Here is a 65,430-nt window from a genome sequence, read left to right on the forward strand (position 1 = left end):
CTCTCTCTCTCTCTCTCTCTTACTGGTTGGGTTGTCATCTCTCCCACACGCAAGAGCAACAGTTCAACTTTTATACCCTCTGGGAAAAAAAAGGTAACTATATTACACAAAGTGGCGGAAATAGCGATGTTACTCCTTGTGGCCTTGAGGAGTTGATTTATTTCAAATCCCATGTTTGTGTGTGTGTGTGTGTGTTTACAGTGTACAACGCATGTGCAACCTCCATCACCTCAACTGAAACATGTCCCACACAAAGTCTTCCAATTGTATTATTATTTTTTCCGTCACGCTCCTTGATGCCACACGTCCAGATCTGCACGTGTATCCTGACTCCCGTCAGTGGCGGATTACTCCCAAAAAAGAACCCCACCAAAGTCTTTTTAAGAAACGCCCCTCCTAAAAATTAAAAAATAAAACGTATTGAAATTCCCTTTTCTGTAAACGCAACGTCGTTTTTCTGAAACCACTTTTTTTTTTTTTTTTTGCGAATAAGGAATGCGGCTCGCCTCCCCTCGTCAGTACCGAAGTTTTCGTTTCAGGCACCTCCTCAATGACGCTGGAACCCCTGTCCCATTGGTCACATAGCTCTGGGTGTGGGAAGTACGCAGCGATCATCAGCGTCTGCCCACCTCTCGCCTTTCTGTCTGTCTGTCTGTCCGTCCGTCCATCCATCCCTCCGTCCACCTGTCCATCTTGCCTTTCGGTCGTCCCCCTTTTCAAAAGGGGGTTTAGGGTTTTGAGGGGGTGGAAGGCGGTTGATGAAAATTCATGGCATTAAGCGTTAACGTCAGGGAGGGAAGGGCGGCATTTCGGTCAAGCCGGGTCTCAGCCGGCCCGGGCACTTTCCCTCGAAGATGGTGTGGGGTTTGTGGGGAGCGGGGGGGGAAAGAGCGAGGGGGAGAAGGAGGGGGGGGGGGGGGTTGGGTGGAGGTGGAAGGTGGAGGTATGGCGGAGTATCGGCGGTGTTCGGGTCGGGTTGGTGGCTCTACTCGATGACCATGCAGTGTGGCAGGTGCTGGGAGTAGTACTTGAAGAGCTCGGCGGTGGCTCCGGGGCAGTTGGTCAGCTCCAGCTCTTCCAGCTCCTGCAGTTGGATCAGGCCTGACAGGCCGGTGGTGGTCAGCAGGGGGCAGCCTGGAGCACACACACACACACACACACACACACACAGGACAATACAAAAGCAAAACACAATGATGATCATCACCCCATTATAAAAGGACAAAGTACTCAACTCCAGTACGTGAGTCAAATTCGAGATACTGTTAGTCAGATATTACTACGTGAAAGTCGCTCAGTCAGATTTGTACTTAAAGTACTGGATGGTGTACATGATTTAAAAAATACTTAAAAGGGGTATTTCACTTTAAAACGCTTCTGGGGTCGTTTTAATCTACTCTTTTCTGTAAACCCAAGACAGTAAAAAAATGAAATAATAATAATAAGAAGAAGAAAAATTTAAAATATGAATAAAATGAAATAAAATAAAATAAAATAGAATAAAACTAATATATAGTATATAAAACATGTCACCAGAACCAGGGATGTGTGTTTTCAATGAGTCTACATGGTTAAAATGGAGTTTGAAGTTCAATGTGGTTACTTATACTGTAGTAGGGGGCGTGTCTGATCAAATGATTGATGAATGATAAATCTAAATATATTAAAATATTGAATCTAGCAACTTAAAAACATATTTACTTATTAATTTAAGAAATAATTGTTATTCTTTTTAAAATAAATAAAGACGAACATGAATTGGAAAGAGGAGAGGAGTGAGATATTGGTGAGGGAATCAGAATTAGTCCATCCATGGTAACTGAATGGCTTCACATTGTGTGATACCTGATGTAGACACCAGAGGGCGAACTTGAACAGTGGGAGAAAGGCAATGCAACCATCCTTTCTCCTCAGCTGTACTATGTCATGACCTGAGGCCTCATTACTGAAACAAATCCTAAGTCTTTGTCCTATCTTATGCTAAACGGCAGAGATAGGAAGAATCATAATTGCCAGCTGTGCTCTATTTTATCTTAACTTTGGAATTCCTACCTGTTTTATTTATATTTGCATATGCCTTCACGATTAGAATGCACACAAGAGGCATTTTGATTGATTAAAGGACGACTTCACCCATTTTCTTCATATAATTGGTCCTCACTAATAGTCATTATAAAATGGTACAATTCTTTTCTACTCGGTCTGTGTCTTATAGGAGGGCTGTGGACACTTCAGAAACTCGCCTACCAGTGACATCATCGTTAGGCAGATATGTTTTTGTTTTTTTTCAAACAAGATTTCAAATTTTGTATTTAAATCTGAACTGTCCACAGCTCTCCTCTGAGACACAGACCAAGTAGACGAAAATGGTACCATATTATAATGAGCATTAGTGAGGACCAATTACATTTACCAATGGCTTTCTATCAGTGTCTGTGTTTTGTTTTTTATCAATGGCGGTGCTTTTTTTTTTATCGTTGTTCACTGTGGCAAAGGTTACCTTAAGAGTAAACGAGAAAAAAGAGAGTGACCTTTAATGTGTTAGCAGTGCTATAGTACAAATACCTGGCTGACTTGACTCCTGTTTCTCCCTTCACAAATGTGTGTGTGTGCGTGTGTGTGTGCGTGTGTGTGTGTGTGTGTGTGTGTGTGTGTGTGTGTGTGTGTGTGTGTGTGTGTGTGTGTGTGTTCCCTGGCACAAAACATTTTCAGATGGGGTGGTCCGCGGCCAAATACATATCAATTTGGGGGTCCTTGGCACGAAAAAGTTTGAGATCTACTGACGTACATTCAATGTAGTTGCTACAACAGCGACAAGAACGTCCGCTAACAAACCGACGCCCACGGCTTGTGAAACCAATCATGTCACCATCCCAATATGAAGCACCACCCTATTGTCTTTGCATTGGTTCTGCAATACGTAGCTATAATTTCTTTTAAATATCTGAATTGTTTCCACCCCGTTTTAGTCGCTACATAGAATTTAGATGTCACCTGACGTATCAGTAGACGAAGATCTCCATTCGTCTAGCTCTTATTTCTTTTAAAACACAACTCAAGACCTTTCTGTTTGCTGCTGCCTTTGATTGAGTTATTTTTCCCTTTTTTTTCTCTTTTCTCTTCTCTGCACTGTAACTGCATCTATTCATTTTTACTTTTGTTTTATGCATCCTAATGTCATTTTATAATTGTATTATTGTGTTTCCTTTGCTTGATGTTTTGTGTAAAGAACATTGAATTGAATAAAATGGCCTTGCCTTGCCTAGCTACGCGAGACTAACACACAAGTAACACAAGTATTTTTTTGTGATGAGAGAGCAAGTCAACAAGGCTATTTGATTTGTGCTATGGTAGTGTCAGGGCTGGCAGGGACTTTAACGGTTTAACATCAAACCGTTAAAGTCTACCATACCAGCCCTGACAAAAAGGGATGGTCATTTTGTATTTTAAACAAAATGTAGACACAAAATGTCATTCTCTTTCTTTCCATTAACTTTTAAGGTAACCTTTGCCATAGTAAACAACAATACTTGTGTGTCTGTGAGGACGCCACAGAGGATGACATGTATTGTCTACACATTCTGTATTATTCCCATCAAAACATCATCATTTTCAGGCCTTAATAATCTCTCAAGCATAGAATTTCTATTAAGATTCATTCAGGATTCTTTATTGTTACGTTCCATTATAAAGAGGGTAGAATTATTGGCTTTCGGCTCCTATTGTGTCTCACCCTAATGAAAATAACATAGCTGCCATTTTAATTGTTAGCAAGAAGAATAATAGCAATATTTTTAAATGTAAGGCGGGTACTGTGCCATCCTAAATACTGTGATAGCTAATCCGATCTGAACATTGAAAACCTAGAAAGTTTCTGTAATGTTACAAACATTAACATTAAAGGATGACTTCAGCCATTTTCAACCTATCTTCATATAATTGGTCCTCACTATATTATAATATGTTATATTTTTTGTCAACTTGGTCTGTGTCTCAGAGGAAGGCTGTGGACAGTTCAGAAACCCTCCTACACTTTGACATTACTAACACACATCTACAGTAAGAGACGCTGGGTATCCATAATAAGAAACTGCTACACCAATGGATATTTCAACAGACTCTTTAAAGGTCATTGAGACACGTCCCAATCAAACGTAAGAGCAAATCTGTAGCGATTTATGTAGTAGTAATATATACTGTATACTGTATATTGTGCCTGACATCATAGACTGGCCTCCAAGTACTTTGTGCCTGAAACCTGAACAGGCACATCTATTAAAAAATAGCAGATATACCAGCTCACAGCACGTCACTTCGTGCCGCTCTGCGAGCTTGTACATCTGCTATTTTTGAACATTTTTGGAAAATCTTTAACACAAAACCTTCTCTTCTGGGGGTCCCTGGCACAAACATTTTCAGATGTGAGTCCGCAGCCAAATATCAATTATTATTTTTGTTGTTGTGTGTCTATGTCTGTTTTTGTTAGGGTATGAGTGTGGAATAGGACCCAAAAGCAGGGTGCACAGGCAGGCAAGGTTAAATTCAAAGGGTTTAATAACCAAAAGGGCTGACAAAACATAGGCAAGAACTCGACCTAATACAGAAGGCTCACAGCTTAATCGCTAAACTCACGCTGACACTAAAACCACATACTGACAAAGAACTGACAACACAGGGGAGTTTAAATAGACACGGCACTAACAGGACCCAGGTGAATCAACTGACAATCAACACAGGGATAGGCTGGGGCAAACAGGACACAGGTGACTAGGGTTAACAAATAATCAGGGTGGAGAGACAAGACAAGATATTTTATAAAAAAGTACGGTCGTCTACGTAACTTTCTCTATCCAGCAATTCCAGCTGGCAGATTCGTAGGGAGGCAAACTGCATCCGGGAGGTCAATGGAATGTATGGCAGTCGATGAGGGCCAGGTGGACCAGCTAATGAACAAACACTATTTCTGAACGATTGAGACCTTTGTAAAATACTCGGTCCAGGAAAATGAAAGGAGAAATATCACACATTTGTTTTCTGCTGTGTTGCTTTTCGATGTACACTGTGTAATTTTATAGAGGTATCTAAAGATCACAAAATGCGTTTATGAACGTGCCAAAGTGTTGATCATTGACAGCCTGACAACCAAATAAAAATCAATTTGGGGGTCTGTGGCACGATAAAGTATGAGAACCACTGCACAAGGGTTCAAGTGGAGAGATGGACGCAAGCTGCAGGTAGACATGGCAATTTGCCTTGAATGCTCATTGAGTTCATTCAGTTCGGGTTACCGGTTCAATGCAATGGTATACACGTCTGAAATCCTGGGTGTTCTGTTACGGGTCCATTTTTACACACTCAGAGTTAAATGAGCGTGTGTGCAGGAGGATATGGAGGAGGAGGAGGAGGAGAGGGATGGAAACAGGAGACGAGAGCACATACATACCTGCGAGAGACAGCAGACGCAGACTCCTCATACCGAATAAATGCTGTAGCCCGAAGTCCTGCACCTACGCACATAGTCGTGCACACACACACGCAGACACACACACACACACACACAGATACATGAGCTTTCTAATGAAGCCACTTAGAATTGGAATAGCATATCGTCTCTGTCGGATGGAAACCTCATTATGTCCAAAACTGATACTTTTCAGGATTCAAGTTCAACAACAGCAAAATTAGCAGATCTACAAGCTCAAAACGTGTCGCTTCGCGCCGCATTTCGAGCTTGTGAATATGCTACTTTTGATGCTTTTGCGTGACGCTGTAGTATGATCAAGTAGGACGTTAAATTACGGGGAAAAAATAAATACATTTAATTAGGAGACAAGAGGTTTCTGCCCCACAACAGTGAGAAGTTGCATGTTCTATGTACTAGTTGCGTGTGTTTTGTGTGCGTGTGCGTGTGCGTGTGTTTATTACCTGACAGCACCAGCGCAGGTAGAGACTCCTTAGTGACGACATGGTGGACAGGTAACCCAGGCCTGTGTCTGTGATCCGAACACACCTGGAGTAGAGACAAAATACTGTCATTCACACCTTCCAATACTTTGATACGACTGCATCTGATTAACAAAGAAATAATTATATTGTATAGACCAGTTGTTCTCAACCTTTTCAGGCCGCGCCCCCCCCCCCCCCCCCAAATAATCATATTTGAACTGCGGACCCCCCACCCTGATAAGCACTTAGAATCGTAGGAGTTGAGGCATTATATCTAGTTTGACTACTTTGATAAATATTAAAATAGCCGATCTACAAGCTCACAACGCCTCGCAACACGAGGCGTTGTGAGCTTGTAGATCAGCTATTTAAAAAGAATTTGCCTCTTTCTTATATTATTTGACAATTTGGCTCTGTTGATTACTTTTGATGCAGTAAGGTTCTTTTTTAATTTAATTTCTTAATTTGTTTTTGTATTAGAAAGGTCTTAAAAGTCCTTAAATCGTCACTTTACTGTCATCTGGGGACCACCCCAAAATCATGTGGGGACCCCCCCCCCCCGACCCACAGGTTGAGAACCCCTGGTATAGACATTCAAACGTTTTCTGGTGAAACATAGATCCTTACAATACACACCCACACATGCACACGCGCGTACACGCATGCGCGCACACACACACACACACACACACACACACACACACACACACACACACACGATATAAATGAGGATTGTAAATGAGGATTGTATATTCTGGGGTCCCAGTCGTGTCTGTCTCTGTGCTTCTACCTTGTAAACTCATTGCTAAATAAAAGGATAACATTTGCCAGTGCAAGCTAACTGATGAGCGCCTACGCAGTTTTTACCTGAGCTCAGCGCAATCCCCATCATCGTTATTAGAGCGCTGTTACTCTGCGAGACACTCTGTGTCGTGATTTATTTTCAGCCACCTCCCACGTGCGGCGCAGCAATATTTTATAATGACAGGAATCTATGGGGAGCAACGATACGGGAGCACTGCAACTTTCCTCCCTGGAACTTTTAGATCGCAGGCAACATACTGTACACACTTGGCCTCATCGACGGTAATATTGGGGATCTCATATCCATGTTGCTGTTGAGGCAAGAAGGTTCCGAGGTAATTTGCTGAAAAAGGCAATTTCATGCAAAATGTATGAACTCATAAATGTCATTTGCAAAAGTCAAGTCTTCTACTGATAGGATTTTTTGCTGGGTCAGATAATGTTTTTCTACACTACTGACTGTAGTACACTCTGTACAATATGTGACCTGCTCAGTCAGATGGCAAGAAAATCCAATAACAAAACAGATGAGGAGGGAGACCACTGTACAATGCAAAACAAGTGTTCTAATGCCTTCAAATACTTATTGTTTACCATGCTTATCTAGGCACCTGAACACAAAAATGGCTTAATTAAGACCTGAGGTCGATTCTACACATCCTACAGTTTTCAGTTGCTATATCAGTGCTCAAACTTTTTCAAGTCAAGGATCCCCAAGATGATATGTATTTTGCCGCGGACCCCAATCTCAAAATATTTTGCTCAGGGACCCTCAGCCCCCCCAGGGACCCCCAGAAGCAAGTTAAAAAGGTTCGCTTTAAAACATGTATGCAATCAAAGATTTGCACAAAGTTTCATGATTTAAAAAAAAATAGATAGCAGATCTACAAGCTCATAGCACGGCACAAAGTGACGCGCTATGAGCTTGTATATCTGCATAACAGAGAAATGACTATTTTGCTGCCTGAGGAAAAAACTTGGTCTCCCTCCTCATCTGTTTTGCACTGGGTTTTTATCTGTTCTCATAGCTTATTGCCTTAGCGGTCTAATGACATGACATAATGTGGCATTATGTTGGTACTTGGCGAGCTATGTCAGTATGACACATTATATTATCGACTATCACCAAGCTGTACAGTATAATGTGCTGCCTTGGATGACATGATCTCCATATTGAGACTGCTGTCACTGCATGATGTCACCATGTTTGGTGAAATTGCTGCTCCATCACAGTTTGATGAGCTGATGATCCTGCGATTCTCCCTTTAACTCTCTGTGTGCCCTGACTCCTCAACTGATCTGCATCAGACACAGCAATATTTTATGATAATTGCCTTTCATACAGTGTATCAATTTAGGCATTTAGCAGACGCTCTTATTCCAGAGCAATTTACAGTAAGCGAGGTGAACACAAGGTAATACATCACATGCATAGAGGCAGTGTAGTGCCTCAGAAATCTAGGAGGATCATAGGTAAACCAAGAACTATCATCAGTCTAAAAATACATAATATGTACATTGAAACTATACAAACTATAGGATGCCAGGTCAACGAATGAACCTGGCATCTGTCTGAATAACATGCTATCTGAATTTCATTTTAACTTTGCATAAGACTGCATGGTCGTCAAGGCTACGGCAAGCGCTGCAGGCTAAGGTGGAGTCTGAAGAGGAGAGTCTTTAGATTACGGAGCGAGTCAGCAGCTCTATCTAACTGCAAGGGGGAGTTTGTTCCACATATGTTTCTGTTTATGTTGTGTTTGGATAAGGCCCCCAAAGGCAACCTTAACAATAACTAATCTAACATTAACCCTAACAACCTTGTGCACCTGCAGTGAAATCAAATAGAGGAACAAAAATGTTGTCCCCAATAACATATTGAGTCATCACTGGTCCAAAAGACCAAAAAATGGGCTGCACAGTTGGTCATGTTCATGGGTGGGCAGCCGGTAGGGTGCAGGTCATCTCTGTAGGGTGGAAACCTCATTATGTCCAAAACTGTTACTTTTCAGTATTCAAATTAAAAATAGCGCAAAACATTGCATGCGTTTCGAGTTTTGGATCTGCTACTTTTGATGCTTTTGTGTGACGCAGTAGTATCAGTATGATGAAGTAGGGCGTTAATTTACGAAAAAACACAAAAAGTTTAAATATGGAGATAAGAGGTTTCTGCCTGACAGCAACGTCGGTCCTACAGGTTGGTCAGGGTCAGAGCGCATGTTCTCCAGGGAGAGGGATAGCGTGTTCCAACGGACACGTTACCGTACACGTTCTCCCAGGCCCTGTTAGGCCTGTCATAATTGTTAGGCCTGTCATAATTATTACCTAATGCAATTATTTTTGCATAATCATCACACTCGTTTCCATGCATCTGTATAAATTATTCTGTTGAAAATCAGAATAATCGTGACAGTCCTAAACACTGTTCGGTGAAAAGAAGCGTCTTGGTCAGGTGACTAGTATCCTCACTCCTCAAGCCCCTCTCCTCTCCTCTCTCAATTCTCAACAATGTCCGGGTCACGGCTGGAGGACGGAGGAGGCGAGGAGACAGAAACATTGTTAGCCTCATAGCATAATTGTCTAAGTCATATTTTCAAGGTTTTCAGAAAAGAAGAAATGAAAAATCACTCTCTGCCAAAGTCATCTAGTTGACTTAAGAAATTATGAGAAAAAAACGAATTCAGCCTAAAGGTCCTTACACACCGGCGAATATGCGAATATACGCAAAATTCGGACTCGTTCCGAATAATTAAAAGACGCTTTTTCGCTTCGCGAAACTGATGTGGACGCTTGCATTGACTTTATAAGGTTTTAAAAAAAAACGTATTTATTCGCATGAAGAATTCGCCCCGGTGTGTAAGGACCTTTAGTCATGTTTATCTGCCTTTATATATATCTGCCTAACTCTACTCTCCCAACACTGATGATTCATCCTGCCTTATTGCCTATGTCCTCAGCCTATCAGAATGCTTTTAAGTCACAAAGTTTACTTAAAATGACTTAGGCAGGTATTGATTTTGGAAGCATTAGAAGCATTCTGATAGGCTGAGGACATAGGCAATAAGGCACAATGAAGCAGCAGTGTTAGGAGAGTAGAGGTATAGGCAGAAATGTCAATTTGGCCAAAAAATTACTGACCGATAGGCAATTATGCTATGAGGCTAACGAAATGAGAACCGGAATTTGGCTCAGGAGTATGAGAGGAGACACATGGTTGTCTACGCCGTCCCCAGACCAACAGAAGGGGTTGGCAGTGACAGGGACTAGATTGGCATAATGACTAAATTGGGGGAAAAAGAAGAAAAAATACATAGCCAAATGTGACTCATGACCAGTGTTGCCAGATTTTGTGAGAGAAATAAGCAACCAGTTATATTAAAACAAGCCCAAAAGAAGCCACTATAGGCCGCACAAGCACTTTCAACCTAAATCGGCTATTTGAAAATAGCTGATCTGCAAGCTTGTAGATCTGCTATTTTCAAAAAGAAATCTTGAAATAAAATCTCCTGGCAATGAATATTTTCAGATGGGGGTTAGGAAGGGACAAATACAAATTAATTTGGGTGGTCCATGATGACATAAAAATGTTTGGAGAACCACTGGTGTAAACAACATTGGGAAGCAAACCCCAAATAAGCAACTACACTTTAGAAACAGGCCCAGAAAACCACAACCCGCGACTACCAACATTTACAAGGGACTTGTAAAGCCCAAAGTCGCTTATGATAAGCAGACATGGCAACACTGCTTATGACCGGCGTGTGCACACACACACACACACACACACACACTACACTGACTGACCTGTCCAGCACCAGCTCCTCCAGCTTGTGCAGGTCACACGCGATGTACTCCAGTGCCATGTCGGTGATGCGCGGGCACCAGGACAGGTCCAGGCTGCGCAGCTTGCGCAGGTTCTCGGCCACCAGCTCCACGCCGTCGTCCGTGATCTTGGAGCAGCCGGAGAGGCTGAGGGCGGTGAGGTTGGGCAGACTGTGCACCATGTTCACCACGCCGTGGTTGGTGATCTCCCAGCAGGAGTGCAGGCGCAGCGTGTGGGTGGTGTAGCCCTGGTGGTGGGGGGGACAAAGATGTGTTATGTTATACCAGTGGTTCTCAAGCCAAGGACCCCCAAATTGATGTGTATTTGGCCACGGTCCCCCCCCCCCCCATCTGAAAATGTTGTGTGCCAGGGGACCCCCAAAAGAGAAGATTTTATGTTAAAATAAAATTTAAATTATTCAATATTTTCCAAACATTTTCGATATTTTTCAAATATTTTCAAAAATAACAGATGTACAAGCTCGCATTGGTGATGGTATATTAACTACTTTTTCTGGGGACCCCCTGGAACAACCCCCCCCCCCCCCTGGTTGGTTCAAGCTCACTATATAACTTTTTCTTAATTAATAAAATGTAATTTTGTCCAATTTGTATGGTAGAGTATGCTTATACAATATAACTAATACAACTGGTGTGGTTGCATTTTTGTCTCCCTGCTCTTCTAAATTTGAGACATTTAGATCGTGTCAAAGGTCATGTCTCACCTAGACACAGGATCTGACATGAATTTTCTACCTGATGGTCAAGATTCAATTTATCCCCTGAGCAAGCAAAAAAAAATCAGCACTTGCACAGGGAAAAAGGGTTCAATTCCGGGGTAGAAGAGGAAAGTTGCATAGTGCTGCTTTAAGTCTGTATTACCAAAGCTTATGACAAAATGACTAGGCTACATTGGATCCATTGGAACACAGGTTCTTTTTTTCATTTCCTGAAAAGTAACCGATTTCCGGCCGGGTTTCCGCCTGTCAGCGACTATATTATATTGAAAAGCATTTATGTCAATGACGGCCAAATGTCAGCCAGGTCCCAGATGTGGAGGTGTAGAACAAGCTGACAAATGAGCATGAAACAAGAATACAAGCAGCCATAGACCATATTCACACGGCGGCCATATTGGAATTTAACATTGAAAGTGCCGCCACCAGGGGTGGCTACTTTCATTGACTTCATAGAAACATGGCCGCCGTGTGAATATGGTCTATTCTTCGTCGTCGCAACAAACAAAATACACACTGCCTGCATGGGTTGCGGGCCGATTTAAAGGTGCGATCCGTGACTTCCATTGAGAAATCTCCCACATGAGAAACCAAAGGAGTTGCAAATACCTCTTCTCTGTGAATGGAATGGAAAACATGAATGGACATGAATGAATGGAAATAGCCGATCTACAGGCTCAGTTTTAAGCTTGTCGATCTGCAATTTCCACTTCATCTCCATTTCATTTGTTTGAAAATATATGGACATTTTTCAACATAGAAATAATTATGACGATTATGCAAAAAACAAAAGTGATTATGCAAAACAAAATTGCGATTTTCTCAAATAATTGCGATTAGGCGATGATGTAATAATTGTGACAGGCCTACACGTAAGGGTCCGTTTGGTTACATTTGCACACTCTCAGAGCTAAATTGACCTTAGTTAGCATCAGTAACAGTATATCCAGGCGTTACCTGTTTGGCTGTGAAGTAGGCCATGGCCGTGTCGGTAACGTGATAGGCCTGCAGGCTGAGCTCCGACAGGTTGGGGAGGAGCTGGGAGATGGCGGCGATGGCGTCGTCCGCCACGTTGATGCAGTCGCTGACGCTGAGCGAGGTGAGCCGGGCGTTCAGGCTGGACCACAGGCCCGCCTCCGTGAAGTCGTTGCAGCCCGACAGCTCCAGGTGCATGAGGCCTTGCATCTGCTCCAGCATCACCTGCAACAAGACGCCAAAAAGACACACACAACAACAACAACAAGCGTGTGATTCTCATGATCAACACATACACACACACACACGGAAGTAACCGCCGTAATCTGAAGACGCCACCTTAGTCCGTAGCACTTGCCCTAGCCTTGACGACCTTGCAGGCTTATGCAAAGGCATTTAAAAAAAATTAGATAGCATGTTATGTAGACATATGCCAAATTCATTTGTAGACCTGGCATCCTATAGTGTGTATAGTTTCAATGTACAGATGAAACTTTTTTATATATATATATATATATATATATATATATATATATATATATATATATATATATATATATATATATATATATATATATATATATATATATATTTTTTTTTTAATATATACTGTTTAGACTGATGGTTCTTGGTTTACCTATGCATTTGATGTATTACCTCGTGTTTACCTTGCGTCTGCTAAATGCCTAAATAGTAAATTGTACAGTGTAGGTGTATACAAAGAAACTAGAGGTGCAACATCGAACTAATCGCATTAGTCCATTATAAAAAAATAGTCGCCAATCGATCGTTTGATAAAATAATCGATTAATGATCGATCCCTATTATGGCATGTCATTATAGGCAAAAAAGAGAGAAAAAAGTGAAAATCTTGAAAATAGCATATCTACAAATCTCACAGCGATGCATTTTAGATCGTGCTGACGCAAGTCCTACATCATATATATCGTGTCTGTTGGGTGGAAACCTGTCCAAAACAGTTACATTTCAGGTTTCAAATTCACAAATAGCTAAAGTAGCAGAGCTCCAAGCTCAGAACGTGTCACTTCGTGCTGCATACCATGATACCATCAATGAGTGACATCACAGGTGACCGATGTCACGCAGGTTGGCCACACAAAGTCTGAGTTCCACATTGGAGCCATGCCGTTCCCATGTGGATCCAGAGATCCACACGATGATCTCCTGGTGTAGAATCGGTGAAGTTTCCTTTTAACACTCCAAATTCTGCTGTGTATAACTGCTAACCTCAAGCAGGACCAAAGATAAAGTAAATAATCTCTCAGTCTCTCTCTCAGTCTCTCACAGTCTCTCACAGTCTCTCTCTCTCTCTCTCTCTCTCTCTCTCTCTCTCTCTCTCTCTCTCTCTCTCTCTCTCTCTCTCTCTCTCTCTCTCTCTCTCTCTCTCTCTCTCTCTCTCTCTCTCTCTCTCACACGTGCCCCAGCTTGGACACATGTTGGCTACAGTAGGAACATTACAAGATTGATATGCTTTGGTTTGTAAACATTATTTTATAATAAACGGGCAGAGACACGTTGTCTTACACGTAATCATGTATAAAAAGAGCTGAAGAAGTAGTTTCCATTCATTCTGGCATCAACATATAACTAAAACGAGGTTATCATGTAATCCTGTCATTCATTTAGCTGATGCGGCTAAACATGGAAATGTGGTTTCCAAAATATTAGATCCGTTTCGTTTAATCTTTTAATCTGGCGGTTCCAGGCCAGTGGAGTCAGCTTGTGGTAAGGTCATTAGTTGAGACGCTGTTGTGGCTACACAGTACAATCCTCCGTGTCGATTTATCCATTAGTAACTCTGGGTGTGTGCGTGTGTATAATGGGGCCTTCTTCAGGGTCCATTTAGTTACACTTGTACACGCAGTCAAATTAACACTCAGGATTTGACTGTGTAGGCGGAGGCACGGTGTGTGACCCTCATTATACTTTGTTGCTCGATAAAAGTAATGGAGTTTCAAGTGAAAAAGTGAGGCTGGGTTTGATCGGTCTATAGAGTGCAGAGGATCAGGGATTTCTGCTGCGCCAGAATTCATCTGTTCATTAGGGATGGGCCGGTAAGAAAAGTTCAACACGTTGTGAGAGAGATTTGGTGTAGATGGGGAAAGTTCAGAGCCAGTGGTGGAAAGTAACTAAGTACATTTACTTAAGTACTGTACTTAAGTACAATTTTGAGGTATTTGTACTTTACTTGAGTATTTCCAATTTCCAATACTTTTACTTCTACTCCACTACATCTTGGATCCAAATATTGTACTTTTACTCCACTGCATTTATTTGAAAACTTTAGTTACTAGTTACTTTATTTTGATTATTTTTACAAAACACACATTAACCACTTCAGCCCTATATACATTTTGGCCATTTGAAAATAGCCGATCTACAAGCTCACAATGCGTCGCGATGCGACGCATTGTGAGCTTGTAGATCTGCTATTTTCAAAAGATTTGTATACATTTGAAAACTTGAAATGGGACATTTTGCATAATGAGTACTTTTAATTTTGGTACTTTAAGTACATCTTGATGCCAATACTTTTGTACTTTTACTCAAGTACATTTTGTATTCTGGATTTTGACTTGTAACAGAGTATTTCTACATTGCAGTATTGATACTTTTACTCAAGTAAAAAAGTTGAGTACTTTTTACACCACTGTAATCAGAGCCAACTCAATAATCAAATCTCTATGCGATGTGATTATTGTGTGAGCGTAGTTTTACCAGTGTGAGAATTTGTGACCACCTGGATTTAAAGCTGGGTTTCCCACATGAGAAACAACACTTCTAGCACTCAGGGGGATCCCCCCCGATTCCCCCATCCTCCTGGCCTAGTGAGATATTAGGCTTCTGGGATTCAGGTATAGGGCTATTAATCTGCTACATGAACATCATTCTTTCTCAGAGTGCATGCGCATCGTGCTGTGTTTACCAATGTATTTGACTGTGTGTGTGTGTGTGTGTGTGTGTGTGTGTGTGTGTGTGTGTGTGTGTGTGTGTGTGTGTGTGTGTGTGTGTGTGTGTGTGTGTGTGTGTGTGTGTCTGCGTGTGTGTGTGTGTGTGTGTGTGTGTGTGTGTGTGTGTGTGTGTGTGTGTGTGTGTGTGTGTGTGTGCGCGCGCTCGTGCGTGCGTGCGTGTGCCTGATCGCACGCTAATTATACAATCCATGCTGATCACACAAAAGCTTTCACATAAATTCAACAGCACCTGCGCTGTGTGTACAGTCAGTATTTCCATCTGCTGCAGGGCAGAAGATTATTCTCCCGGGTCTACGACGCAGCCATTGTCAAAATACATTTCAGGTTTATGCTGTAATATTACGATTTTTTAATGCACCACTCACTCACCATATTACCGTTTGATCACGTTTGAATTATCCTTCCCTCGCTATTTCATCAGACGATAAATGACTGCCGTAACACTAACTGTAACAGTTAGTAGTGAAGCTAATAGTGAAATGTAGCCAGTGAGTGAGCTGAGAAAAACAGTTATCGTGTAGAACACAGGCGGCATAACACACTCAGAACAAATGATCAGTCTTTCATAAATTAAGAACGATGGGAGAGATGGAATGGAGCTGTAGATCAGATGTAAGTCGAGTTATAGTCAGTTGTGCGATAGCAGCGTGCAGATAAGAGTTTGAAAGCGTCTGTTGCCGAAAATCTGCCGTTGAATGGGCGGTGGGTGCACTGTCGCGTCGGGTCGCAAGTTGTAGGGAAGCGTCGAAAGCTTTCGACCGTCGGTCGGATAGCAGCGGGCTTGTTGTTGAAAAAGACATTAAGACATCTGGGCTATTTTTAGCCCCAGAGTAGCCGTCTGTCGGTGTCGGCTCTCAGGTGCATTCAGCAACCTTTTTTCACACCATCCAATCTACTGATCTCCCGACTTCATTCGATTGCCAGTCTGTAGTAATCTGTAGGTGGAGATCTACCTTAAGGGGCATTGTCCTCAGAAAGTGTTTTTTGGAGTGGAGGGGCGCTTTGTATATCATTGCTGCCGGGTAGAAACCTCATATCTATACAAAGTAGCAGATCCGAAAGCTCGAAACAACGCGACCCGTGTTGAGCTTGTCTGCTATTTTTTTATTTGAATCCTGAAAAGTAACAGTTTTGGACATAATGAGGTTTCCACCCGACAGAGATGATATCATGTCCCTCCAGAGTGCTCCCGCACGCAGCGTTTATTGATACGTCCAACATTTAAACCTGTCAGCCGCTGCTGTAGTCTAACGTCCTCGTCATCTGCGTTATCAAGCAGCAGCAATAAAAACATGGCAGTCGTGTCAACAACAAAAAAGGCCGCCGACCCTCCCTGTACTAAAGCCTGATTTATGTTTGGGGGCGAAACAAAGTGCTGCGCTCAAAAGGGAATAAATTATAAAATACAACGTGTGTAAATACCTGTATGTCGTGAACGGTTTAATCTACACATTTTGGTTTAATCACTCAGTTTGGATTGATGTATTCACGTCCTACTTGTACATACTTTAATAAGGTTGAGTATTATGGAGTTGGGATTGGAAGTGCTCTATAAACACATCATCCTGAGATACGTTACGTATACATGCTGTGTGTGTGCGTATGCGCGCGCGTGTGTGTGTGTGTGTTTCTGGCGTACGTGTGTGGGAATTGGGGGTATGTGGCACACATATCCGTGTAGAAAACTACATTCAAAGTGTGTCTTTGATGTTATTATAATTGTATTTATTCATTTTTTGAATACGTGATGAAGATGCGATAACTACAGGTGTCTACATGGGGGGGGGGGCGTAGGCCGACTTGTTTTGTTATGGTTTGTATTTTTCTAAAAGTGTAGTAGCTGTAAGAGCTACATGCAAATGTTCTGTCCCAGTGCTATTGCTTTAATAAAATATATTTGTGTAAGAACACAGGCCACCGCCGCGCCGACAATACCACAGAGTTCTCCATGGCAACCAACCACTCAGCTCCCAGAATAGCAGCCTAGCAGGTGTGAAGAGCCTCCTGAAAAGTTCACAGGCTTCAAACTGGCACACTGAAATCCAAGCATTATCGCTTTTATTGTTTCTGATCGAAAAATACAGTGCTATAGAATAGAGGGAATGCATTTTTGGTTATTTTTGTTTGACCCATTTAGACCTGGAACGCATCTGTGTAATTCTTTTAATTTGAGCTAATTTTACACTTTGGCTTTTCAAAAATAGCAGATCTACAAGCTCATAGCGCGGCACCGAGTGCTGCGCTACGAGCTTGTAGATCTGCTATTTTAGAAAAATTGAGAAAATGTGTGAAAATCTTTGAATATATGTTCTTTTAAAGCGAACACTTCTAATTAAAATCTTTGCTTCTGGGGGGTACCTGGAACAAAATATTTTGATATGGGGGTCCATGGCCAAATACATTTAATTTTTGGGGTCCTTGACATGAAAAGGTTTGAGCACCACTGATATAGCAACCTAAGTTTTTCAGAAAACTGTTGGGATTTAGAAGACATTTGTAGAATCGGCTTCAGGTCTCAGTTAACCCATTAAGACCGGGAACGCATCTGTGTCACTTTTAGATTTCTTTAGGCTATTCAAAAATAGCATTATATTCATTAAATAGCAACATATTTTTGTAAAATCGTGAAAATGTGTGCAAATCTTTGAACATATATGTATTTTTTGAAACGTTAGGATTTAGAAAACTTTTTTTTTCATTGGCCTCAGGTCTTAATGGGTTAATGAAGATTATTTTGAGCCTTTTCTGTTGACTTTTTTTTTATACGGTTTAGTGTACAGAGAGGTGGGAAGCAGGGTTTAACACATTGACTGCCAAGATATTAAACATAGTTTTCTATCCCCGTGCCGGCGTATAATTACCTCAATCCGATGATATTTGAAACGCCGTGGAACCGACATTGTGTAAAAAAAACACACGGAAAAAGTTTCCTGTGAGTAGACGGAAGGATCTGTGTATCCATGGGAACAACAAGTTTCCAACCGCGATCCGCCATTTTGGAGCTTTGGTCCGCTGAAAACGGGTGGTTTTCAATGGAAAAAAAAGAAACTGAGTTACAGCCGTTTTTCTGAAAATCCCATCATTGGGGCGGATGGAAGTGACGTTTTTTGGAATGACGTCACATCCACATTGTTCTTCTCTGAGAGACGATCGATCATTCCAAAGCTGTGTTAGGTCGCCCCTTGTGGAATTTTCCCCCAAAAATGTAAAAACGAGTTAACTCGATCTAGGCAATCAAGCGATGGATTCTAAAAACGAGTTGACTCGATCTAGGCAATCAATGTGTTAATATGTAAACAAGCGTGTCGCGATGTTCGACATTGCAAACATAATATCAGACAGCTGTCTACATTTCTGAAAAGGAAATTCAGGCTGAGCAGAACCAGGGATCATTGAAACATATCGTCTCTGTCGGGTGGAAACCTCATATATCCAAAACTGTTCACTGATTCAAATTCAACTAGGAAAAGTGCTCCTCGGAGCACAGGTCACCGCCAGGTCAGCTAAGTTATTGTAGGCCAGCAATGTTCGGAATTCACCAATCAGGATGGAATATGAAAAATCAGACGTCTTGATCACTTGACTATTGAGATAATATACCGATTTGCATTGTTTGGAAAAGATTTGTAGGAGTAATATGAAACAAAATGTTTTGCCAAAATCTGCTTCCTGGTGGCGCTATAATATGAAAAATCTGAAAGACCCGTTTCGGTTAATGACTATAAAGATACTGGGTACCGCGTGATGTTTGAACAATATCTGTAGGAGTACTGACAAAAATATTGTTTGGCAAAAAGCGGCCTCCTGGCGGCGCTATAACATGCCCATGTGAAAAATGTGGGCCAGAGGTTCTGCTCTGGCACAACGGTGCCGGAGATTAGCTGTTCACAGACACGGACACACGGGCGGACGGACAGGGTGTAAAAAATAGTCTCGGCCATGCTTTTCGGCCTGGTGGAGACAAAAGTATCAAAAGTAGCAGATCTACAAGCTCTGCTACTTTTGATGCTTTTGTGTGACGCAGTAGCGTGATAAAGTAGAGCGTTGAGTTACGAAAAAACACAAAAAGTAAAAATATGGAGATAAAAGGTTTCTGCCCGACAGCAACAATATGGTATCCCCACTGGTGATAAAAATGAATGACCATAAGGGGGATATCAAAAGAAGAGGCAACCCCAAAAGTACATCCAACCCAGGTTGGAAGAACGGGGGAAGAGAGCGCTTAACATGCAACACGGGTCATGAGCTGGGTTTCAAGCCATGACATCAGTATAAGATCTCTGCCAAAGTATTACACAAGGGACTAACAGGCTGAGTCACTAATGGCTCCCTAAACTACAACTGTACTGAAAACATAAATAACTGCACTAATGTTATAAAGGGGAATGAGACTGTGCCAATCAACATAATACTACATGTAGCTTAGTAGGTCATGGTCAAAGCACAGATTCTGTACAGGAGTGATTCTAACCTTTTTAATTTCAAGGACCTCCTGTTCGATAAGCATTGGGCTACGGACCCTCATTTAACTCATTGAAACCAGGAAGCATCTGTGTCATTTTAGATTTTAGATTTTAGATTTTATAAAACTCTTTATTTAGAACAGTTCAGAACAGTGGTTCTTAAAAGCTCAACGCGAGCTTGTACATCTGCTAGTTTTGAACATTTTAGAAAAATCTTGAAAGTGTTTGAACATTTTAGCTTTTTTTAAACACAAAACCAAATCTTCTGGGGGTCCCAGGGATAAAACATTTTCAGATGGGGGTCCGCGGCCAAATACATATCAATTTGGGGGTCCTTGGCACGAAAAAGTTTGAGAACGTACTGATTTAGAAGGCATTTGTAGAATCGGCCTCAGGTATTAATGGGTTAACTTAACACTGAGTTGCAGGCCCATATGGCTCCATTTGTTTCCTAACTATCAATCATTTAGCTAGGATTCCCCCGGAACTCCCTAAATGTCCCCTGGGGGGGAGGAAACCCAGTTATGTCACAGGCCTATACAGGCAATATAATGGTCAAGAAGGTAAGTTATGTGGTTAGAGAAAATACTTAGGTTACGATTATGTAATAATTGTGACAGGTCTACTTAAATGTTAAAGAATGTATTCGCCGTAGACATTTCTAAAGACAATGATTATTTTTCTTGAAATCAAACACATGTCTAGAGTCTAATCAGATTGAGCTGGCTTACTGAGGAGGTATTTTTAGTAGCGGAGGAGGGTCACCGGTATAGCCTCCAGTCATTGACCTCATGTTTTATCATTGCCTTTTGTCGGAGGATGTTCTAGTCTACTTCTGCCATTAAGTAGGACGACTAAAGCAACATGATAAAATCTCGACCGTTGTGGCATTTTTTATAAAGAACGAAGGCAAACGTCAGAAGTCAGGACGTTTTCCACATTGATAGTCATAGTGTAAGGCTCTGGTCATCAATGTTTTTCAAGTCAAGGACCCCTTAGCTAGAGAGATGAAGTAGGGGACCCACTACATATTGCATAAAATTGTGTTGCAGATAAAACTTTTGCATAGATTTCACTGACAGCTTCATAGACTTGTTTGACAGCACTGTCATCAGCGTATGTTAGATCCATGTTAATGTGTATTTTCAGACATCTAAACACTTAAACCCTCAATATTTAGTAAAATTGACCTTTCACTCTGTACTTGGTCTGCTCTTTTTCCCTCTCTTTGCCAAAATTCACAACGCTCACAACGCTTACAACGCTCGCAGTGTGAGGCGTTGTGAGCTTGTAGATCTGCTATTTTTGGATTAGAATAGGGATGCTATAGAGTTCAAGTGGTTCATGTAACAAAATTATCCTTTCACACAAAGATTTGGCGGCCCCCCTGTAGTAACTCCGAGGACCCCCTAGGGGTTCCGGACCCCCTGTTGAAGACCCCTGCATGGTGCAAGGGATGCCGCACGGCGAGCAAGTCAGTTTACACCCATTTATCGTGTCATAACTAACTTGCTCACAGTGCATTATCACACTTGTACCACATGTGATTGCTTCCATAATTTCAGCCTCATCCCCACATCGTTATCAGCAGCAGTACTGATCAATTCATGGTGATAAATCCATCAAAGCACTCACACAGATAGTCCGCGTGGTGACGTCAAAGTATATTAACCACTAGTTGGAAGAACTACAGACAGCGTTTCAACTGCATGTGGCTGCAGACCACAGAACGAAATGAAAAGTAACCTGACCAGCTCACAAACCATATCGTTGATGTCGGTTAGAAACCTTGTATCTCCATGTTTGTTGTGAGCTTGTATTTTTGCAACTTTTGATTAAATTGGAACACAGGTTCTTTCTTTTTGTTCCATTTCCTGAAAAGTAACGCTTTTGTACATACAAGATTTCCACCTGACAGCGACGATACATACAGTATGGATGCTCAACTTCCTTTGCAATGCATTCTATATTTGACAATAGCCTCTATACTGTACATCTCTGCCAATGGGAACCTTATCTGCAGTGCATACTTGTAATGTAGCTACAGTACATGCAGGCACCGTCGGTAAGGCTATGTGAGCCGAACAACTCACATTTCTCTGTCAATACAGAACGCAGTGAGGATTTGATTGCTTCAAATACATTGACCATCAGCTGGCCTGTCACAATTATTACATAATCGCCAAATCGCAATTATTTAAGATCGTCATAATCATTTCCATGTTGAAAAATGTTCAAATATTTTCCAAATACTTTCCAAAATAGTGGATAGTGGAAATAGCAGATCTACAATCTCAAAACGCGTCACGATAGATCGGCTATTTCCACTATTCATATAAAGTTATTAAATTATGTAAGTTATAAACCTTTTGTTTATGAAGCCTAAAACGTAAAATTATTCATAATGCTCAACGACAGAAACCCAATTAAATCGTTAATCGCAATTATTTGAGCGACAATTAATTGTAAAATGTCGTTATCGTGACAGGCCTAGCCATCAGTAATGACTGCATATCCACAGAACAAGTTCTCCGTTAAGTTAATTTGTACAACTGTAAACGGATATTTTTCTTTCCACATGTTCCTTCTACAACTAGATACTGTACTCCCACACAACATTCTGTGTAGCATTCTACAGCTATGAGAGGTCGTCTCCTGGGGCCTCTACTGTAGTTTAAGCAGGAGTCAATCGATTATACCTTTTGAAGCCTGATATTGACATTTAATACACAGAAATAGTACTACAGTTTTAGGTTCTTTTGTCTTTTTTTATTGTATAATTAGATTTACCAAGAATACCAGTGGTTTACATCAAAGCAGACGCAACTGTTTCTCTACCCCAACCTAATCTCATTCCCAGGCTTTCTCAAAAAGGAGAAATTGTGTAACTCTGTGTGATTCCCGTGTCAAAATGGAGTGATTGGTTTGTCGAGTTGTCAATCAAAACTTGCAACAGAAAGTGCAAAGAAAGATGATACCTGATGAGATCTAAAAGACAGGGTTATTGATTCACTGAATTATTAACTCTCCATATTACAATATCGGCTTTTTGTTGATTTCCACTTACCTAAAAAACGTAAGGGGTAATTCGGACTGCTGCTGCGAACGTGGAAATGTCTCCACAGTGCGTGCAAAGTACTGTAAATGGTTTAGTCTCCTGGTGAATCTTTGATCTGAACTAGGCATAAAAACCTTTACTTTAACCTCACCAGCTAAAGCCCGCTCTCAGACTCACCTCCAGTCCGGCGTCTGTGATAGTTGACCTCTTGAGGCTGACCGAGCGGACGCCCTTCTTGGACAGCGGGTAGTTGTCAATGAACTCGCAAATGTCCAGGTCCGACACCCCCACCAGGCAAAAAGACTGGAAGCCGCGCAGGGCGAAGGCCTGCAGACTGACAAACTCCTTCTCCCCGTTGGGCAGCAGCGCGTACAGCTCCTTGGCGTGCAGGATCGGCGTCACGCCCTCCCAGAACTTGGGCTGGTACAGCACCTTGCGCCACGTCTTGCACACCTGCGCCAGCGCGCACTTCTCGGTCGTGGTGAAGTACCAGAGCAGGCGGTTGAGCAGCTTCTCGTCCAGGACCAGCTGGCGCTCTAGCAGCAGGGGCTTGGGGAGGGTGAGGGGCGGCAGCTGGCGGAGGCCCGGCTTCAGGCCCACCAGGGGCTTCCCGGGCTCCAGGTCAGGGCCCAGGAGGGAGGCGGCCGTGTGGGGCATGCCGGGAGGGTTGAGCGAGTCCAGGTGATGGTGGTGATGGTAGGGCAGGGAGGCCGGCGGCGGAGGCAGGATGGAGGGCACCGACGACGATTGGCACAGGCGGTTCTTGGCGGCGGGCGTGCCTTTGGTGATGCTGGCGCTGCCCAGGCCATTGGGCTGACTGGGGGGCAGTTTCACCATGCCGTTTCGAGTCACACAAGGAGACTTGAGCTCACTGGGGGTGGACATGTTCAACATTAGGAACCTGCGGAGAAGGGAGAGAATGGTCAGTGAACACATTATACATTATACATATGGGGCGAATGTTGGGGCATGCCCGTGCCCTAAACGCACACACACACCACACAGCAGTGTCCAATCACTAACTAACACCGTGTTTGGAAGTGTCAGTAGTGCATGTTTCTTAAATCATGTGTACATCTGACTGCATTTTTAAGTAACATCACAATGGACTGCAATGGTTTTAAATGTTTATTTATTGGAATGGGCAAAGTAAATTGATTGTTGGTCACCTGTCTCTCCTCTGCAGTGCTGGCACTCTTCTGTAGATTGGGTGGGTGCCAAGTACTGTAGAGGAGGAGGGGTGTTCTGTTTCGTTTTTAAGAGAAAGCTTATTTTAATACGGTTTGTGAGCGAATGGGTGCCCGGAAATGTCTTTGAGTTGGTTGGTAAGATGTGATGTAATTGTGTTTTAAATGACTCATGGGCCAGGAGTAAGCTTCATATGAGTTAATGGTTTACCAATTACTAGTCATGTGGTAGGATCCACTCCCTATAAAGTGGAAGCTACAGGTGTGGAGTGACAGTTGAGCTTGAAGCTAGCCAGCTGTGAACACCTAGGGGCGAGCTGCCGTGGCCCTTCGGATAATTGGACACAATATCAGGCTTAATATCCCTCATCAGGCTTTCCCTCCAGGAACACAATAACCGGCATCTACAGTATGTGCACACACACGCACGCACACCAACAGAAATATACTCGTATACAGAAACCCATGTCCCCAGTTGGGATTAATGTTGTATGCTTAGATTTCATGTTTTAAAAAGTTTGATGGAATGCATGTTTTGCTGATTTCTTTTCCACTGTGTCTTACGAGCGGTCAGGTTCTTTTTCAACCTGCCTGCACACTGGTGTGATGTCAGAGTGATGTGGACTGATTAGGGATCTATAGTATAGTACAGCACAGGACAGAAGCATACAAAATGAGCACAAAAATGTGTGTTGTCAGTTTTCCCCCTCTACACCAAATGTCTTTGCCGAAAATGGCAGATCTACAAGCTCACACAACACATTGCAAATGCGATGTGTTGTGAGCTTGTAGATCTGCTATTTCTGCCGAATGATTGCCTATTTTCACCTGATGTTCACCTAATACATGCCCAGAATAGGGCTGCTAGGGTTCATGTTTTAAGAGCAGCACTCTGCAGCATAACAGTGTTCTGTCATTTACACCAAGGGTTACCAAACCTTTCAGGCCGTGACCCCCCAAAATAATCATATTTGAACTCGGGGGCCCCCCACCCTGACAAGCACTTGGAATTGTAAGCATTACATTAAGTTTGACTCGGTTCCACGGTTCCACAGATAAATATTGTGAAAATAGCAGATCTACAAGCTTTGCAAGGTGTTGTGAGCTTGTAGATCGTCTATTTTCAAAATTTTTGCCTCTTTCTTAGGTAATATTTGACAATTTTTGCCAGACCCAAGGGGTCGGGCTTACATGAGGCTTTGTATCTGTTTCGTCCATACATGGGCAGGGGTCATTGTCCTCCGGCCCCAGCCAAAAAAAAGTTTGTGACGTCCCCTTTCGTCATACATGGGCACGGGCCATTTGTCCTCCGGCCCCAGCCAAAAAAAAGTTTGTGACGTCCCCTTTCGTCACGAACTATTCATGACATCATGAACTTCAGTTATAAAGTGGTTTGTAGGTGTGTTACATACTAGGACTTCATTTTGGGTCTGGCAGAACCAGGTCTCCTGGTCTTGTTATAGTATAGTTTGTTGGTTACTTTTGACGTAGTAATGGTCTTTTTATTAGTTTATGTTTTATTATTTTCATTTTAAAGGTATTAAAAAGTCCTTAAATTGTCACTTTAGAAATGTGAAGGTACCCTGTATGCACATACATACTGTATGTTGGTTATGGTTTGTTTACTATTGAGTGAGAAAACAATGTTGCACATAAAGCTAATCATCTGGGGACCCCCCAAAATCTTTTGGGGACCCCCAGTTTGAGAACCACTGATTTACACAGTATCACAGGAGAAAAGCCTCGTAACCACAATTTCGCTCAAAAGCAAACTGGTGTTCTTGAGCGGGAGGTTCGTCAGTTACCAGTTCATCGTCAACAACGAATCTACAACCAGTCTAAAAATTCGCTTGGGAGGAAATAACAAATACATCTGGCACCAATCTGCTATGATGTTGTAGTTCAATGATGATGTGTTTATCTACGATGGATATCATGCTGCTGAAGAGCAGTTTGGAATCTTGTTTGGATAAGCGCTATACAAATAAATTCACTATCATTATCATTACACCAGTGGTTCTTAAACATGTTCATGGACCCCTAAAGTATACATCTTTCTGCCTTTGGTTTGCTACTAACATGTACAGTATAACCCAGACAATGAAAAGCCTACTGTATGCACACACTGAACAAAACTAGGAAAGAAATGGATTACTGTATTTCCATTTTTACTGAAAACATTGCACCCGAGTCTACAGCTGCTATTGACAATGAATATATACCAACAACTTAGCAATTCAGTTTCTCACTGCTCCCCTTAAAAGATTTTCTTCTAATCCAAACAAAAACATCCTTTATACCTGGATTGTTGAAATACGATATGTATATTGCTTTTGCGATAATGTATATTGTGCATGTTCATATCGTGATGACGATAAATCTTCTATACATATTGTACAGCCCTACTACCCTCCCACTTTGAGAACCACTGAAATAGAGCCTTGGCAGTATGACTAATAACCGAGTTGAGCAATCAGTAAGCTTTTTTATGAACGAGAACCCTAACATATTATTCCTTCAATGTTCTCCATGCATCATGATGCACTACAGTCATGTTGGTTACAAGCATTTTAACCATTGTCATGTATCTTCAAGTTTGAGGGATTCATTTCAAAACGAAACAGCATAACATATCGTCACTGTCGGGTGGAAACCTCATACTGTATGTCCAAAACCCAAAACTGTTACTTTTCAGGATTCAAATTCAAAAACAGCAAAAGCAGCAGATCGACAAGCTCAAAACACGTCGCGGTTTCGAGCTTGTGGATCTGCTGCCTTTGATGCTTTTGTGTGACGCTATGCGTATGATCAAGTAGTGCGTTAATTTACGGAAAAAACACAAACAATTGAAATATGGAAATAAGAGGTTTCTGCCTGACAGCGACGATATATAACGCGTGTTTGTGTGATTTTGTAGACGTCTATCTGGGTGCACCTCCGTTCCAACTGAAGTCATAAAAATAGCACAAAAGACAAGTGCACATCTCGCTATATGTGGCAGACCAGGTCCAAGAAGCACGGGGGTGGAGGAAGGATGGTGAAAATCGTGATACTCGTTGACGACAAAATTGCAGTGCACTGCTGATTTGCAAATGAAACACCCTATGCACCACACACACACACACACACACACACACACACACACACACACACACACACACACACACACACACACACACACACACACACACACACACACACACACACACACACACATTCATGTGTTCATGTGGTTAAAGCTATTAGTTACTGGGCTGGGCGAATCATGATATGATTTCAAATCAATATCACCAACGATTATTTCAAACTTTTGCCTTAATTATTATGATTAATGAACAATCATTTAAAAAGGGAAAATAGCAGATCTACAAGCTCAGCTATTTTGACAGTTTTTGCACGCCACCATTGTACAACAGAGTATAATAAAGAGCTTAAAGCATCACTGTAACTTTCCTCTTCCACCCCGGATTTCAACCCGGTTTCCTGCTCTAGTGCTGACATTTTTACCGTTGAGCTAATAGAGCCTGCCAGTTTGCTCAGGGGAGGGGATACAATGAATCTTGACCATCAGGTCAAAATTCATGTCAGATCCTTGTGTCTAGGTGAGACATGACCTTTGAAACCATCTAAATGTCTCAATAGAAGAACAGGGAGACAAACTACAACCACCCCCCAAGTGTATAAGTTATATTGTGTTAACATACTCTACCATACAGATTGGCCAAAATTACATTTTATTCATTAAAAAAAGTGACATAGTGACGCTTTACGTGGTTAATCAGACTTATCGATGTATTCAATATTATTCGATTAACCTAGATGAGCAAGATTAAGTAGGTTATAAGCCTTATAGTAGGTTATAAGCTATATGTCGGTTAAACTTTCAATATAATGTCAGTTAAATTTCCCATACCTATCACAAAGTCAAATAAAGCAGTTACGCTTAAGTGCTGTGTATATACCACTGCCAATGCCATCTCAAGTAACCCACACTAACAGGCCTATTTATTAGATAGGCTTGCTCTTCTTCTCCGGGCTTTAAATGTCTTTCTGTGCTATCAGTACATCTCTATAAAGAGCTTTATCATCATCCATCCAAATCAAACGGACACATTTATCATGAATCAGATTAATCCTGTTGTCTAGTTTATTCTCCGTGAGCCTCACACTGTATCATTATAGCAGGTGGACAGTTGAGATAGAAGCTCTCAGACATACAGTTATGTAACTGCTGTGTATAAGGCAACTGGCAAGGCTTCTTCCCCAGCACAGCCAAGTAAACCTTGCCATCCATCCCCACCACAGTAGCCTACATGCATACACACACCCCAAGATGCACATTTGACGTTGTTGCAGGCAATTTGGGGCCGAAAATCACATCATAATGTTACATTTGGGTACAATTTATTGTTGGTCCAGACCCAAGTAGCTAGATGAATGGCCTGACAGTAGAGAGAGAGTCATGTGGTACATATATTGGCTATGTATACTCTATAGCAGCCAAGCATCATTAAAGGCTCTGCTATTGCATAATATCAATGCAATGTTGTGTGTATATATAGGCCTAAACGACATCATGGTTATTGAATCATATGATCTGTAGCCTATACATAATGGTATAGTTCCAAAATGAACCAGAACACGTAGCCTATAGAGAGATTAACGTTATAAGACTGTTTTTGGAAATGGCCTCCAGGCCAACAGTCTTATTACATTAATCTCGTTGCTTGCATTAATTAATATAGCCCCACAAATATATATATTTTCGAATAATGCCACATCTTGAAAATAAACGGAGCTATTGTCTATTTTTAAAAATGTATTATTATGTATTGATTTCGTTTTTAGTAAAAAAGCATAATAATGCTGCTGTTCATCATCATCTTGGGCTATCATCGGGTCGCTCGGCAGCACAGAGGATGCTCAGTCAGTCAGTGTTATATTTTAAAAAATAATATTTAAAAAAATAATATAATAATAAATAAAATAATAATAATAATAAATATAAATAATAAAAAATGATTTTCTTTTTGAGCCGAACGTGAACGAAAATAAAAGCCTGGGTACCGAGGCTTATAGTCAGTATATCAGCAGCACAAAAGGATCCATGCAGTGGCAGTTATAGGCTACTGTATGTGTGAATCATCCGCATTGCATTGCTCTCTTCTCTTACCTTCCGACCGTTGAACCTGACCGTTACACCCGTGCGTAGCCTATCCTATCTATCTCCGCTCATTCAATACGAGATCAATATTATCGACCCGATCATCGCCATGCTGCTGCTGCTGCTATCATCGGCATCCATCGGCGACGATGGCCGCGGAAAACGAGAGGTTTGTTGGCGGTGGTGGTGGTGGTTGGTGATGGTGATGGTGATGCTGCGATGCGCGTCTCTATAACGGTCCATTATTCAACAACAGACAGCGAAGCAGCAGCGGCGGCGGTGCCTAATTTCACTGTAAAGCTCATTGTTGTTGAAACCAAACGACACGCACACACACACACACACAGACCTGGTCTCATCATCATTCCCCCCAACGTCAGCATAATAGATATATCCGATTGCTTTGAATCGCCAACTAGTGGCAAATGGGTGAACGTCCCTAAATAGAAGCCGACACTGACTGGCATCACATGCATCCCCTCCACCACCACCACCACCACCGCCACCCAGCAGAGCAGACTGCCTGATGTCAGCGGAACTGAGGGGAGCGACCAGGGAGGCAGAGCAGAGGCTGCCTGCGATGCGGTAGCAGAGAGGAGGCGACGAGCCTCCAACCAACCGCCGTGCACAACACACATATTGTGGGCAGTGTTGCCAGATTTTTTTGCGAGAGAAAGAAGCGACAAGGTCTATGAAAATGAGGCCCAAAATGAAGCGACTATGTGGACAGTGGTTCTCGACCTGTGGGTCGTGGGGTCCCCACATGATTTGTTTTTTTTGTGGGGGGGGGGGGGTACCCCACAAACAAAGGGGGGGGGGGGGGGGGGAATCACTGCAAAAAGACCACTACTGCATCAAAAGTAATCAACAAACTACACTATAAAAACTGGTCAGACATTGGCCAAATTGTCAAATATTATAAGAAATAGGCACAAATTGTGAAAATAGCTGATCTACAAGCTCTATGAGCTTGTAGATCTGCTATTTTCACAATATTTATCTGTGGTCAGAGAGTCAAACAAAATGTAATGTCTCAACTACAATTCCAAGTGCTTGCCTTGTCAGGGTGCGGGGGCAGTTCCAATATGATTATTTTGGGGGGGGTTGCAGCCTCAAAAGGTTGAGAACCACTGCTATAGACCACATGAGCATCGGATATTTGAAAATTGTCGATCTACTCAAGCTCACAACGCGGCATCGCGATGCGTTGTGAGCTTGTAGATCTGCTTGTGAAACACTAATCTGGTACAGGGGTCACTCACAATTACAAAACACTTTTACATGTATTTTTCCATGGACCCATGGACAAATACATATTAATTTGGGGGGTCCTTGACATGAACATTTTTGAGAACCACTGGTTTAAACAACATTTAGGTAACAAGCCCAAAATAAGCAACTACACTTTAGAAGCGAGCCCCCAAAAAACGCAACCCGCAACTAACAATATTTACAAGCAACTTTACAGAAAAACAAGCCCAAAGTCGCTTATAATAAGCGGACATGGCAACACTGATAGTAGGGGGCAGGGACTGAAGCAAAACAAAAAATAGACCCCCATCATCCACACAACACACCACACCATGCACCCCCACTGTTGCCATTCATCAAACACCTACACAAGTGGTTCTTAAACATTCTCATTATATGACCCCCTTCTGAAAATATTTGTGCCATGAAGGGAGACCCATATAAGATTTTTCAAGATTTTTTTGAAAATAGCAGACCTAAGCTTACAATGCATCACGCCGTGTTGTGAGCTTGTAGATCAAATAGTTGATGTATATAGGGTTTAAGTGGTTCCCCTTTGAACCCCCTCAAAGACCCCTGGTTCTAATTCTAACCACTAACTGTGTATGTCCATAGCATGAGCGCGGTTCAAATTGTATTGTACTTCACACATCGGAGCATATATTTGACATATTTTCAGCCAAGTAAAGTCAGTCATTGTTCCTTTTTCCAATCCATTCACATCAGGCTTGTACCATAAATATCGTTAGGAAGGTGCAGTATGGCATTCAAGCAGGGACCATAATAGGATTTGAAACTAGAAAAAGTGCTCCTCGGGGCACAGGTCTCCGCCAGGTCAGGTAGGTTATTGTGGGCCAGCAATGTTGATGGAATATGAAGAATCGGATGCAAGCACGCACGCACGCACGCACGCACGCACACACGCACATACACACACACACACACACACACACACACACACACACACACACACAGAACAGAATCATTGAGGTGTAATTGCCTATTATACAATGTGTACTTATTCCACACAAATGCTAAAAAGCTAATGACATAACACGTTACTAACCTTCAGACCTCTACTCTACTGTAGCCTAGGTGAAATAAAACTGCCAACATGCCATTTGAACAAGATAGCAACCAACAAAACAAACTGGCTCGTAACATTAATAGAAAGAAAAGGGGATATCTATAACACCACTAAGGCTAAACAAATTATGCTAAACACCAGGCAAGAGGGCTCACATTAAAACAATATAAATTACATCTTTTCACTAAGCAACCGCCCAGTCTCCCCTGCGGACAAACCCGTCGCTGGTGTCACCAATCATCATATGACTTTTGGTCGTTGCAATAAAGCCATATTTATACAATGTTGTACGATGGTGTTGCACGCTGAAAACAGCCGATCTACAAGCTTGTCGCTGATGTGAAAATAGCTGATCCATCTGCGATGTGTTGTGAGCTTGTAGAACTGCTCTTTTTTTTGGTGTGCAACACCGCCTTATGACAGAGCATCAATCAGGCATAAGCAGACAAACTAGCAGATTTATATTTGGATGTTTTTGCACATTTTATGTTTGACAGGGGGGTGTTTTCCACTTAGCTGTGAACATCGGGTTCTCGCTATTTTTTGTTGTCTATATTTAACCAATCACCTGAGGTGCATAGCTATGGCAAGTATGCGGTGCTTTTCATCACTTCTCTGCATTACTCCACAATTCCGTGGTCTTTGTGATTTTCCACAGAACATCCAGTTTAGCTGGAAAACAGATTCAGCGATCGCGGGAATTGCGGAATCCAGGAGAGTCTAACTTGTACAATTACACACATTTAGCAACACACATGGGAGCTGCCCAGTGCAACCACAGTCTCTTGACTGTCAGGCAGCCAGAGTTATACATGGCTGGCATTGTATACGGCACCGAAAATAGCACATCTAGTGCAGTGCGACGCAGTTGTGAGCTTGTAGATATAGGCTGTTTTCTATGCAAGACACCGGTGCGCAACAAAAGTATAAATCAGGTGACAAGCTCCACTGAAGCAACAGAGGTTAAGCACCTTGCTAAAAGGCACCTCTGGGCATGATTTAGGGAGGGGAGAGAAGTTCTCATTCACTGTGGCCATCTAGATTTAGACCTCTAGTGTTCCCACCACCCTTTTACCCACAGTAAAATCCTCTTTGTTCTTTTTATTTGTACCGAGTTACAAATGGATACATGAACACAAGAGAATTGTACATTGCACGCGGTCCATCAGATCACGTCTAGTCACATCACATCACGGACATGCATTTGTGTTTGAGTTTTAAACTCCAGTGATTACACTCGGTGGTGGGAAGTAACCAAATAATACTCTTCTTAAAGGGTCTACACCATGAAAATCACTTTTTTCTTGGTTTTTTGGGGTCCCCAGTGTCTCTTGTACCCAAAAAAATGTTTTTTTTTTTAATTCAGTCATTCCTTCTCATTTCATGGATTTCCAGAATGGGCGTGTCTGAACAGGCGATCTCAGAATGGAAATGTTTATTGATGTCATAAACATTAATGATGGCAAACCCAATGTTAAATGAAAAGTGCCCGAATCGCTCCGAAACTTTTTCTACCCCCCCTAAGTGGGGGTCTACGAACAAATACTTCGGGCTCGGATTTTGGCTCCGCCCCCCGGAAGTGGGTGAAACAGGCACCTCAAACACTTGGTGGAATTGTTCAAAAATGTTCAAAGTGTTTTTTTTTCGATTTTGTATTTTTCTTAGATGCTTCTTTTTATGCAGAATTTTTCCATTTTTTTAAAATATTTTTTTTAATTAACAGACAGAATTGCTCAGTAGCCCCCCCCTGCACAAGAGGACGTTTTGGTATTGCAGCTGAAAGTGCTGTATAAGCCAGAGACAATTGACTTGGGATGAGTATATCTGAGTGATGACTTTTGAAAAAGGTTTGAGGGACATACACCATATGATATTAAATATCAAATATTTTTTTTAAATTCATGGTGTAGCTCCTTTAAAGCAGCACTACGTAACTTCCCTCCTCTACCCCGGAATTGAACCGGGTTTCCTGTACAAGTGCTGACATTTTTACCATTGAGCTAATAGAGCCGGCCTGCTTGCTCGGGGGATACATTGAATCTTAACTATCTGGTCAAAATTCGTGTCAGATCCTGTGTCTAGGTGAGACATGACCTTTGACACGATCTAAATGTCTCAATAGAAGAGCAGGGAGACAAAATACAACCACAACAATTGTATATGTTATAATATTACCATACAGATTGGACAAAATTACATTCTATTCAAAAAAACATTAGTGAGGCTTTAAGTATAATTTTGAGGTACTTTTATTTGATTCCATTTTGTGATACTTTAAACTTCTACTCCACTACACCTCAGAGGCAAAATTTTTACTTTTTACTCCACTTCAATTATTTGGCAGCTTTATAGTTACTAGTTACTTTGCAGATTATTAATACAAAACATAACCACTTTAGCCCAATTTTATATTTCTGCAAGCTCACAACGTGTCGACGCGTTGTGAGCTTGTAGATCTGTTTGTAGAGCTGCTAAGCTTGATCTAGCAGATGTTAGTACTTATAGGATGGCACCATTTATGTCTATTCACTCTGTGTCTCAGAGAAGGGCTGTGGACAGTTCAAAAACCTGCCTACCAGTGACATCATCGGTAGGCAGGTTTGGTCCTTTTTTTTTTTAAATTAATGCAAGAACAATGGCTTCTATTTCAGCATGCACATTTTCCGGGAACGGAGAAAGTCTTTAATTTCTATTAGCTTGGAATCCCCATCGATGATGTCATTGGCAGGCAGGTTTCTGAACTCTCCACAGCCCACCAATGAGACGCATGAGTAGACGGAAATTGTGCCATCTTCTAAAGAGCATTAGTGAGGACCAATTATATGTAGATAAGGTTGAAAATTGGTGAAGTGCTCCTTTAACCCATTTTGGACCCCCCCCCCCCCCCCCACCCCAAAAGAATCATGGAGCAGCCGACCCACAGGTTGAGAACCACTGCTTTAACAGTTTAAATACTTCATCTCTTACATGGATACAAACCCTATACCTCACAATAATCACCTCTCCTTTTTAAAGTATTTATTAGGCAACGCTCTTTTTTTCTCTCTACGGTTCTACATTATTAGTGTTTGTCGTTTGGCCATTGGCTGCCATTTGTAGGTCATTGAACTGATCCTCTGTCTGTGTTTGTTTTTTTCTCTCCACACAAATATCCCAGTCATTTACGGGATTTGTTTGCCTCAACATTATTTTGTTCTCCTTTATTTAACGTCACTGTCAAGCAGAAACCTTGTATCTCCATATTTATTTTTAAATGTCTTTCATAAATTAATGCCCCACTTCTTCACAAAAGTACATTGAAACAGATATAGCCGATCTACAATGGAGTTGTGAGCGTGTAGATCTGCAATTTCTGCAATTGTTTTGGAAACATTTTGAAAGTGAAAGTGTGTCTGTGGGATTTATAAATATTGGACCGATGGAAAGTATTAACAAGAGCTTGTGATTAAATATCGATCGAACTACATTCGATCGATTGGAACCTATTGGAACCTCTTGGAATTGTTATTTTTTTTCCATTTCCTGAAAAGTAGCTGCTTTGGACAAACAAGGTTTCCACGCGACAGCTACGATAAGTAAAATTGCTCGAGCAATGCACGCATGCACGAGTTCAGCTCTGCCCTGCCTTAATCCATAAAGACCGGGAACGCATCTGTGTCTCATTTTAAGATTTTTTTGGCTATAAATTTATATAAATGTGTAAAATATTTGTATTTATTTTTTCCAGGGACCCCCCCCCCCCCCCCAAGCAAAGATTTGAGTAAAAAATTATCGTTTTAAAAATATATATTATATATATTCAAAGATTTGCAAAAAGCAATGTCACGATTATTAAAAAATAGTAGATCTACAAGCTCATAGCGCGGCACTCGGTGCCGCGCTATGAGCTTGTTTATCTGCTATTTTTGAATAGCCAAAGTATAAAATAATGGTTTGAGTGGTTACGCAGATGCGTTCCCGGTCTCAATGGGTTAACATTCATGCAGTTATGTACAATCAAATCTGAGAGCACAAACACACAAGGGTCTTCTACTGTACCCTCGGCCCACAGAGCAGTTCCACTGAAGCAACACAGTTGTAAAGCGCCCTTTGCTATAATAGAGGCATCGCAAACAACACAACAAATAACCACAGACTGCCAAGGGGTTCAATTAAAAACATACAGTATGCAATATGTGCTGTAGCTGTAATTCCTATAGCATGCAGGAGTAGTGCATTCTACAGTAATTCATGCTTCCTGATGAATAGCTTTGATGTGCGTGTGTTGAGCCATAGTTAAGTATAGAATAGTACAGATTAGGCTTAAGGTGATGAGAGGGAAGGGGTTTATGGAAGAGGTATGGTAGCAGGAACGTTTCAAACGACTATTTTCGGTATCGGCAAAAAGAGTTACAGGAGTTAGGAGGCAATTATGTTGTGTTTCTGCAGATTCTGAACAGTTATTTCTGAAGATTTATTTGTTTCCCTGGCACAAAAGTGGGAAATAATAACACCAAAAACTAAATAAACAAATCGGTATATCGGCTTAATTGTTATTTCAAACATCGGTATCGGCCAAGAATTTCCATATCGGTGCATCCCTAATTATTTAATTTAATTATCAATTTATTGATTATTTGTCATAATCTATTAACTCATTCTGTGCCATTGATGTCGCCGACGTCCATATTATCACAGAGCGCCATTGACGTCGCCGACGTCCATTTTTGAAAAACCTCCAGAACCCAAGATAACGTGATCCGAAGATTTGCTGCTCCATTCACTTCTTGGTTAACATATTACTTAAAAATCCTGTATCTCTGCTTTTTTTTTTACTATGTATTTTTGGCAGAGACGTGCTATTTTCAAAGGTGGAATAAAGGGAACGGGAGGTCGCGATTTTTTTTGCGGAAGCACAGTGAAACCCTCTGTGATTAGCAACCACTAGGGGATCGATCATACTGGAGATAAATATTCTGTGACTACTTGAAAATCTACGAAAAAATCAAAAAATCTCTGGCACTGGGCAAACACAGACAGAAATAAGTCTGGCACTGAATGAGTTAAATCAATTCGGTTTGATCGTGCCGTAAAGCAAAGCACTGAAGCGCCCTGCTGTTCCAGGGGATCCAGGTCTTAGTATAAGGTTCCTTACAACAATGCTATTCTCACTTTAACTTCAACACCAAGGATAGCAGCACAGCACTGCAGTCAAGACAGTGACCACCGGCCACGTGTTTTCTTTATACCGTGTAGAATATTCTTGCATCGAGGACATTCGGTATAATTCAGAGAGGAAGAGAATGAATATAAAATAGTTCAACTTTCTGCAGAAGTCAAGGAATCCATTGCAGCACAGACATCATTTGTGTGCGTGTGTGTGTGTGTGTGTGTGTGTGTGTGTGTGTGTGTGTGTGTGTGTGTGTGTGTGTGTGTGTGTGTGTGTGTGTGTGTGTGTGTGTGTGTGTGTGTGTGCGTGTGTGTCTATATTGTGCAGTACAGAGAGTAGAGTACAGAATGTGGGTGGATGATTGACAGTGTGGGATGGAGTGCAGACTTGCAGTCTTACGGTAAAGACTGAAGAGTGAGGGGTGGAGTAGGCCTGTCATGATTATTACATCGCCCAATCGCAATTATAATAAGATGATAATAGAGATAATCTCAGTTAGCTTTTGCACAATCTGTCGTAATCATTTCCATGTTGAATTTGTTTTCATATATTTTCAAACAAACTCACAAACTCTCTCTCTCTCTCTCTCTCTCTCTCTCTCTCTCTCTCTCTCTCTCTCTCTCTCTCTCTCTGTCTCTCTCTCTCTCACACACAAAAGCTCATAGTGCGGCATCAAATGCCAGCTATTTTTGGAAAAATCGTGAGAATTTTTGCAAATCTTTGAATATATTTTTTAAGCGAACATTTGTCAAATATTTTGTTCCAGGGACACCCCCCCCCCCAGAAGCAAATATTTGAGTTAATGTTTGCTTTAAAAATATATATATTAAAAGATTTGCCCAAAAAATCACTGTTATTCAAAAATAGTAGATCTACTAGTCATAGCTCGTACCCGGGATTCAAACCCCAGTCAGCCACGAGGTCATTGACCAAACCGCTCTTCCAAGACAGAATCCCCCACTTAGTCTGGAGAGATATTGTACTTGTGAGCTTCAGGCAGTACTACTTGTCAACCAGTAGGTGTCCTTCTCACCCGACACCAGGGTCTAAATGACTCATTTGAAGAAGTATGGAGACCACCTCCAACCCCTGCAGATGTACTAGTTATCGTTGCTGTCGGGGCAAAAACTTCTTATCTCCATAGTCTAACTTTTTGTGTTTCTTTCGTAAACTAATGCCCTACTTGATCATACTACTACTACGTCACACAAAAGCATCAAAAGTAGCAGATCTACAAGCTCGAAACACAGCGCGAAGCGACGCGCTTTGAGCTTGTACAGTAGATCTGCTACTTTAGCTATTTTTGGATTTGACAGTTTTGGACATAATGACATATGAGGTTTCCACCCAACAGAAACAATGTGCTAGTCATATTGTATTAACCCATTGAGGCCTGAGGTTCCGATTCTGCAAAATGTCTTCTAAATCCTCGGTCCACGGTTTTCTGAAAAACGTATGTTTCTATATCAGTGGTTCTCAAACTTTTTCATGTCAAGGACCCCAAAATGCATATGAATTTGGCCACGGACCCCCATCAAAATATCTTGTTCCAGGGACCCCCAGAAGCAAAGATTTGAGTTAAAAATGTTCGCTTTAAAAATATAATTATTCAAAGATTTGCACACATTTAAGATTTTTCAAAAATAGCAGATCTACAAGCTCGTAGCGCGGCACTCGGTGCCGCGCTATGAGCTTGTATATCTGCTATTTTTGAATAGCCAAAGTGTAAAATAATGCTTTTTTAACTCAAATCAAAAAGTGACACAGCGTTCCAGGTCTTAATGGGTTAACATACTCTACCACACTGGTTCTCAACGTGGGGTTTCCGGGGCCCACCAAGGGTAACAAATGGACCCTTACAGGTCTGTAACTCTCAAGAGTTCAATTAACACCCTGAGGCTTTTAAGGTGTAGATTAGGGTTCCAGAGATATATAAAAAGAAGAAAAAATAGATTATCAAAAGGGTGTCCATGGCCTATCAAGCTGGTGGTCTTTGAAGTGTTCAAAAGCTTGTGAATCACTGCTCTACCACACAGATGGGTTAAAACGACGTTTTAAATAATGTTCCAGATTGCAGTTTTAACCCATTAAAACCGGGAATAGCATTATGTGTCATTTTAGATTTAAAAAATAGCAGATATACAAGCTCACAGCGCGTCACTTCGTGCCACGCCGTGGCCAAATACAAATACGGGTCCCTGGCACAAAAAATAACTTACTGATTTAGAAGGCATTTTGTAGAATTGGCCTCAGGTCTTAATGGGTTAAAATGACGTTTAAATAATGTTCCGGATTGCAGCTTTAATGTGACACTCACTCCAGATTTGCCCGCGCAAGCAGAAAGAAAGGCCTGGTGGATCCCTCTCTCTGCCTGCTGCAGAGTTGGCCAGTGTGCACATGAGTTGGCCAATGTGCATCAAGGTTATAATAGTTTAGGATTTTTCATTTTAGTTTAGTTTTAGTTTGTTTAGATATTTTTTTCTAATTCAGCTAGTTTTAATTAGTTTGATACTAGTTTTTTTTAAATACTTTCAGCCCTTTTCAATCCTGCACCAAATAAACAAATAAGTGAGTCAGGTGCAGGATTGAAAAGGGCCAGAGAAAGTACTGTGTAATAAAAACTCAAGAAAAGATGGCATTTAAAAAAAAAAAGAATTGAGTTACAGATCAAGCTTATAAATAAAATGACAAAAATGAAGACTAAGGGCATTTTTTGTCTATCATTTCAGTTTGTTTTAGTTAGTTTGGTAAACACACCATACAGTTTCAGTTAGTTATCTATTATTCTAGTTTTTATTTATTTCGGTTAACAAAAATGTTTTTTCAATTTGGGTTTTCATTGTTTCGTTTTCGTTAACTATAATAACCTTGGTGTGTGCACGTGAGTTGGCCAGTGTGCACATGCAGACACACAGCTTTCAGAGGCATCGTGTAGCACAATATCTGTGAATAAAACACAAAGCCCAGAGTCTGGGGCTTTCTATGCTCTCTGGCCATAGAGAATAATAGATACACAGAGTTCACAAAATGTTAGGAAGCGTCGGTTATTTTCCACGGGAGAGACTCACCACAATGCTGGTGGTTTAATGCAACAATGCATTTATAGTGGTTTAACTCGGTGGTTTTCAACCTTTCAGGCCGCAACCCCCCAAAATAATCATATTTGAACTGGGGACCCCCCATCCTGATAAGCACTTGGAATGTAGGAGTTTGATTTAGTTTGACTCTTTTCCACAGATAAATATTGTGAAAATAAATCTACAAGCTCACAGAGCTTGTAGGTCGGTTATTTTCACAATGTTTGCCTCTTTCTTATATTATTTGACAATTTGGACAGTTTTTATAGTATAGTATGTAGATTACTTTTGATGCAGTAATGGTCTTTTTCTTTTCTTTCTTTTTTGAGGTATTAAAAAGGTCTTAAAAGTCCTTAAATTGACACTTACTGTCCCCTGGGGACCCCCCCCCAAAAAAAAAAAATCATGTGGGGGGCAAGTTGTATGAGTTTGCAGATCGGCTATATATTAACAAAATATAAATCAGTCATAAGTGGTTAAAAAAGGAGTTTATTTTTTTGGGGCCGCAATAATAATGTTGTGTTCTTAATATTTGCAAACAATTAGATATAATATCTCGTACAACCTAAATATTGTATTACCTAAAACCTAAAAGAAGTGCATTAATTTTGTTTTTATCTCATCACGCATGCACCCACACCCACACGCACACGCACACGCACACGCACACGCACACGCACACGCACACGCACACGCACACGCACACGCACACGCACATGCACAGAAATAGATTACACACATGCACAAACTTGTAATTATCCATAGTTTGGCTGGAGACTGGCTGTGGGAACTGGCTGTCCTCGGCAGCGTGCCAGAAGACAAGGTGGTGGTTGTCAGCCCAGTCAGCCGTCCATATGCCTCGCCGGCTTTGTCATCCATTTTGTCACAAAGTATCAAACATACCATATTGTCAACTCAAACTCAAACTCAACTCAAATTTTATTTATAAAGCACATTACACTGACCAAGGCCAACCAAAGTGCTATACAACACATCAAAACAACAATGTTACAATACATACGGTGCAAATATGAAATACAAAATACAAAATGCAAGCGCTAATTAAGAAAAGGATAACAAGATAGTGAGGTAGAAACGATAATTATGGTGTAGTTGGTTAACTATTTTCAAAAGCCATGGAAAAGAAATAGGTCTTTAGTAGAGATTTAAAAATGTCTATGGACTGAGAGGCTCGTATATTAAACGGAAGGCTATTCCAGAGCCTCGGGGCGGCCGCAGCGAAGGCTCGGTCGCCTCTAGACCTTTTGTTGGTTGCGAGCTCGATCAGTAGCAACTGATCGGCCGACCTTAGGGGTCTGGGTGGAATATATCCATTAATGAGGTCGTTGAGGAAAGGGGGGGCTAGCCCATTAAATGCTTTAAAAGCAAGCGTTAAAATCTTAAAATCAATTCTAAAACGGACCGGGAGCCAGTGGAGAGAGGCCAGGACGGGAGTAATATGGTCCCGCCTCTTTGTACCGGTAAGGAGGCGGGCAGCGGCATTTTGGATGAGCTGCAATCGTTTTAAGAGCGATTTGTCGATGCCGATATAGAGGGAATTGCAGTAATCCAGCCGGGTGGAAATGAAGGCATGGATCACTCTTTCAAGGTCACTGGGAGAGAGGTAAGGCTTGACCTTTGTCAATAGGCGCAGCTGGAAGAAGCTGGCACTTACCACGGAGCTGACCTGTTTGTCAAATTTAAAATCAGTGTCGAAGGTGACACCAAGGTTTTTGACGTGGGGGTGAATGTTGGCGCTTAGGGGGCCTAGGGAGCCGGGTGGAGGGACGGAGGAGCCGGAGCCGAAGAATATGACTTCCGTCTTATTTTCATTCAGTTCGAGAAAGTTTTGGTCCATCCAATCTTTAATGTCTGCTAGACAGTCGAGCAGGGGTTGGTGTGAGTTTGAGGAGGTGGTTTCTAGGGGCAGGTATAGCTGGATGTCGTCAGCGAAGCAGTGGAAGGATATGTTGTATTTCTCTATGATGGATCCTAGGGGTAATAGATAGAGCAGGAAGAGGATAGGGCCCAGGATCGACCCTTGGGGGACACCACAGGTAAGAGGGGCCTTAGTGGCCTCAATGATCTTCTGACATCATACGCAAGATGCTGATGCACTGTAGACTAGTACAATGGTTCTCAGCCTGTGGGTAAGGACCCTCAGGTGGGTCAACCAATTGATTTTCTTTTTTGAGGGGGGGGGGGGGGGGTCCCCAATTCAAATAACATAGTGGGCATGTCATAATGTCAATTTGTCCGAAATTGATAATAAAAAAAAAATACAAGAAATAAACTGTCCAAAAATAGCAAAAGTAACAGAACTACAATCTCACAGCTTGTGAGGTTGAAGATCTATTTAAATAACTATATAAATAACTTGAGTAGGATTTGACTTCAGGCCAGGAAGCCTAAAGGGACGTAAAGGAGTAGTTCACCCCAAAAATGACTTATTTTCAATCAATCAATTACACACCCCATGAAGCCTTGAATTTGTGGAGATTTGTTTTGTTTTTGTTGCATTAATCCTAAGCCAATAATTTGATGACCGGCGGAGTCTCCGGTAGGAGATTGAAATAGTAGGAGAGTAGGAGACTCAAAGATTCTCCTACTGAGTCTCCTACTGCCTGATTATTGGCTTAGGAATGTGACAAAAAAAAAATGTGTGTATTTGATAGAAAACAAGTAATTTTTTGGGTGAACTACTCCTTTAACCACCACTACAGTATTTCTAGGCACCGTAAAGTCCATAATGTTTCTGTAAGACTCATTTTCATCTGACAATTATGTTTATGTAACTGGAGGGAAAATGTGTGAGTTAGTGTGCAGGCTGAAGCAATAAAGTGATTAAAGGCTGAGGGTTATTTCTAAACCTGCTGTCCCTATTTTGAGCATGTTGTTATAGGCAAAAATTGTCAAAAAAAAAGTTACTGTTGATCTACAAAAATTTGATCTACAAGCTCACAACGTCTTACAGATCTGCTACTTGTGTGTGCCGCTATAGTATGATCAAGTAGGGCGTTCTTAATTTATGGGAAAAAAACACAAAAATATGGAGATACGAGGTTTCTGCCCGACAGCAACGATACGATGAAGTACATAGGGGCTTAAGTGCTTTACGTGGAACAAAGAAAGCACAGCATCTCTCAGAAAGCTTCATCCTTATTCATTTAATTCCAGTGTATGATGATGCATTGCTACTTTGTTGACAATAAGCCCCGGCAGTGGAAGGAAAGGCCACGCGTCCGCTCTCCGAACATGAATGATTCATTTTAGCACTACTAGTCAACCGGGGCTATATGGACTCTCTTTGATGACTCTCTTTCATCTTTATACGTCTTCTTCCCCCAGTATGAGAACACAGCCGTTTTTCACAGTGCGATTAAGTGTTGTTTACTCGATAAGTGTTGATCAGAGTGTTGTTGTTGTTGTCTCAAGGGTCCGCTTTCCACAAATGTGTTTATAGCTGACAGAAGTGAGAACTTGCAGTGCATAATGTACAACGTTATGTTTATATCATTCAAATTTTATAATACTGTGTTAATGTCCCTATAGAGCTGTCCTACCGTCTTTTAAAAACCCCATTAAAGCTGGGAAAGCATCTGTGTCATTTTAGATTTTAGCTATACAGTATATATATATATATATATATATATATATATATATATATATATATATATATATATATATATATATATACATATATATATATATATATATATATATATATATATATATATATTTATATATATATATTTTTTTAACTCTTCAAGCTTGTTCAATCTTCTATTTTTGAATATTTTCCAAAAATCTTGAAAGTGGCCAAATACATTGTGGGGGTCACTTGGCACGAAAGCCTCAGGTCTTAATGGGTTAAGAGACCTTTGTTGTATTTACTGGTTAAATAAGGTTATATTATAGAAAATAAAAGTGTTTTTAGCTTGATCTTAGTTTTGTTGTTTGTCATCGATTTGAGGGTGGTGAGAACACCCACAGCAGTTGTGGTTCTTTGCCACGAATAAAGACGGTATGAGGACCTCTATAATCCTAGTACAGTAATATTTGAAAGACGGGCAACTTCAAAGACAGTTGAACAAAAATTTTAAAAAAGATAGCGATCAAGGCACTGTTGTTGTGGAAGATCCCTTATTTGTGTGGCTAATACGTACTGCCAGGGTTAAAATGCACCTAACATTAGTGAGGGACATAGACATACATTGCCATAACATACTAGATTGCGCAGGTGACTGCAAATGGAGGAAAAACAAACATATAGACACAGTATTATATAACATAAAGGCTTTTTATATTTCCACAGCGAGAGTGCCTTGGTCGCTACGTTTTTCAGATATAGCTTCGTTCACATTTGTACCAAAGAGCACCTTGTTGGATTTTTACTCATCTTCCAAAAACGTTGCGGTCCTCTTTCAGTTTTTTGACAAAAAAAAAAATTGAAATCCCAGCAGCTACAATCATTTGTAGCTGCTGGGATTAATCATTTTTGTCAAGTGGGTGCTTGCTGGATGTGCTGTAGAGGCCAAAGGCATAGCATTACATTTTAGTACCCATCGGAGGCTACCTAACTTGGCCGGCGCAGAAGTTAAACCATTTGTTTTGTTATTAATTTGTCACTATGAGTCATAACTATGATGTCCAGGCAGGGTTTCAATTACAATCAAGAACTGTGATGCACGGTCTCCCCTCGCTTTGCAATCTAATGAAGCAGACTTGCTTTAAAATTATCGATCATTTTCTGACCTTTATACCGTTAAGACCTGAGGCAGATTCTACAAATGTCTTCTAAATCTGAAACAGTTTTCTGAAACAGTTATGTTGCTATATCAGTGCTGCTAAAAAAAAATCATGTCAAGGACTCCCAAAATTGTATGTATTTGGACACCGACCAGAACATATTTTGTTCCAGGGACCCCAAGATGCAGATCAAAAATAGCAGATCTACAAGCTCCGCGCTTGTATAGCTGCTATTTTCTAATAGCCAAGTATAAAATATAGTTTCCCGGTTTTAATGGGTTAAAATACATCTCAAGAGTCTTTCTGCAATAGCTGAATATGTCCAGAAGAGAATAATCTGCATTTATGTATTATTCTATGACTAGTAATCTTTCCGTTTTCATCATGCTATAAGCTTAAAAGCCTATATTTTCCTGCAAGTCCTGTGTTCAAGTTGGAAAGAATGAAGATGAAAAACAACGCCCAAATCATGTGTACTGCAAGTGCTATTGACAAACTTAGTTTGCATTACTAAGTATGTATTAGTGTTTTCAGCACACTCTAGTGGACAGATGTGCAGCAGGTTTTCAAGTGGTGGTCCATGGACCACTGATGGTCTGTGAAGGTATTGCATCTTGTAGATCTGCTATTTCAATTTTTGTTTTTGTATAAAATTATTAAATATGTCAGTAATTTCTTTGTATATTTCAGTGATATTTGTCATATCTGACCTGTGCAATTGTTGATAACGAACTAGCCTAAAAGGCCAAACACAAATGTAATATGCATTCATATGTTCCAATGTCCAATGCCAAAAACACAAATAAATCGTTAATCACAATTATTTGTGTGACAAATAATCGTCAACTTAAATGTTGTAATCGTGAGAGCTCTAGCTATGAGACTCTGTCCCTGGCCACTACTATAGCCAAGAAGTGACAGACTGTGCAACTCAAGAAAAAACCTAAAACATTAGCTCATATCCCCATCCAGTGGTCCCCAGGTTGATTCTTCAGTCACTCTGACGAATGAAGAATGCCGCAATGCCCTGTCATAGATCAGGGGTTCCCAAAGTTGGGGTCGCGACCCCACTTGGGGTCGCGGGAGACTGACGGTGGGGTCGCGAAATTATTTTGGGTCATAAAAAAATATATATATATATATATATATATTTTCAAAATTCAACAGAATGGATGAAATACAACCTAAAATTATTACAAATAGTACATTTTACCATTTTAATACATTTCAAATGCGCACCGAACATGCAAGTTTATGTGCATAAATTACCTCCAGGGTTAGGTGGGGTCGCGAGTCAGTGGCCGCCTTATTTTGGGGTCACGGGCTGAAAAGTTTGGGAACCCATGTCATAGATAATAAGGCTATACACAGAGACAGCCAGACAGCCAGACAGACAGCCAGCCAGCCAGACAGCCAGCCAGCCAGCCAGCCAGACAGACAGATAGCCAGCCAGCCAGACACACAGACAGACTCGTTACAAGGATTTTGTGTTGCTTCACGGCTCAGCTATCTCCAGTAGCAGTATGTCACCCTACAAGATTCAAAACTTTATTCCTCATGTTAAACTAACTTTCCTCCTCTACCCCGGATTTGAACCCGGTTTCCTGCGCAAGTTCTGTTTTTTACTTATTTTTTACCATTGAGCTAATAGAGCCTGACTGCTTGCTCAGGGGATAAATATAATCTTGACCATCAGGTCAAAATTCAGGTCAGATCCTGTGTCTATAGGTGAGACATGAACTTTGACAAGGGCGCCGATACTGTGGGTGCCTCGGGGCTAAAGCACCCAGGGGAAATGACAAGCACCCATCACAAACCTCCGACATCTTCACTTCATGGACCACATTTTTTGTACCAAATTAACCGAAATAACCGCATTAAGGTAACAAAAACGCCCCCAAAAGGTAACAAACCCGAAAAATAACCTCAAATTTTTGCTCGCACGCACTGGCCGCGCTTGCGCGCGCGCTGCGCACCCAAAAGCACAGACATAAATCGGCGCCCCTGAACTTTGACACAATCTAAATGTCTGAATAGAAGAGCAGGGAGACAAAATACAACCACCCCAATTGTATAAGTTATATTGTATTAACATACTCTACCATACAGATTGGACAAAATTACAATTTATTAACTAAAAAGAAGTTGCATAGTGCCACTTTAAGGGTCAAAGTATTTGTAATACAACCAAAACCTTGTTTTATCGTAATCTGACTAAACCCTAAAAGCCCTAAAAATCTATCTGTTTTTCTTCAAATAATCAGCAATAACCAGAGGATTTGTTGAGAGCAGCTCAAAATTAAATAAAAACAAGCGATACAAGAAACTAAGGGAAATGTATATCTGCCCATTTCTGCTAGTCAAGCTGAAGCCATCATATCATCTTCTCTCTCACTTAGAGGATGATTTCCATCAAAGCTGGTGTTATATTTCTTTGTAGCAAGAGCCATGGTATTATGCTACTTTAGTCCGTTTCAGGAACTGCCTTTGTTGTGTGACGAATCCTGAACTCCATGAGGTAAATGGTGCCTTTATCCAAAGCGATTTATGTTGAGCGTTCATTAGCCTCGATCTCCAGGCTTTTATTGCTTAGTTTTGCTAAAAAATAAAAGCCTGGCCCAACTATAGCCTGTACTGGGTATGAGGAAGTGTTTCATTTCCCAACCAACCAGAGTGCAGTGGGCGTCGCTCGTAATGTTGTGTTAACGGGGCGGGGGTTGACGGACAGATCGGTGAACCAATGGGATCAGGCGCCGTCTCTCGCCGGCTCTATACACACGCCCCTTTATACACGAAATCAGGAGGGTTGCAGCAGGCTAAGCGTTCATTGACCTTTTCACACACCGGCGGCGGAGGAAACCAGGCGAGGCACCAACCTGCTCATCGGGGGCAGTTAGGGGCTCAGTAGTCTGCAATTCCACAATCTCCGAATGCTATATAGAGTCTGGAACTTACACTTCCCAAAATCCGAGAGAGGAAACTGGCACTTCCGTTCATGAAAATATATTTTAAAATATCTTTACATTTTATTTTTTAGTTTCCATTTCTGCTAAGCAGCATGCTAAATATACTTAGATGATTTTGATTTATATTAGGATACATTTGCGCGACGGATGTACAGACGAAACGGAAGTGGAGAGGAGGCTTCACATCCGGTTTATATTTAATCATGATCAGAGCTTCCGAGTCCCAGACTGTATGACCGGAAACATTTGAAAATTGTGGGAGGCAACAGTCTGGCCACGCGAGACTAGGGGCTCAGAGTCTTGCTCAAAGACACTTCAACACCCAGCGTGAGCCGGGGATTGAACCAAGAACCTTACTGAGGAGCTACAGTACTGTCCTGAGGCAACTGAGGAAACTGATCATAGATAGGTACTTCAAATCCAACATCTGCACGCAGCAGTAGGCCTGTCACAATTATTGTATAATTGCTTAATCGCAATTATCCTATATTAAAATTGCCTAGGGTCAACCGACGGACGGTGGGCAGGCGGGCGGACGGTGGACGCCACAAACTTAACATGCGAGACCCGCGAGGCGCACCGTTGCTCTGATCCGCACCAACACTGGTCAGGGGTCTGCCATCAGAATAGCCCCAACCCCACTGTGTTCCTCCTATTGGCTGGGCTTTAAACAGCCATAACTCCAGTTCCCAGCATGCTTAACGCCCCAAACTTGGTATACTGGTAGGTGCTCTTAGCCGGCTAATAGCAACAGGCTGTAATTTGCTGATGACCTGCCCCCCTCTGTGTTCCTATTGGCTGGGGTTTAAACAGCCATGCGATTTTTGTTTACGAAGCCTAAAACCCACACATTTAAATAGTTCAATCACAATTATTTGTATGACAATTAATCGTTAAGTAAAATGTCATAACCGTGACAGCCCTACAGCAGTCTGCTTTCCAGGCTCACCGTTGTGCCTCAGCCTCTAGCTCAGTGTGAAGCTTCTTCCTTTGTACTGTACTCAACCCAAGGAATAGCAAGCTCAACAAAATAAACTGTCCACTGGTTTTGGCCCATGATTCCAAGACAGATGTTAGTGGCTTGCATGCAGTACATCTCTCAATCCCACAATTCCCACAATTGTTGCCCTTAATTGTGCTAAGAAATACACTATAGATTATCATAGGCATTGGTCGTCTTATATTATTATAAATATTTCTGAAACATTCTAACAACACAAATCTCTCATTCATATATCTCATTCATATAATCATTCATTTGAGGCTCCTTGACATGAAAAAGTAAATCACCTCTGTCAGGTGGAAACCTCATATGTCCAAAACTGTTACTGTTCAGAAAACAGCAAAAGTATAGATCTGCAAGCTCAAAATGCGTCGCTTCGCGTTTCGAGCTTGCAGATATGCTACTTTTGATACTTTTGTCTGACACTGTAGTATAATCAAGTAGGGCGTTGTTTACACAACAAGTTAAAATATGGAGATGAGAGGTTTCTGCCCGACAGCAACAAAAATAATGCTTGTACAATTACACAACGTACTGGAGATGACCTGGCCAAGCCAAATGCCGATGCACTCAGAAGATGGCCCGACACGAGGAAGAAGAATGGCCGTAATCATAGATGCTGCATTCATGTTAAATTCTGTCCAGCTATGACTCTTCTTCTCCACAGTTTTCACTCCCCGTTTATCCAGTGCTCAGCTTGAAAAACTGCTTCCACAAGCACTGCTTCTTTCCTCTGCCAACACTCTAAGCTCCTCCACTAATTTCCTCTTTTCTACGGATGTTGCTTTGTTCCAAGTGAGCTCACACTGGTGCCAAGATGAAGGTCTCAATGCATTAGTTAATGCTATAACTCCAACCTTACTTTAGGGTTAAGGGCAAACTATCGATTAGTATGATTAGCTATTGATTATTTTCTTAGCGATTATTTGATCAATTACTTTTACGATTAATCAAATAATCAAGAGGCAAATTTTTGGGATTGTTTTTTTTATATATCATTTATCATATAATTCTATATATTATTTCTAATCAACTGAATTGATTATTCTGATTGACCACTTGAGCCCTATTTTATACTTTGCACAAAAACATAGAAAATAGCCGATCTACAAGTCACATTTAGATTTTCAGGTTACAAAGAGGTAATTAAAAGTAGACTATTAAGTATATCCTCTGAATATTCATACGTACATTACATGCATGCTACGTTACGTAGCAATGTATGTTTACTTCTCACCATCAGGGAGTTCACTCTGCACTGACAATAAGGCTGTATCTACATCTGTTCTATAGCAACAGACTTTGAACAATACTGTAAATGAAAAGGAAGCGCGATCCCGGGCTTTAAAACCACATAGTAACTGCTGTTCCAGGATCAAATCCTGCCACAAATTAATTCACCAAGTATAATAGTACCAACCCACTGAATTAAGTTACGTCCTATAAATACAACGACAAGACGTACTCATTTATTCCACAACAACATCCCAGAGAAAACATGATTCATAGTAGCCTAACTAAAAGAAGCAAGTATGGCCTCGCCTTTGTTTATTTGAAGGCTTTCTGTACGCAACAGATGCTGAGGCTGTTTGTGTGTGTGTACTGTATAGGCCAAGGTCTCTTGCCTCTTTCATTCACAAGTTCCTGTTTCAAGATGGCAAAGTGAAAGGCCCATTGCAGAGCGCGAGCTCCTCCACAAACAATACTGTCTAATCACCTCCGTCTAATTGCGTGCATGGCTCTCAGGAGACACGGAAAAATCTCATTGAAAACATCCAGGAGGAAAGGAGGAGGAGGAGGCGCAGGTGTGAAAGGAGAGGTAGAGGAAGGGAGGGGGGGTTGGCGGAAGCTACTAGGGTAAAAGCGAGAGGTTTATTGTGCAACCCACAGAGAGAGAGAGAGAGAGAGAGAGAGAGAGAGAGAGAGAGAGAGAGAGAGAGAGAGAGAGAGAGAGAGAATAGTCTTAACATTATGGATTATGGAGCTTACACTCATACGCCATAATATTGTTTGCTTGTAATATCTGGTAAACAGCAAAGTCCAGAGTGTTAATTTAACTGCGAGATATGTGTAAAAAAAAATCCCTGGATTTTACTGTGATATAGGTACTAAGGTGACACTTATTATGTTATTCTGGACAGCAAAAACCCTGAAATGGTAACGGTCAAACAGAGCGAGTTCCACAAAAACAGACATGCAGTAGTGAGAAGGCATTTCACATAACATCTTTGCAAGAAAGCAAAAGAGAAATAAACACTGCACCTTTAAATAATGTGAATAATAAAAGTGCACGGGTGGTGCAGGGGTAACGCTCCGAATGTTCAGAGGCGCCTCCGGCTTAGCCGGGCGTTCCATCGAACACAATAGGGCCTAGGCTCTACGCACAGCAGCCATATTGGAAAGAAATTGGGCCTCTTCCTTTACTTCCTTCACGGGTGTTTTGGTTGCATTCGTACACTCTCAGAGTTGAGAGCCGTACACTCTCAAAGTTACACACCTGTAAGGGGCCATTTGGAAACCCCTCAAGGAACCATGAGGGTCCCTGGACGCCAATTTGGGACCCACTGGTGTAGCAGAGTGTTTCCATTGAGCCAACACGCACAATATCAGCACCCTGACCAGAATGGAACAGAGCCTTCATTAGTATCATTGGTAACACCTATGAGGAAGTGAGGAAGAGGCCAAATTCTTTCCAATATGGCTGCTGCGCATAGAGCCTATCGTTCACACGGGAGGGAAGCCGGGCAGGGGTCAGGGAGGGGGATCTCTGCCGCGGCACCACAGCGACTCCCGACAGGTTGGGTCGTTTCTTCCCGCCCGTTCAGCAGCAGCAAGAGGAACTGTGAGGGATAAGAGTCTTCCTATACACCAGTCTCACCAGCCGGGGATTCTAAATGGACACTTACAGATCTGTAACTGTCAGAGTTATGGGGGGTCCTTGAAATTTAAAAAGTTTGACAACCACTGCTGTCAATTAATTAAAAACAATTACACCCCCACTGAACAGAGGCAGCTACTGCAGCAACGTCATGTTTATCAAAGGACACAAGTGGTTGTAAACGCCCTCCCCCAGACCGACCAGTAGGGGTCAGCAGTGACAGGGTCTAACATGGGGGGGGACTTGACATAACTAAATTGGGAGAACATTTCCAAATTGAAAAAGATTGTCACTAGGCCACTGACAGATGGCCTTCATGTTCCTGTGTTCCATCCCTCATGGTCTCCAAACCTTGTATTTTTTAACAAAGGAGTAGGGTAGGGCTACGTCTGAGCAAATAAGGAGGAATAAAAAATTAATCAATCTCTCCTTAATCACAAAACCACAACACAACGGTGGCATCCAGCTGCCTTTTTATTAACTTTGCTCACCGAGGCATGGTTAATAAAGGACGTGATGCTGCGTTGATGCCTCAATAATCATCTCACATCCTGTTCTACTGAATGACACTCCTTGTCATTATGTTCGTCCTTTAGTCAGGTGTCCCCGGCTACAGGTACAGTAGCTGCATTAAAGCAGCACTATGTAACTTTCCTCTTCTACCCCGGATTTGAACTTGGTTTTCTGCTTAAAGGAGAATTTTGGACTAAAGTGTTCTTACCTTTTCTATGACGTTATGATATCTTAGGATGAATGGTACAGTAGAAAAATTTCATAACTCCACCCCTGAGCCGCCACAGCTTAAAAGGTGCGCGGATAGGCCTTAGGTTAGATCACATATTTTAATAGCTTTTTTTTTTTTTTTTTTTTTGAGATCTGACGTTCACTATGCAACCAAAAAAAATAAAATAAAAAAAAACAGAAGTCTCGCTAGACGAGATTGAAATCTCGAGATTTCAATCTCGTCTAGCGAGACTTCTGTTTTTTTTTTGTTTTTTTTAGTTTTTTGGGATAGTGTTCTGTCACTATGAACGTCAGATCTCACAAAAAAAAAAGAAAAAAAAAGCTATTAAAATATGTGATCTAACCTAAGGCCTATCCGCGCGCACCTTTTAAGCTGTGGCGGCTCAGGGGTGGAGTTATGAAATTTTTCTACTGTACCATTCATCCTAAGATATCATAACGTGATAGAAAAGGTAAGAAAACTTTAGTCCAAAATTCCCCTTTAAGTGCAGAAATGTTTACCATTGAGCTGATAGAGCCGGCCTGTTTGCTCGGGGGCTACATTGAATCTTGACAATCAGGTCAGATCCTGTGTCTATAGGTGAGACATTAGACCTTTGAGACGATCTAAATGTCTCGATGGAAGAGCAGGGAGACCAAATACAACCACCCCAATTGTATAAGTTATATCTTACATATAATTTGAGTAAACTCTGTCGGTCTGTCTGTCTTGGGGTCTTGGTGTCTTGGGAGATCAAACTGCGCATGCGTCGCGTCCAATCCAGCCGGCTCTGTGTGTGCGTGTGCGCGCACTACACCACTCGCGCTAAACTGTGTGTGTGTGTGTGTGTGTGTGTGTGTGTGTGTGTGTGTGTGTGTGCGTGTGCGCGCACTAACTCTCGCGCTAAACTGTGTGTGTGCTAAACTGTGTGTGTGTGTGGCGACACGATGTGTGTGCGCGCACTACACGACTCGCGCTAAACTGTGTGCGTGTGTGTGTGTGCGTGTGCGCGCACTACACGACTCGCGCTAAACTGTGTCGTTCTGTGATTGACAGAAAAAGTTGGCCAATCAGGAGGCGAGTTCGCAGCCTGAAAAAGACGAACGGCAGCCATTGTTGATGTGCGAGTCAGGGTACGAGTGCCTTGACTTCTTATTTTCGCTTACTAAACGCTCTCAAACTTCTTCTTTGACGCACGGAATTCACTTATAACATATCGTTTGGATAGAATTTAGTTGTTTCACTTCATATGTGTGGTCAATTAATCATGACAGAGCCTATTTTTAAAAAAAAAATCAGAGAACCGGCAGGGGCGACCAGTCACACGCATGTATCCCAATAAGTCAACCTATTTTGGGGATGGCGATCTCAAAAGTCCCTTGCGTCATGGCTGTCCCCCCCGCCCCACCCCCACCACACACACACACACACACACACACACACACACACACACGCACACGCACACACACAGGGAGAGAGAGGGAGGGTGCAGGGTGGGAGAGAGAGAATAGACGGACAGACACAGACAGAGAGACAGAGAGGGAGGGAGGGAAAGACAAAATAAGCGAGCCCTCGCTTATTTTTGCGCGGACGTAATTTGTTTGTCATTGTGGTGAATGTTTGCTGCTGATGTTTGTTGTGTGAAGCTTAATGTCAGAGTGTTTGTGTTGGAGCGCCTCAGTGCGGCTGCTGCGTTCATGTGCAACATCTTGCATGCGTGGCTGTGTTCACAGTTTTCCTTCGCCATGTCTGTAGGTCACGGCCTGGAGACCCCAGGGAAATTTCTTCATGAAAAAAAAAAACAGCCGATGGGGTCCGCGATGTTTCACGGGGGTCCGCGTTTTTTTTTGCGGTTCTGGGCGGATTGGGTTCCTTTTTTTCGCGGTTCTGGGCGGATTGGGTCCGTTTAAAAAAAAAGTTTTTTTTTTTTTTTTTTTTTTTTTCGGTGGGTAGGGGCCCTGCGTGGGGCGGGGCCCCACGCAGCCTGCGTAGTGTGCGTGTAGGGAGAAGCGGCCCTGTGTGTGTGTGTGTGTTTGTTTGTGCGCGCTCGCAACGGCTCGCACGCGCGTGTGTGTGTTGGCAACGGCCGACGGGGAACGGCTCCGCCTGTTAGATCTTTATATGCGCGGGTGTTTGTGGGTGTTCTGTTCCTCCACGACGGGATGTGCGTGTACACACTACACCATTGGTTCTCAAAGTGGGGTCCGGGGACCCCCAGGGGTCCTTGAGGGAGTTCCAGGGGGTCCCCAGCTAAATGATAGATTAGGCACCAAATGGACCCTTATGGGTCTGTAACTCTGACAGTGTACAAATGGAACCAAATGGACTCTAACGGGTCCATTTGGTTCCATTTGTACACTCTCACAGTTAAATTAACATACATTTTACCATATAAACTGGGGTCCAAGGGATAGAAATGCCATTAAATGGGGGTCCGTAGCCCTAATGCATGTCAAACTGGGGGACCTTGAAATTAAAATGGTTGAGATTCACTGCTACAGCCGTAAACAAATCTTCTCTTATGGGGGTCCCTCGCATATCTTTTCAAATGGGGGTCCGCGGGCTAACAAGTGTCAATTTGGGGGTCCTTGCCATGAAAAAGTTTGAGAACCACTGCACTACACAGTACAAACTCACTTTCGATCCCTGATAAACTGTCTGTTCTCACCGCATAACCCAAACTGCACACTTTGGGTGCTCATATCCCCCTACGGGTATGGTCTAGTTGTATTAACATACTCTAGCATACAGAATGGACCAAATTAAAATGTATTCATTAAATAGATACATAGTGAGGCTTTAACAGTGGTTGAAGTACTATTCAAACAATTGACTACTGCATCACTTTTACACACATATGCTGCTACTTTTTGCACCTTGTACAAAACTGCTGCTATGTGGACCTACCGATTTGTGATCACGTTTTTGCACCTTATTGTATATCATCTCTGTCAGGTGGAAACCTCGTCATATGTCCAAAATTGTTACTTTTCAGGATTCAAAAACAACAAAAGTTGCAGATCTACAAGCTCAAAACGCGGCGCTTTGCGGCGCATTTTGAGCTTGCGGTTCTGCTATTTTTGATACTTTTGTGTGGCGCTGTAGTATGATCGAGTAGGGCGTTAATTTACGAAAAAACACCAAAATTTGGAATATGGAGATACAAGGTTTCTGCCCGACAGCAACGATATTTGACCTCCGTTTTTGCCCCTTACTGTATATCTAACCTCATGTACATATCTGCTGCATTTTTATGTTATGTGTCTATCTTTGATGTTTTTCTGATGGCTCTCCCCCCCACCCCCGACTTTTTCCTGAAGACAACGAACGAATGATGGAGCATTTCAGCCATTTCAGCCATTTCTAGGGTACGTATCAATAAAAAAGAATAAGTCGGGTAATGGGGGTACTTGGATTCAGAAATCAGGTAGAGGGGGAGCTGAGTCAAAACTGTTTATTTGTTTATCTATTTATTTAAAAAAATAAAATAATGAGCAAATGTTACCTAGCCAGAATAATAGGAGTCACTGGTGAAACGGTAAGGGTGTTTGCAAAGATGTTGCCACTGCAGTTGGGTAAATCGGGTCAACAACAGCACAGTAATAATTCCAGTACGTACCAGATTCAGACACAGAGGAGTTGGTGAAGTGCTTAATAAGGGGAATGATGATTAGGACACTTTAAACTGGGTGTGTTGACCACTTTGAAGAGTTCATTATCTGTCAGCCTCCTCCAGTCAGCCATAAAGTCAGTCATAAACTTAAATAAATAGTGCAGTTATCAGAGTAGCCTACTTGGAGGCCTGTCTTGGGAGAGATTAGAATCTCCATGGTCAAGAAGTACACACAGACACAGACACAGACAGACAGACAGACAGACAGACTTTTTGAACCCCCAGGGTTCTATACCTATTTTTCACTCTACATCTCCGACAATAGCCGATCTGCAAGTACACAACACATCATGTCGCGCCATGTTGTGCGCTGTGTGCTTTGAGATCTGCTATTTTCACTATATGCTTGCCTATTTTCGGAGATGACTGAGGTCATAGTACTGATGTCACAGATGACTGTGTATGGACTGGCCATATGAAGTCTGAGACGATAGACAGACAGACAGACAGACAGACAGACAAATATTACACCTGAGGGACAGAGAGATAGAATGATTGTTCTTCATTTAGTTCTGTGTCTCTGACAGACAGACAGGACGGGGGATTAGGAAGGGTGATTAGTGCTATCAGACTGAGCCCATCTGGCATATCCCACTTGTTGGTGGTGCTCAGCGGAATAATGACTCATAATGTCTCACCCGGCACTCCAAATATGTATTAAACTACAATACAAGACAACTTTCACCCCTATTTAACAGCAGTGACTCAGATCATGTAGGGCCCTTTCATGCCAAACTGACGGCCAAGCATATTAGGGCCAACTTCTACAATCTCATGTAATGATTGATTATCAGCAGTGCACGTTTTCTTTTTTCTTTTTCTTTTTTTTTGTTGAGTCAATGTGACGCGGTGAGTGCAAAACCATAGTAATGAGTTTCCTGTTGCATCTTGGTTAACCGTATCCCCTTCACATCCATTATGCCACTATTGGTTTAATATATACACATACTCATCTAGTGATTTGAGTAAGTATGTAAGCCCAAATATATACATCATAATCAATAGTAATATTGCTGGCATTTGTAGCATACACAATAGCTTCCAATAAGTGCTAGGCAATGCTGAAATTTATAATTTCATTTTACTTGGTCAAGCAAGCTTGTGAATACTTGAAATAACTAAAAGTCTTTATTTAGGAACTTCTCATCTCAGTCTGCTCTGTGGTGGATGTAAAAGTTGCATCAAATGTTTTCACTACTGAAGACAAGAGGTGTATTACTCTGCAACTAACCTGTTACAAATTCATAATAATAATATACCCTGTAAACTGAATGAACCTGACTGTACTTCACATGTTGTTTTTGACTGTTGTAGTTTTGTGCAGTCTGTATGGAAGAGAGTAGTCCCAAGCAATTGACTGAAATTTATTTGTATTGCCAGGTATGTTACAAGGATTTTGTATCTGTGAGGTTGGTGCACTATTAAGCAACAAAGAAACATTGAAATAATTTACAAGTATACTATATTTATAATATATTTACTCTACATATAAGGTTAAGCAGAAATAGCTAGAAACTATACGATATGCAAAATACAATGCACACTACAGACTAGATGTTATGGCTAAAATGCAAGAGAGAGAAAAATAAATAGGCACTTGATAATACCCCATTCCTTTGACTTTGTGGCCAATGTTTGCATTTCATTTTCCATCTCTTAAGTGAGTAATTTGTAACCTGCTCTGCCATTTTCAGTCGGATGAACTGCATTGCTATGCACTGCAGGGAATGTAGATATTATTAGCCTCTAATGATCCCCATATATTATTTTTGTAAACCAGATATTGAACGAGATGTGTCACATTACATGGTGACTTCCAACATACTCTCGTTGTCGAGGGAAAATTGGTGCAAAGTTTCCGGCAGTGACATTAAAGAAACGTGCTTCAGCGGCAGCAGTGGGAATCTATCTCAATGACTTTAACCTTATAAGATTATTGCAAGTCCACCCCAGAAAGGGGAAGAGAGACGGGGGGGGAAATAAATCACTGCTGACAAACTTGCTAGCTCCATGTTTACAAGCCTCAGAAGTACAGTATGAGAATATACTTTTGGCTGAGCAATAACCAACTGAGAATAGAGCAGGTCATACAGTATACTGTACGTCTATTCAGCCACTCTGAGCAAAGCCATCAATGTGATCCTATACTAGAATACTAAACCTGCTCCTCCCACTAGAATACTATACTGCAGAGGTCTTCAACGAGGGGTCTGTGACCCATAGGGGGTCCTCAGAGATACTGCAGGGGGGGGGGCCGCCAAATCTTTGTGTGATAGGCACTTTATTTTTGCATTTTTACGCTTGAACCCTCGCATCCCTATTCTGGGTGGAACATTAGACGAAAATAGCAGATCTACAAGCAGACGCGTTATGAGGTTGTAGATCGGCTATTTTCGGAGGTTTCGAAGAGGTTTGGTGTATAGGGAAAAAATAGAAGACTAAGTACAGAGCCAAGTTTACAAAGTATTGAGGGTTTAAGTCTGAAAACACACATTTAACATGAATCCAATATGTAGTGCATGGTCCCTGCTTCATCTCTCTCTCCGCTAAGGGGTCCTTGGCCTGAAAAACATTGAAGACCCCTATTATACTGGCCGACATCTCACAGCGAATGTCTTCCTCAAGCTCAACTGAGTTAAGACTGAGCTTCTCTTCTTCCCAGGTAAGTCCTGACCCATGCAGGATACTTCCATTGACAACTCCCTGGTTGCTTGTGTTCCAACTGCCAAGAAGAGCCCAGGGTGTTCGTTGTCCCGGACAGTCTGCTGTCCTTCAAGGCACAGTGGCACACATTGCAGTGTGCAAAGGTAAAAATGAAATTTAGATACCATGTTATTTAGAGACAGATGCCAGGTTAATTTGTTAACCTGGCATCCTATAGTTTGTATAGTTTCAATGTACAGATTATTTGTTCTTTTTTTTATATTATACTGCTTAGACTGATGCAGGGTTCTTACCTATGATCCTAGATTACTTGAGGCACTACACCGTCTCTATGCATTTGATGTTGTGTTTACCTTGCTTACTGTAAGTCGCTCTGGATGAAGAGCGTCTGCTAAATGCCTGCATTGTTGGTTTACACTTTATAACATCTGAAGGATCAGACCCTTCCTCGTCCAGGAGTCTTCCCAGCTCCTTATCCAGGCCCCAGTCATATCCAAGCTTGACTATTGTATCTCCATCCTATACTGGCCTCACGGCATGCTCACTTAAGCCACTCCAGAATCCCGCAGCACGCCTGGTCTTCAACCAGCCAGAATTATTATTAAACCGGTATCTGAAGACTCACCTCTTCAGACTCCATCTCACCCCCTATAGCACCCAATCCCCTTGTATCCCTTCTTGATGCTAGCTTAATATGCAGATGTATCTTGGCCTCTCATTCTAATGTTTTTTCTCTCGACCACATATGTTACGATTGTGATTTAGATCATTTAGACTGATGCTCGTTCACCGTTTACCCGGTATCCAAGATTCCTCTATTATTAATGGAGCGCCCACTGGCCTAGCGGTCCAGGCGCATACCACATACGCAGGTAATCCAGCTTGACAGCGTGTCGCGGGTTCGACTCCCGATCCCAACGACCTTTGCTGTGTGTCACTCCCCCATCTCTCTCCCTATTTCCAGACTAGACAGACTACTTTTCCAACAAAAAATATATTTAAAAAAATATATATTCCTCTATTATTTACCTTGTTGTTTATTCATGCTTATTCTATTTATTCCGATTTCACACTTGTAAGTGTAAGTCGCTCTGGTTAGGAGTATCTGCTAAATACCTAAATTGTAAATTACACTGGATAAACGTATTGTCAGTCTGCTTTAAACACATATGACTGAGACGTCTTGCACCATACATACATACATTACACGTACCAATATTGCCCCACAAAGGTTTACACTGCTCATCAGCATAGTTTTGGAGTGTACTACTTCTCTTGTGTACAATGTGTAGGTGTATAGTTGTATTTAATCACATGCTGTACGTACCCCATACATTTGCTGTGGTACACTTTCAATAGGCTTTTTGTTTAAATAATTCATGTTATATGTACTGTGCAGTATATATATCTATATATAGAGTATCTTTAGATAGATAGATAGATAGACTAGATAGACTAGATAGATAGATAGATAGATAGATAGATAGATAGATACGTAAGAGAGACAGACAGACAGATACGTAAGACAGACAGGCAGACAGACAGACAGACAGACAGACAGACAGACAGACAGACAGACAGACAGACAGACAGACAGACAGACAGACACAAACACACAGACCAAGAATATATTGCAAGACCACACATACACTGCCACTGTTACAATAGACAACCAGAAGGATAATAACCATAAAAGAGGAACTACACAATGACACATTGTAAGTAAATAGTCATAATCTCCCGGTCCTGGTATCTCTTGTCTTGCAGGACATAATAATATCTGCATCTCAGATCATTTGGACGCTGTTACTAGTGATGCTGCACAAATGCATGAGAACCAGAGCGGGGATTACGTCATCGAAACAAGGTTCACGTCATTCTATTTGCAAAAATGCACTCCTCCTCTGTAGAGGCTGCTATAATAGCGATGCGGTGATCCATCTAGAATCTAGTAGATCTCACTGAATGATCCCCCCCCCAAACCCCACATATAAACACACGAGGGGATCATGTAAGCCATCTCATATTTGATACGTTTTCCACATTAGACTTGCATCGGGTTCACTCGTTTAACGTGCTTTAAAGACTATTATGATGACAGAACGATCCAGTGCGCAACGGGGCGTCGCTATACGCGCACCGAAAATAGCAGATCTAAGCTCACAGTGAGCTTGTAGATCGGCTATTTTCGCCGCTATAGTTATACCTCGATCGCAAGCTACACCAACTGTAACCGTTACCGCAGATGCCCCGTATTAGCCGTTACAGCAACCAACGGATAACAATAATCATCATCAGTCACTGTCGGCCTTTTTTTGTGGCATAGCTATCATATGATATCCCATTATTATACATTATTATATATGATACATTATTATATGCATATCATCCCATTATTACCTTTTCAGAAGATGTTCACACGAGCCATTAATCCATGATCAGTTGGATGTTTTGTGTTTTTTCGGCCCCGGTGTTCCGTCCGGTATCACGTTTCTTCTCCACAACGTTGTTACGGGCAGGCAGCGCGTATATGAGAATAAATAAATAATTATAAAAGGGAGCAGCAGCAGCGCCCCAGAACCGTTATATTCTCTTTATAAAAGGGAGCAGCAGCGCCCAGATAATAACGGTTCGACCGTTATATTCTCTTCTTCAACGGGAGGTGGCAGACAGACGCATCTGCTGCCGATTCCATGGATACCGGGGAAATAATCGTACAATCCAATAAAGCTTCAGGGCGAGGCGAACGATAACGCGTTTAGATTATGGGGGGAAAGCAAAGCATATAGCTTCCCCAGATTCTGTGTTACAAAAAAAAAACCTGTTAAATATTCTGCTCTGTGTGATGATGCTGAGTCCTGATTCCTTCTCTACGAAAGAGCAGCCCTCCCTCTCTCTCTCTCTCTCTCTCTCTCTCTCTCTCTCTCTCTCTCTCTCTCTCTCTCTCTCTCTCTCTCTCTCTCTCGTAATTTCACCCCCCCGCCCCCCTCTTCTCACACACACACACACACACACACACACACACACACACACACACACACACACACACACGTACACACGCACACGCAGACCAGTCCCACTTAAAGAGATAGGCGAGCTTGCTGGAATATCAGTAACAACGCATCCATCGCTGTGGGCTGTTGAGCATTGAATTGGGCGTCTATTTTAAAAGGGAGCTTGAAGTCCGCAGTGCGATCGGAACTGTGGGCTCTGTGTTCTTATGTAACCTGCATGGCACTGGGTGGTATAGCCTATAGGCCAGGCCTATTAGCTGGCTGAGCTCTTCACTGCATGTCAGCCATATAGAATAGACATTGATTTGTAAATCAGTGCAAAACTAACTGCTGCACATGTACAATTATCAGACTGATTTCATTGTTAGTGGTATAAATCCTGTGTGTTATATATGATCAAATACGAAAAATTGATTCAAATGCCCTACCAGGGGTATGGTGAATCTTATTAATTGAATGAAATAGCTTTAATTTAAGATTCATCATTCAACACAAATTGGCATGTCTGACAAAAAAAATTGCTTCAACGCCTATACCTATCTGACCACCAGAGAGACGGCATCCGGGAGCAGTATGGGATGGCGCCCCAGCCTGTGTCTTCCGTGAGGAAGAAGCCCAACAAACCCACGGTGAGGCCTTTAAGGAGGGCCTTTCAGGCAAGCCGCAAGTGGAGCCTGTAGTACCACCACGACCCAAGACGCCATCACGCCGGAGTGAAATGTTTGGAGTGGGGGAGTCTGGGGTAACGCTCAGGTCCTGGACCTGCGGTGAGACGAAGGAGGGCCATCCACAGAGCCTAGTCCCTCCACGTGCCAGAGCCTCCCCCAGTCCCGGCAGAGTTCCGGAGAAGCGGACTGAGGGGCCCTGTCTTGCCCTAAGAGGACTGACCGTGGGTAGCTACTGGGACGTAAGTCGGGGCTGCTGGGTCACCTGGGCGAGGGTGAATGTTGCGAGACCCGAAACACCCGATGACCCCAGGCTACAACACTGCTGATACATCCCAGGTGCATCCACGTGATGTTTTTTCATCTATAGCATTCAATATAAGTCAAAAAATATCTGCCAATTATCTCAGTAAGTGAGCCTATTTAAAACTAGAGGTTCCGGCCAGAGGTTAAACATAACCTTATTCCTAAACTTAACCTCAGTAAAACTATGCCTAACCCTAAACGTACTCCTAACCTTAACCTCAGTAAAACGAACACAAGAATACAAGAACCGCTGGGGGCGAGCAGTCTGTGAAAAAAATGGGTCCGACTGTGTTTTGGGGGCGAGCGTTCCAGTTACCGAAGGAGACACGCTCCCAACCAGTTTGAATGGGTAATGTGTGTCTACATCAGCTATTCCCAACCTGTGAGGCCCGGGGCCACTGCTGGTGGGCCGTGAGGATACTGCAAGTGGGCCCCCAAATAATTGGCAAAACGCTAGGATTTTAATATGACATGAATATAAAAAACAATGTAATGTAATTTTTTTTCTTTAAAACCTTGAAAATGTTGTTTTCACTGTGATACGGTTAATAGGAACATGAAGTACACTTTGTTAGCTCCATTGCTCCAAGCCGGAACACGATTGTCGATTGATTGATCATTAAAATAAATGCTTTGACAATGCAGGGCCCTGATCTCTCAGCCTGGCTCCAGCCCCTGAATCGCTATAGCCTCGCATTCAGGGTCTGGTGACGCTGTAGAAAGGCAGGGTTTTCTCGGTTGAAAATCTAACCGGCGGCCCGGCCCAATCGGGATCGGGATAATACAGTACGAACCAATCGCCAAAAGAGTCCCACTTTGGCCACGCCCCCATCTCAGAAAACGGCTGCACTGAGAGGGCTTTCGGACTGAATAATGGAGTGAAACGAAATGAAAATTCAGGCTGAGTGTCAGGCTACCCTGATCCAGAAAAGGCTGGGAACCGCTGGTCTACACGTAATGTGCTGCTGGTGGTGTGTAGGCAGGCAGTTCATCTGTGTCTTCATGTGTTGCTTCCTATAAGGCCGCCCCGGGGCGATTGCAAAGCCACACAGTGCCACTGTTACCCATTATAGCTCATCATCAGTTATGTAATCACTCCTCAACAGGGCTCTTCTTCTCGCTACTGTCTGCTGCCAGATCAGGTCAGGAAAACTCCTACGAAAAGCAAAATGTATCGGTGGCAATAAAGATGTTCCTGATCCTGACACGGAGATGAAGGCACGAGAGGTTCTTGTGATAACTGTGAGAGCAGGGAGGTTGTGGCCTATAAGCACATGCGCACACACGCATGCATGCACGCACGCACACACACAAATACACAGGCATATAGGCCTACATTTGTAGTGAGGTGGCTTATGATATATTTTCTTACGTTTGTTTTGAAATGTGCACATTCTTGGTATTTTGTGTGTTTCTTTTTTTTCTTTTTTGTTCTCTCACTTCGTGTCAGGCATACTAATTTGCCAGCGTATGCAATATGCTACAGTATTATTAATCTCGACTTGGCTTCACTTGAATGGCCAAGTCCAGCAGAGAGCTTGAGTGGCTGTCCCAGGCGAAGCTTTGTTCAGGAAAACAAAAGGCGTCCGCCCGCTGTCAGGGGATAGGGGAATATGTCCAAAGGCAGGCTTATGATGCAGAAGGAAGAGGAGCTGAATCCGTCGAGAAAGCTGCAGCGTCTGTTTGCACTGATTATTTTCACAGTTTGCGGATCATTTTTTTAATTTATAGATTTTACTGTACCTGACGTCGGCTGAGGATGAGGGATTTTTATAGCTCACAACGTGACGTCTGACTATACTGTAAAATGCTCAGTGTTTGTAGCTAATTTGTAACCTAGAGCACTGGTTCCAAAACTGGGGGTCGGGACCCCCAGGGGGTCCCCAGATGATTAGCTTAATGTCCAACATTGTTTTCTCACTCAACAGTAAACAAACCAACATAGGCTACATGTATAAGTGTATACAGAGTATCTGCAAAAATATATATTTTAAGATTTGTAATACTAAATTGGCCAAATTGTCAAATATTACGTAAGAAAGAGGCAAACATTGTGAAAATAGCCGATCTACAAGCTCACAACGCCTCGCAGTGCTAGGCATTGTGAGCTTGTAGTTATTTATTTATCTGTGGAACCGAGTCAAACCAAATGTAATGCCTCAACTCCTACAATTCGAAGTGTTTGTCAGGGTGGGGGGGGGCCCCAGTTCAAATGTGATTGTCTTCGGGGGTCGCGGCCTGAAAAGTTTGGGAACCATTGACCTAGAGAGTGACCCCCGTAACAGGCCATTTGGTTCCATTTGTACACTCTTTAAGAGTTAAATTAACGCTGAGGATTTTGCTGTGTACACCGTATCGTGCTCTATGCCTTTAAAAAAACACATGAACCCTTTATAGTGTCCCTGGCTGAACATTTAGTGAACGTGATGCGCAGTGAGCTTGTAGATTGGTTGTTTTTGGTAAACAGATTTGGTGTAGGGGTGGAAAAAAGGAGGGGGACAGAAGAATAAAGACCTGGGGCACTCCAGTCAAAGAAGTATACAGGTTTTGTAAGTGGTTAATTCTATTACTATTTGAGCTATTAAACATTGTACTTGTTCATTCAAGTGGTTTCACCTTTCCACATATTTATACAGTATATATATATATTTGGGCTTCTGGCAGCCGCCTTTTCTCTCCCTGTTTATTAGGGCTCAGCTATCATAAGTCTAGAGAGCCTGATATGGTACTGTACTGTACCTCGGACAGAGTTACATTAACACTCAGGATGTTTACTGTGTGAGGTTCTATTCCGGACATCATCCCAGATGCCAGAACCTCCTGCTTCTACAGCACTTGTTATGCATCTGCCCAGGGCACGTGCATGCACACACGCATGCGCACATGCACACACGTACGCGCGCAAACACACACACAAACAGAGAGAGAGAGAGAGAGATAGAGAGAGAGAGAAGCCGCCTCTGACTCTTTCCTCATCTGTTTCTCTGTATCTCAATGTGTCTCTCCAAAGAGCCAGGGAGCGAGTTTTCTATTTATAGAGGCCTAGCCGCCTGTTCAGACTCCCACCCCCTCTCG

At 42.0% G+C, this 65,430-nt stretch overlaps 1 protein-coding gene across 1 annotated transcript; it reads right to left on the reverse strand.

Moving 5' to 3' along the window:
• Window positions 1–985: 985 nt before the first annotated feature.
• On the reverse strand, window positions 986–29,220 carry fbxl16 (F-box and leucine-rich repeat protein 16; the record flags this gene model as incomplete). The annotated part of the gene is made up of 7 exons (XM_080446916.1): window positions 29,159–29,220; window positions 22,976–23,699; window positions 12,267–12,509; window positions 10,555–10,820; window positions 5,926–6,010; window positions 5,444–5,507; window positions 986–1,134 (listed from the first exon to the last, which is right to left on the reverse strand). Exons 2-7 carry the CDS (start codon window positions 23,690–23,692, stop codon window positions 986–988), a joined length of 1,524 nt encoding a protein of 507 aa, XP_080303042.1. The 5' UTR covers window positions 23,693–23,699; window positions 29,159–29,220.
• Between the last annotated feature and the right edge of the window lie 36,210 nt (window positions 29,221–65,430).

This window comes from Gymnoscopelus braueri, assembly GCF_963280865.1.
Source record: "Gymnoscopelus braueri genome assembly, chromosome: 13".
In the NCBI taxonomy this organism is placed as follows: domain Eukaryota; kingdom Metazoa; phylum Chordata; class Actinopteri; order Myctophiformes; family Myctophidae; genus Gymnoscopelus; species Gymnoscopelus braueri.